The sequence below is a fragment of the Muntiacus reevesi genome, chromosome 1 (genome assembly GCF_963930625.1).
Source record: "Muntiacus reevesi chromosome 1, mMunRee1.1, whole genome shotgun sequence".
In the NCBI taxonomy this organism is placed as follows: domain Eukaryota; kingdom Metazoa; phylum Chordata; class Mammalia; order Artiodactyla; family Cervidae; genus Muntiacus; species Muntiacus reevesi.
In genome coordinates this window covers 73,484,388-73,555,400 of record NC_089249.1, presented here as the reverse complement: position 1 = coordinate 73,555,400, position 71,013 = coordinate 73,484,388, and the positions used below count along the sequence as shown (strand labels likewise).

The following is a 71,013-nucleotide window of genomic DNA, read 5'->3' as shown; positions in this document are numbered from 1 at the left end:
ACCAACAGTCAAAATTAACCCTTTAACACATAAATCAGATTCCACCAGTCCTCTGCTCAAACCCACCAATGACTTTTCAGTAGCATGAAGGAAAGCTTGATCTACAAGTCTTACCACTTGGTCTGCAATAGCCCTGAGGTAGTGATTTGAAAATTTGGTGGAGTATTTTTTTTTTTTTTTGCTTTGTTTCTTAATGATTGGGGACCACTACTAGCTACAGAGAGGAAGGATACCTGGGATTCATATGTCCTGCAATATGTAGATGCATCTCACACAAAGAAGACTTGCCTCAAGTGGTGGACTTCTTTTGAATGACCTACTGAAAGGCTAGTTGCTGGTATCTGGACCTAAAGTCTATCTCATTTTTCCATATAAATACAGTTTTCTGCATGGTTTAAAATTTCCTAAAATATTCAGGAATGCAAAACGGTGCATGCTTTGCAAGAATATTTAATTTGCTTTGATCATAAATTTATCAACAAGTATGCACCAGTTTGGAAAATCACAACACTGCTGATGATTGATATTCTTTCTGATATTTATAATATACCTGCACTTTTTTGCATATCTGCATCTATAGTTATTGCATTGGAGGTGATTCTTCATATAGGTATAAGACTGTTAGTGTGGCATTTATGTATTAAGATACATAGCATTTATTACATTTTCTTGTATTTCAAAAAAGGATATTTTACTGATTTGTTTTAATTATACTTATAAGTTGTATTACCTACAAATTTCATTGCAGGATAGTAAAGGAAAAGTGAGGAGATACTAGACTTAATACACAAGGCAGAGTTGGCTGTGATGGGGTTGAGTACATTATCCTGTATGACGTGCCCCATATTTTGGGTTTTTTTTACCACACTACCATGGCATGTGGGATCTTAGTTCCCCAATCAGACATTGAACCCATGCCCCTTTACTAGAAGCATGGAATCTTAACCACTGCACTGCTAGGGAAGTTCCAACATGTCCCATGTTAATCTCTGAGTGGGATTGTCTTCATCGTCATCCCCACTCCAGCCACACTAACTTTGTGCTTTCCCTCAAAGTCATCAAGCTCATGCCCGCCTCAGGTTCTCTGCTCTTGCTGTTTCTCTGTTTGGAATGCCCATCATTTGGATTTCATCGGGCTCTCTTGCTTCATTTACTCTTCACTCACATGCCACCTCCTGGAAAATCTACTGTGACCACCAGGCTTCACGTCACTCTTCTATCATCGATTCCTCCAGCAGGTATCTCTATCTACAGTTCTATCATAATATTATTTACCTACCTATTCTTTGTCTCTGTCACAGAAATATGCACTCCACGAGGGAAGTGGGAAATGCTATTTTGGATCCTTGTGCCTGGAAAGTGGCATAAAGTGGGTGCTTGATAAATATTTGTAAAGTGGATGAATTAATGCAAGAAGACATTGCCAGTGCTCATGATCCCTAGAAGCTATGGCTCTTTCTCTTTCTTATCTACATAATTTATAGCCAATCTAAGTCAGCATTAATTCTTTCAAACATATCCATCAAATGCTGACCATATTTCAAGCAGTGAGAATACAATAATAAATAAGACATATCCTGTCTGCACACTTTGTAATTAATGGTCATTTTCAGTACCTGTGAAGCATTTGAGTCCTACAGTGAAGTGACTTTATTAAAAAAAAAAAATCCACCCATTTCTATTTTACATTCTGAATATCTTTAAAATATAATACTTATGATATTCATAAATTAAAAATGCTCTCTCTTAAGAAAAATGTTACTAGCACATATATAGGAATTTTTACCAATGTGGAAAATCTTGCCACTGGTCCTGGTGATGTTCTTCTACAAGTTCCCAAAACATCACCCCTCAGAGGCTGAGGGAGCTAAAAGCTGGGTGATGTCTAAATAAGTGGAAGCTCTTAGTTCCCTTCAGTGGTGTAGCCAGCAGGGACCTCTACCTACCTGGCTGAGATGACGTCACCTATGTAAGGCACAGAGGGGCCAGCTGCCCTCTGAAGGACTCCACCAGCTAGAAAGCCCACTCCATCCTCTTTGTTAGGGTAGCACAGGTCAGTACCAGCCCCAGCTGGTGGCATACAGCCACCCTGGAGGTTCCAGGCAGGGGCTGATCATTCAGAGCCTGTCATTTCCCTACTCTCTGGCCAGGCACCTTTTCTTCATGCTGAGGAGACAAAAGCAGCCCCCAAACTAACAAATCCTATACACTCGTACACAGCTCTAGAGAGCTATACAGAACTGTACAATGGGCTTTCTCATTCATTTTCACATTTGGAAGATAGATAGTACAACTTTGTTTTAATAAATAAGCAAATTAAAGATCAGAGAGACTTGGAAACTTGCAAAGTTGCAACTTAAACCAGGATCTCCTGATCCCAAGTTAGAAAATGGAAACCACTGTCTAGCTACAATCAGGTTCGGCGAATTATCTGTGGAGTTAAATTCTCACTGATATAGAACTTGACCTGAGGAGCTGGCTACATTGCACCCTGATCAAGCACTTAAATGAATCTCGATTCACTGCCTACTTGGGCACACATCCCATCCCAGCTCCCACAATTTCGTAAGGATTACATTTCATAAAGAATACATTCATAGAGAGCGTCCAGAATCGAGAAAAGCTTAGAGTGAGCCATGATGAATGTACACCCTTGTCCCAAACTTTCACAGTGCTAGAAGGACAACCCTCTTACTTTTCAAAATTGTTAGCACTCAGCAGCACCATTATAACAGAATGATGCAGGGGAGTTAGGGGTGGACTAGAAAGATGTAGGTAGTATTCTGGATTATGGCTGAAAACTCTGAAATGCCTCTTCTGTAAACTCCCTCGCTACAACCCTCCACGCCCCCATCCACACACAGGGACCATTTTTTCCTTTCAGGCCTGACCTTAAAGCAAAAAGATCTAGGATAAGCTGAGCTAAAAATAAAAGGCTCCAGAAGGACTGTCCAGGGATTTCAGGTCCAAAGGCCATAATCCATCGGGCTGTCAGGAAAGAGTTAATATCAGAACTGGTGTTCCATCAAAGTACCTCAGGAAGGTAAAGCTGTATTGGCTCTTATTGCAAGATTCCTAAGTTCCTTTAAAAGTACCAGACTAACTTCAAAAGAATTTCAGGAGTTTCAGTTTGCTGCAAACATGCACAAGCGAAAAAAAAAAAAAAAATATATATATATATATATATATATATATATATATTTATATATATATATATCAGTCTCCTTCCAGAGTCCTCCTGCCTGCCTTATCAATTCCCCTTAGCATGGGCCGGATTCTCTGATCTCACCCCCTCCAGCTTCTTTAGAGCGCAAGTGACAGCTGCCTGCATGCTCTGGTCACCTGTCCAGAGCCCTGGGAGGGAGAGATGCTGACTCCCCAGCAGTCAGGAGGAGAGGTGAGTCTCCTCAGGTTTCCGGAGTTCACCTGAGGTGGAGGTCAGTTCCCCGCTCAGGCGGTTCCCTCCAGCTAATAGAGGAGAGGCTGCAATATGAAATGCAGAGAGCCAGACCAGCCCAAAATAGAAAACCAATTCGACCAAGCTTCCAATCTTCCTGAATATGGCTCATTAGATGAAACAGGGAAAGAGAGCTGAAGTGGATGCAGGATGAGAGAGTTGGTGAGAAAACTGCTTGCTGGAAACCAAGAATTATGAAAAGAACATTCCGATACCAACCTCAAAGCCTGTCCTGCAAGCAGGAAAGGCTGCAAACTTCTCAGTCCAGACCACTGAAGTAGAAGACCTTGGCTTTCTGGGGACAAGTTCGTCTGCTGCTGATAATGAGCATGCTGCTCTGTAGTTTATTCCACTGAGACGAAGAACAGTGATTACATCTCACCTTGTAGATGAGGAAGTGAGTGATGAGTTTTAGCATACACACAAAAAGCCTGTCCTTTGGAATACAAAAGGATAGCTGACAAAGATAGCATAGGAAATCACCCTCTACAGCACCCCATCCACCTCCTGACCCATCTTGGTCAAGGTGAGTGTTACCTTAGAGGACAATTGGACTTTTCCTTATCAGCATATGGGATGATCTGCCTTTTCATGCGCTCATAGGTAAAGGAATGGAGCCATAGTGGTTTCAACACCTATGACCAGGCATCCCGGTCACTCTTTGCCAGTGATTCTTCTGCGAAGCAAAGGATTCAAAGGCTGTGTCAGGCTGAGCGGAGAGATGTAGCAGGCATCTGAGCCTTCACTAGACAATAGAAAATTAATAAGGGAGGAACAGGGAAAGAACAAAGAGGGAGGAGACAGAAAAAGAGGGGAGGTCCAGGATTCCCAAGGAAACAGGTTTTCTTTCTCTTCCCAGAACCCCCAGGGAGGAATAAATATAACCATCAACCTAGCATGACAGCACATAAAATAAAAGAGGTACCTGCCAGGTGACCATCTCTGCCGGGACTCGAACCCGGAACCTCTGGATTAGAAGTCCAGCGCGCTCGTCCATTGCGCCACAGAGACCTCACCACACACACAGCATCAGCACCAGAACTGAAAAAGCACATACCTTCTGCATCACCGAGCCATCTCAGCATCCTGCTCTCTGAGCGGTGGGGGGACAGGGACAGCTGGAAAATCTGGAGTGGAGATCCACCAGCCGGCTCCATCAAAGCTTTTCTCAGTACCGTGGGTCCTGGGGTCCTCAGGGGATCGGAGGAATGTGAAAGTGGTCATTTCCCCAGTCCCAGAATGTCTGGTGGAGTAGGACAGAGCTAGAGTCTTTGCTCTTCTTTCCTCTCCATCCCTAAGGGAGGTAGGGAGAATGTCTTTCTATTCTCATGCTAATTAAGCAGAGTGCACCCAGTCCAGCAGAGAAAACCCGAAGCCTTCTCTACCTCCACCCCTCTCCCTCACTGTGGTTTCATCCCAGTCCAGCTATTCTCAGGCAGGGGCTGGGCAAAGCTGGGAGATTTAGGAAAACCCTCGATCCCGAGACAAAGAAGCTGCCTCCGGAAAGAAACAGTGTGAACTGGCAGCAGCAGAGACTACAGGGAAACGGCTCCAGAAGACAGTGCAGTTCTCAGCTTTGCGCGCTGTGTCTACGGAGCCTGGGGGAGAGGGAACGGGAGTCTGACATGATGTTCCTTCAGCATCCTCTCTAGAATTAAGGATGGAAGTGGAGACAGCGGTGGTCTGCGTGTTTGAGAGAGAGACAGAGGGGGAAGGTGGGAAGGAGGGCACACGGTGGGAGGGTGAGTGTGGCAGCTCTAATGAAACACAGATGGTCTTCAAGCAACCCTCCACGAATACCTGCCTCCCTTCCCCCACCTTCCCCAGCTCCAAGCCTGCCTTTCTTGCCTCCCAGGACTGTCTTATTTAACGAATGAGGATTTCTCAGCTGTTTGGGCTTGCTAGAGGTGACCCCAGACAATCAAACTGACCATCACTCCATAACCTTGCATAAAGACTTCCATACCTACCCCAGATCAAATAAATCAGTTCCTATTTTTAAAAGCCTTCTAGAGAAAACAATACTACAATCACTTTTTCCACTAGGCCAGTCCTTCTGAAAGTCTAATCTAAGTCCTTCTAACCTCACCTTCCAGCTCATTTTATTCTATGTGATTCCCAGACACATCAGGGGACAACTGGCCTCTGTGTTCCCAATGACAGCACATTGATCGAAAGACTGACTCAGTGCTCATGACCCCACTCCCACTCAAAAGCTTACAACTAGAGTAAAGTGCTGGCTCAGAATCCCCTTCTGCCCAGCCTCAGGGTGTGCTTCTAGGGCTACAGCTCTGGTCACTACCACCTGCCTCCAATTACAGCTCAAGATACAGGCGATGGCCAAGTGAGAACAGCATCACAATATGAAGGGCGTCAACCAGAAGAGCTTAAAGGGCCCTTCTAGCTCGAAGACTGTATCCTAGGGTAATAGCTCATACTTCCCTACCCGTTCCCATAGCCCCAGTGATGGGATCAGGGAGCAACAGGGAGCAAGGCGATGCAGTCAGGCTGGGATGCAAAGGGAAGAGTCTGACACCTGGGGAGAAGCAGCCACTCTAATCAAGCTTGCCTTTCATCTAGGACCTAGAGAGAGGAGCTGAGAAAAGTAAAACTGCTTATGCATATTACAAACCTAAAGCAAGGAGCACAGAATGCACCATTCTTAATATGTTTACCCTGGGCAACTCCAAGAATCTGACACCCAGGACGTGGTGCTGGCCAAAGACTGTACTACGCTGAGTGGCCAGGAGCAAGGTGCTGGCCAGGGAACTCATCAGGAGGCCCACGTGCTCGTAAAGGGAAGCTCCATGCTCAGGCCAGCCACGAGCCCCACAGGCATGAGGAAAAGGAAAGCCTAGGTTATCGGGATACTTCCCACCAGACTCAGTCAGTGTTCTCTGAGACACAACACATCCTCTGCTCTTCATAGAGATTTAGCCCCAGACCCAAGAAATCAACCAGTCCCGAGTTTTGCCCAAAGCTTCACTACCTTAAGAGATCATGTGTTCCCCTCAACCTGAATGAACAGCCCCAATTCTCCAACTCCCTCCAGAACTTCAGTCACCATTTGAAATGTTCTCATTTGGGGCTAAAGGCATACAACGACAAGAGACAATAATGTCATGGTCCCACCCTCAAGGATCCTGCAGGTAAATTCTAATCTAGGAACTACTCTGAAAGACAGAGGAAAAGATGGAACTGGTCTTGCTGTTTGTTGCTGTTCAGTTGCTAAATCCTGTCCGACTCTTTTGTGACTCCATGGACTGTAGCCCAGCAGGCTCCTCTGTCCATGGGATTTCCCCGGCGACAATACTGGAGTGGGTTACCATTTCCTTCTCCAGGGGATCTTTCCAACCCAGGGAGCAAAGCTGTGTATCCTGCTCAGCAGGCAGATTCTTTACCACCCAGCCACCTGGGAGGATGGAATTAGTCTTATTGCCCGCCAAATAAAGTGCTGATTTTCCAGGTTGACACTAACCAGAGGGCCAGCTTCAGCAGCAAGCTATGTAGTTTGCTTGCTTCAAAACTCCAAGAATGTGATTTAAATTCTCAATCTTCCATTTCCTCGTTGTAAACTGGGGGCAATAAAAAATGCTATTGCGAAAGATGGGCTAAGACTTCAAGATGTTGTCCCCCTCCTTCCTCTATCCCATGAGTTATAATTCTTGACTATCTTGCCTGAGTTGCCTCCTTCCTCATGAGCACCCTTCCTTTACCTCTTCTTTACTCCCTACCTCAACCTCTCCATTCCAGCAAAGAAACACCCATCCCCAACAAGAGTCACTCCAGGACCCTTTACACTTATATTCTATATCAACAAAAATATGCTGGACTTTGTCCAAGGGCTTTTATCAAATAAGAGACATCCCTCTGACGTCTATTATTTCACTTTAAATCCATCAATCAGATAAAGCTTCTTGATAAGTGTGAATAATGTCTCTCAATTAGGTTTTTAATTTAAAAATAAGGAGGGAAACAATCAAAGAAAGTGGTAGTTTTTAAAGGGGAAGGGAAGATAAGGTTAAACCATCAAAATGATTAAAGACAGTACATCTTTTTCTTCTCTAAGCTAGGTATGTCATTTGTGTTTATGTAAACCCTTAAGAAGATGAGTACATTCTCCATCCAAAAAAAATTTTTGTACTGATTGAATTCTCCAAAGATCTATGACTCAAGCATTACTCATGCCTCTAATTGAATACCACCCTCTGACCCCACAGACACACTGGTGATGCTCATACCTTATTTCATTCATAAAGTGTTGCTGGGATACACGTGGTAAATGCCAGAAACTTCTCCCGCTGGCCCAGAAACAAATACAATTAAATCCCACATCCTTTCTTGGCCCTGCTCACAGCTTCCCTATAGCTATACCAACAAATCCATGTTTTAAATGCTAAAGGATATTAGATGGAGAAGGACGATGTAACAGTTTAGAGAGTATAGCCTTTACACACTATGCTTTCATCTAGTCCCTGCAGTGTCCGAAATCTTATTCATTCACATGAACATGGCCACATTCTCCCAAAGTAGTTTCCATATATCATTTTCCAATGTCCCCAACATCTATCTTATTTTCTCACCCCTAAGAGTCAGCCCATCTCATTCCTCTTATCAGCACCTCCCATGGAGGTTGAGAAAGGTGTTTTGCAAGGTCAGTCTTGTGGGGCTAGGCCCTACTCTGGAGAAGTTAGAGGTGCTCAGTTCCTAATTCCCTACTCTTTACAGAAGGCAATAGGGGCATACCCATAGGCAAGCAAAAGGTCTTTGGTTCTTCTCCAGACACTGCATCTTTGTTGGACCTTGTGCCCTGTCATTTGTCTATTTCTCTCATGCATTTTTCTAACCTGTGATAATAAAGTATGTATGTTCCTAAAGCCTTCTATTTCCTTCCTTCATCAGTCAAGACTTCCCTGGTGGCTCAGATGGTAAAGAATCTGCCTGTAATGCAGGAGACCTGGGTTCAATCCCTGGGTTGGGAAGATCGTGACTGAGTAACTTCTACTTTTTCACTTTCAGTCAAGGAGCTTGACTATAGATGGCTTTTTCCCTTCTCATCTTTTCCCTGTCCTTTAAGTAGAAAGAAGTGAGATAATCCAAATAATAACTGAGCTTGTAATCAAGTCAAAGGAGCACAAATAGAGAGCAAATTTTGCTATTAAAGCAACATCCAACTTTCAGACACCATTCCAGGTCTAACTCAGTCCCAGTGGGATACCCAGCCCTTACCAGCTTCCTGGAAAGTGGACCTAGAATCAATCTATTTCAAAAATGGGCTGGACTTCCAATGGGTACTCAAGGTCATAGTGGAGATACGAGGTCAACCTCTTGTGGGGGGTGGGGAGAGGTGGTCTGAGGAATGCTGAATAATCTGGAGATAGAATCTCTCCTTCCTGGTTGCTTCTATCTTCCATCTTTTTCAGCTGACTAGAAAATTCCAGACAGCATATCTCCAAGAATATGAAATGCTCTGTTTGGTCAAAAAGTATGAGGAAGCTAGCAGTGTCTAACAAAAGAAGAGGAAGTGGGCTGACACATCCCACCAGATCTTTCTGAGAATTTTCTGGGAAATGTTCTCTCAGCTTCACCCAGGTTTTCCCCCCACATGTGTAATTTCTGGTATTTCCTCTCTACTTCAACACTCTTCTCTTTAAAACCCAGGCTCTCTCGTGATGTCTCTGGCAGTCCTGGAGTTAAGACGCTGCACTTCCAATGCAGGGGGTGCGGGTTAGATCCTTCAGGGAACTAAAATCCCACATGCCTTGCAATCAAAAAAAAAAAAGAAAAAAAAAATTCAGGTTCTCTATGCCTCCATTGCTAACTCTAAGTCATCCCCTTCTCGAGTGTTCAATATTAACTTCCCTGTCGTTCCTTCTCAGCGCTTCTTCTCCTCACCATCTCTATCAGTTTCTCCTTCTTCCTCGGGGCACATCAACCTTACTCATTTCCGGATTTAAATGCCCTTTCCCCTCTGTCCACACCGCTCCTCACTCAGGGTCATGTCGCTACTTCCCACATTCTGCAGCTGGCATTCCCTAATCCTTTCCCACCCAGTCACTATCCCCTGCAAGGCACAATCTCTTGACCCTTTCCCTATCTGTTCTCATCTCCCCTTGGATCCATCTACTCGAAAGACTCTTGCCCGAGCTCACTGTTCCTGGTCTCCCCGACTCCACCCACCGCTCCTCTCTGTCTTTGCCCTCCGTAACCACTATCCTGAAGGTTTTTAGAGTTTCCCAGCCTCTCAAGCTCCTTGACCCTCACCCTCTCAGTAGACTGTCACTTGGCTCCAGAGTCTTGATTTTGTCTTTCCTTCATCCTCTGGCTCTCTTTTCCCTTCCTCCAGATTTCATTTCCCAGATCTTTTTCTTTTCTGCCCATCTTCTTAGCCCAGACCTTTTCTCCTTCTTAAATCTTCAGTTTATAGTTCTTGTTCTGAATCTCCTCTACCCAGTCCATAACAGATCAAGATTCCTGAGGGCTGTCCAGAATGACTTGCTGGTCCTTCCCTTCCTTTCCATTTTCACCTCTAGACATCCTGGAATCTTCCTGTCTCCACGACACACCTGTGTCTCTTCTACTTCTTTGATCAGGGCTCTGTGCACCACTGGCTTTAAAACCGGGAGGCCCTGAACAGGGCCCTGCTAATCCCCATGGCACTGAGTTACCAGGGGACGGGCTGGCAACTCAGCTTCTTAATCGTCACAGTGACACGGGGCCCTTGGTTCTTAAAAGGTCAAATGCTCTAGGCTAGAGGTCAAAGAATTAGAAGCTGGATCCCTAAAACGCCAATCACTCTGTAGTCATTGGCCAAGGGATTCAAGAACACTGGTTTTGCCTAATATTAGGAGTAAACTGAGCTTTCTTTCCCTTTTGCCTACCTGAGCTCCACCTCCCGTTCAGCCAGGAGGAAACCTTGAGGTGAACACAGCAAGGCAGACTCCGTAATGGCTGGACAAGAAAGGTACTCATCGTTTACAATACATCAGTAATTAAACCAAAAAGTACATCCGTGAAAGTTTCAACTCCAGGAACTAAATTTGTCCTTATGTAAGGACCTTCTGCTTGACAAGCGACTGTTGTCGTCGTTGTAGCTATTGTTGTTCAGTCATTAAGTTATGTCTAGCTCCTTGTGACCCCATGAACTGCAGCATGCCAGGCTTCCCTGTCCTTAGCTACCCTTGGAGTTTGCTCAAGCTCATGTTCATTGAGTTGGTGATGCCCGTGACAAGCCATGGCAACATCTATACTATACAGTTTATCCTTACACGACGGTCCATCACTACCTACAGAAGACTGGGGCTTCTGAAGCCGGAGCGAGACAGCACTCAGTCCCCAGCCTGGAAACAAGGCCAAGGGGAAGCATTTTTCCTCGAGTGAACCAGCTGATCTCCTCCAGGTCCAGTTTCTCCTCCTTTAAAAAGTGGTCCTTCCTCGTGCTACCCATCTACGATTCTAAGAACCATTGTTAACGATAGACATAATGATGATAAGAGGATTTTGAATTTTTTTATCTCATTTTATCATCAGAACAGCCCTAGCTTATGGGAAAAGTGATTATCCTTGCGCTCCTTTTACAAAAGAAGAACCTTGATGAAAGACACCAAGTGACATGCCCAAGGTTACTCAGCTCGGAAGTGATGGGGCTGAAAAGCCATGTCCTGACCTCCACCACCACTCCACAGAAGGCATCCACCGAGAGGCAGGGGATGCCCAGGAGATTCGCCCCAGGAAGTGAGATTCTGAGAACGGTCCCCGCATTTGTGTTCAGAGGGTGACAGCCCAAGGAAGGACAGGAGGGCCAGGTGGGTCACAAGGCAGAGGAGGAGACAGACAGAAGAGGCTGTGGTGTTTAGAAGGCAGACAGCAGCCTTGGGTAAGGCAGCTATATGTAGGCCCCCTTTAGTGGCTCACTCCCCTTTCAGCCACCTTAAGAAAAACACAGGAAACTTTTATCTGCCGTCCAGATAAGTAAAATAACTTGCTCGAGATCAGTCAGTCATTCACAAAGCTGACCCTCAATCCCAGTTTTTCTGACTCCTGCTTTGGTACCTTTTTTTTTTTTAATCGATCATCAAAACATCTTTTAATGAAATACATCAAATAACAGGTAGGTGAAAATACATTATAACAGAGTCAATCCTTAGATAAAACATAGCACTGATTCATCTCATATAGAGGCAACATTAGAAAACAGTTTTTTTTTCCAGGACATCTCTGGTGGCCCAGTGGCTATGACTTGGTGCTGCCAATGCAAGCGGAGCAGAGGTTCAGTCCCTGGTCAAGGAATTAGATCCCACATGCCAAAACTAACGCCTGGCACAGCCAAATGAAAAAACCAGAAAAAAACATTTCCTTGTAATGAGAACTCTTAGGATGTACTCTTAGCTTTCATATGTAACAAAGAGCAGTGTTAAGCTTCAGTGCCATTTTTATTCCTTATGGTATCACTGAATCACTCTTGAATCTTCAACACAGTTGCTATGCATTGGGTATGGGGAAGGGGAGGGAGAGGAAGACCAAAATGCCAAAATCAGTTAAGTATTCAGTCTTAACTGATAAATTAGAAAATCAAAAGTATTGAATAAACTCTTCCCAGGACCACTGAAGGCTCCAAATGGAAAATGAGTTTAAAATTATTGTCTCATTTTTAACCTTATGCATCAGTTGAATTTTTACCGCATGCTCTTATGACACTAATAAATTTTTTAAAATAGATGGAAGATTAAATTGATAATGCTAAGTGAGTACATGCTAGCTCTTTATTTTCTATATTTCTCTAGTCTATAATTTTTGCCAACCCTCTCCATCTGTAATTACATAGATTAGTAAACTTGTGACCATAGAAATTAAATTACTTATCCAAAATTACAAAAATAGACTAACCATTACGGTGCAATTGGAAAACCGCAGACTTTAAAGTCGGGATTGGCCAAGGTTTGAATCTCAGTTCTCCAACTTACTATGTGATGGCGGGCGCCACGGGGCACCTAAATGAACCTCTCTGAGGTTTGAATTACTCTTCTGATTTCTAAAGTGCACACAAATAATAATGCCTTGAAGGAGTAAATGAGATAAAGGATGAGAAAATCCTCAGCAGACTACTGCTGCGTACTCTCCATTTTTATAGAGGAAGAGTTAGGCTCAGGCATTCTTCCCTTACCCCCTACCCATTCCTCAAATGACCTCAACCAGGGTAATGCAAAAATGCCCTCGCCAAATTCGATAGTCTCACTTCACCTTTCTGCAGCATTTCACACCACTGACCACAGCTCTGTTCTCTCAGAAATGTTCGCTCCTCTGGTTTCTGTGATACACATTACTCTCTTCTAATCTGCCACCTACTTCTCAATGGCCCCCCGCCCCACCGCACCAGGCTTTCTTTTTCAGCCTCCTTCACGAGCCCCTCCTCCTCCTTCTTAAAATCTACAGAGGACTGTTTATCAGACTGCCAGTCAGAATGTATAGCAGCACTTGCATATTATTAAATAGAAAAGAAATGATAGGATAAGATGAGACAGGATGAAATAAAAAAAAAAAAAATACACCAGAGGGCATCACTGTCTAAAAGGACTATATACTGTTTCATAAAATTTTTGTTTTAGTTAGATGTACATGGATTTGTGTGAGTGTATGTGTTCTGGGGCATAATAAAAACTAATTTTTTCTGTGAGTTGTGGTCAAAAATACTACCCTAACGGGTGCCTTTCTCTCTCCTCATATTTTCACCGTGAATGATCTTAAACAGCACCACACCATATACTACCAACTACGAGCTAAAAATTCCCATACCCGTATCTGAAAGCCAGCCATCTCACCTGAAAGCCAGATTGATATATTTGGCTGCCCTGAAATAGCCATCCCTATGTGACTCACAGGAATCTCAACTGTAAAATGTACAAACCTGAGCTTATAGATCCCCATCAATCTTCTGCTCTTCCTGTTCCACCTATCTAGCTAATGGGACTGCCTACTCATTTATTAATTTATTTATTCCACAGGCCCATAAATGCATACTATATACCAGGAAATGTGCTAGGCATTTGAGACACAGAAATCATGAAGATACTGTGTCTGCTCTGGATTATGGTGAGAAACAGAAAATAAACAGAATCATAAAACAAAAAACGCTGAACGATTGTAGAGGTAGGTCCAGTGTGCTATAATATCCGAAAATATGGGCAAACTAATCCAGGCTGTGAGGCCTGAGTTTTCCAGAGCTGCAGACCTAATCTGAGTTTTAAAGTAAGAACTGTTGTTAATCGGAGCAAAAGAGGTTGGGGCCAGGAGAGTGTGTGGTTGTGTGTGTGTTGGGGAAACAGAAAGGAAGGCTCACTAAAGACTTTAGAGGGGAGAGAACAAGCAAATAGACAGCTCTGCATGTGATACGACAAGATATGAGGGGTTGCTTAAGTCCAAAGTCTCAGGCATGGAATGACAAAGAATATGGCTAGAAAGACCACATCTTAGAGACCGTTAAATGTCATGTGAAAGGCCTCCAATTTTCATCCTGCAGCAGATGCAGAGGCAGTGAAAGGTTTTAAGTAAGGGAGAAACTATGACTTGATTTGCATTTTTGATAGATCACTCTGGATGTTGCATGGTAGATAGCTTCAAGAGGTCACAGCGAGGAGGCTGTGGCAGTCATCAAGGTAAGTTATGATGAGATCTGGACCCCAGCACTAGAACAGATTACACAACAGCAAATGGAAAGAAGACTGATGTGATATATCCTGGGGAGAAGGAACAGAGCATCCAGTCACTTAAGCTGGAAACATGGAGCCTGTCAGTGCTCCGTTCCTCATCTTTATCTTCCAAATTTAATCAGCTCCTGAGTTCTACCAATTCTGCCTCTTCACTAGCTCTCAAATCTGTCTGTCACTCTCCATTGTCACTGCTTTTAGTTCCTTTGTTTTCCTCTTTTCAAACCATGGCAATGTGAAAATGTGAATAACCCCTCACTTGTCTACCCGTGACCATCCCTTTCCCCTCCCACCCATCTGCCATGCCAACAACCAGAGCAATTGTGATTTTTCTGGAAGGTGAAACCCCTCAATGTTCCCCTGTGGCCTAGTTCAGTTCAGTTCAGTTCAGTTCAGTTCAGTCACTCAGTCGTGTCCAACTCTTTGCAACCCCATGGACTGCAGCACGCAGGCTTCCCTGTCCATCACCAACTCCCGGTGCTTACTCAAACTCATGTCCATCAAGTCGGTGATGTCATCCAACCATCTCATCCTCTGTTGTCCCCTTCTCCTCCTGCCTTCAGTCTTCCCTAGAAGCAGGATCTTTTCCAAAGAGTCAGTCCTTTGCATCAGGTGGCCAAAGTACTTGAGTTTTAGCTTCAACATCAGTCCTTCCAGTGAATATTCAGCACTGATTTTAGGATGGACTGGTTGGATTTCCTTGCAGTCCAAGGGACTCTCAAGAGTCTTCTCCAACACCACAGTTCAAAAGCATCAATTCTTCGGTGCTCAGCTTTCTTTATAGTCCAACTCTCACATCCATACATGACTACTGGACAAACCATAGCCTTGACTAGATGGACCTTTGTTGGCAAAGTAATGTCTCTGTTTTTTAATATGCTATTGAGGTTGGTCATAGATTTTCTTCCAAGGAGCAAGCATCTTAATTTCATGGCTGCAGTCACCATGTGCAGTGATTTTGGAGCCCCAAAAAATAAAGTCTGTCACTGTTTCCATTGTTTCCCCATCTATTTGCCATGAATTGATGGGACCGGATGCCATGATGTTAGTTTTCTGAATGTTGACTTTTAAGCCAACTTTTCACTCTCCTCTTTCACTTTCATCAAGAGGCTTTTGAATTGCACTTCACTTTCTGCCATAAGGGTGGTGTCATCTGTATATCTGATGTTATTGATATTTCTCCCGCCACCTACGATCTGATCCCTGCCACTTTTTTCAATTCACTTGCTAATATTCTCTACCCCTACCCCCATGCCATGCCATGCCAAAGTACTTACAGTTCTCTTTAATAGAAACCCCAAAAAGCTACCACCACCAACAAAGAAGCTGTTCCAATCCCATGCTAACATGCTTTGAGATGCAATGCTTCCTCTTTCGGGAAGGCCCTTCCCTTCTCCCCACCCTCACATCTTCCTGGAGGACTGTTTCCCTCCTGGAAGACTCAGCTCCGCCATCTCATTTTCTGTTCCATTTCCCTGGCTTCCCCCACACCCGCAAGCAGACTGGATCACACCCATCTTCATGCAGCCCCATGCAGATGGCTCTCGGAGCACTGCTCACACTGTATTGCAATCGATTTTGTTCATGTCTGTCTCCTAAATCAGACGGTGAGCAACTGAGTTCCTTCTACCTCATCAGTCTGAGCAGTGTCTGGCACACGAGAGTTGCTCAATTTATATTTGTTGGGGGTGGGGGGGAATGAATAGACAAACAAATTGACTAGAACAGGTCCTCTGCCTCTCTTACCCAGAGATTGTTCCATAATATCACAATCATTTGTTTTTATAATGGAACTATTAGACGGAAATCCTTAAAATGAGACCTAAGAACTGGAGACTTTCTGCTGTTCTACCTCCAAGGGTAGTTGGAGTGTAGAGTGCCAGTGTTTACATCCAGTCTCCTGACTACTTCCTAGTAGATGGGTTCCCAGAAGCGTAAAGAACATAACTTAAAACAACTAATTTTCCTGCATTCCAAAATACGTCACCCCACAGAAACAGTCTCCTATCTCCACTGCTTTGTTCCATGTTGCAGCATTTTCTAAGTCCATCACTCAAAACCCCAAACTGAGAGTGGCCCCTGCCTTCTGACTCTCGGCCCTTCCGTCACCAACACCAAACTCAGAGTCTCCTTTCCATTTCCAACAGCATCGCCCAACTCAGGACTGTCTGATTTTGTTCCTGGGTTTCTAAATCAGCTTTGAATGACCTTCTTTAGAATAAGCTCTAAAAATAATTCAGAATCTGAAATCTCACTCCCATCCTCCCAAATAATAATTCTCCAAGTTTAATATGTGTTTGAGTAATAGGGGCACTCATCAAGTGACTACTGTGTGCCAGGCACTATTCAAAGCACTTTAAGTAGATTAATTTATTTAAGCCTCACATCACACAACCCTAGGGGATATGTACTACTATTATCTGTATTTTCCATTCAAGGAGAATAAAATATTGAGAGGTTAAGCATCTTGCCCAAGGATACACAGCCAGTAAGTACCTATTCGTTTACATTAACACACATTTTCACATGTTATATGTGAACTATAATATATGCAAACATGTCTTTTAGTTTTCTCTCTTACTTTACACAATAGGGATAACAATATGTGTATTACCTTTGCATTTCCTCTTAACAATACATCTTGGTTATCTTTCCTTGTTGGTACATATAAATTCACCTCATTCTTTTTAACTGTTAAATGTTATTATAAAGTATGACTATAGCGTAATTTATTTGACCAAATCACTCTTGATGGATATTCAGATTATTTTCCATTTTTCACTACTGCAATCAATGATGTGATTCTTGTACATAAATCATGGCACTCATGTGAATAGATCTACAGCACAGGTTGGTGGAAACAGCACTACTGGTATTTCCATTTTTAATTTTGATACATCCTGCCAAAATATCTGCAAAAAGACTGCACCAATTTACATTCTTACTAACAATAAATAAAGGTGCCTGTTTTCCCAAATGCTTGCCAACACTGGATATTTTCCATCATTTTAATTTTTAAAAATCTTAGATTTCTTTGTTGCTTTATCTTGTATTTCTCAAAATTCACATGGAGCAGATCTTTTCAGATGTTTATTGGACAACTATACCTTTTCTAAAAATTCCTACTCATACCCTTTGTGTAATTCTCTACTGGATTGTCTTTTACATGTATTTATTGAATATTCTGCATAATATCCATTTAAAACTTGGCTATGTTATAATTAAATTATCACAATCTGTATTTACTTTAAAATTTTGCCTTAATGGCATCTACAAAATATACCAGCTTTTAAAAATCATACAGTAACCTTCTGTATAGCACAGGGAACTCTGCTCAATATTCTGTAATATTGAGAGATGGGGAAAAAAACTTGAAAAATAATAGATATATGTATACATATAACTGACTCACTCTGCTGTACCTGAAACTAACACAACATTGTAAGTCAACTATAGCCAATATAAAATAAAAATGTGAAAAAAGAGGGAAAAAGAGAAAATAAAAATCATATAAACTAGCCTGTCCTTCCTTTTAGAGATTGTGAGTTTGGGGGTCTTACATAGGAAGGTCTTTCCCACTCTGAGACTAAACATACTTTCTATAGTTTTTAACAACTTCTTTTAGTTTTGTTTTATTTATAAAATTTAGCATGTCAGTCCATCTGAAATTTAGTTTTGTATATGCAATAAGGAAGAGCTTGAGCCCACCCCAACTGTCAAATGGATATCAAACTATTATAATGCCAGTCATTAAATAGTTGAATCCTTGGGCACTGATTAGAAGTATAATGTATGACGTAGTATACTATTCCTCATACACTAAATTCTCACACTGGTTTGTGACCACTATGCTCTCTCTTGTTCCTTGAAACTATCTGCATATTTCTATGTCAATGCCTCAACATTGTCACTGATACAATTTTTTTCACGTTCTTTTTTTTTTTTATTTATTTTTAACTGGGGGATAATTGCTTTACAATGCTGTGTTGGTGTCTGCTGAACAAGGACACGAGTCAGCATAATCATGCAGGTGTCGCCTCCCTCCTGTGCCTCCCTCCCCTCCCCTGCCCCCTCTCCAGGTCAGACGCGGACACTGACTTGGGGGCACAGTGGAGGAGCAGGCTGAATGGAGAAAGCAGCCTTGACCCATACACTACCACGTGTAAAACAGACAGCTCCTGAGAAGTTCCTGCTACAATTTTAAAGTAACTTAAGGACAGTGGGAAGACTCACTATCACCTCTCCACGTGTTTTATTAACATCGTGGGTATTCTTGACTTTATTTTCCAATGGATTGTTAGAACTAATTAATCAGGTCCCATAAAACAAAACATTGGAAGTTAGCATGGGATTGCACTGAATTTGCAGATTCAGAGGGAAACAGAGGTAACATCTCAGCTGCACTGAATCTGAGGATTAATAGCAATTCAATCACGTAACATTCTGCTTCAAAAAATCTTGCCACTGACATTGGGATAAAGATAAAACTCTTCAGTGTCTGATTTTCACATCCTAGCTTCTCAAATTTGGCTTAAGGTCACCTCACTGAATTTATTTCCCTTTATTCTTATCCACAAAGTTTCTCTAACAAATAGTGTAGTTGTCTGTCTCCTAAGTAATCCTTCATTACCTTTGCTAGGCATGCTTTGCAACTAGAAGAGAGAGAAAGCAGATATATCCTTTGTCTACACACCTTCCCTCTGAAGCACTGGCTTTGTGGGTCTATCTGAGGTCTACCATCAGCCTTCAGCAAAGCAAGCATAGGTGTATTCTCTCTTATTAAAAAGCTCTGATGTTTAAAAAAAAAATAAAAATAAAAAGCTCTGATGTTGAGGGCAAAAAGAAGGGATTTCTATGATTAAGTAACCTATGGCAACATACTACTCCTTCAGCATTCCTAGCCAGAGAACGTGGTGTCGAACAGGACAGCAGATAACAGGATCCAAAACGTGAAGAGGTCTTGTGTGCATACATGCTAAGTTGCTTCAGTCATGTCCAACTCTTTGTGACCCTACGGACTGCAGCCTGCCAGGCTCCTCTGTCCACGGGATTCTCCATGGACAAGAGGGAACATGTCTCCATGGACATGTTCAGTCGTTCAGACAACAGAAAATGAAATGGTCAGATGGCATCAGCGACTCAGTGGACATGAGTTTGAGCAAATTCCTGGAGACGGTGAAGGACAAGGAAGCCTGGTGTGCTGCACTCCATGGGGTCACAAAGAGTCGGACACGACTTAGCGACTGAACACATCCATGGAGACATGTTCCCATGTCCATGGAGAATCCCATGGACCACAGGCCACAGTCCATACAGTTCATACAGATCAGTCCATATCGTTCCCCTGATCCTCCAGGGGAACCTTCCTGACCCATGGATCGAACCTGCATCTCTATGTCTCCTGCATCCGCAAGCGGGTTCTTCACCACTAGACCCACCTGAGAGGCCCTTGAAGAGGTCTTACCGGCACCTAAACTTGAAACATTCAGGATACATTTCCCACAGACTCTCTGACGAGAGGAGATGAATGTTGAAAAGCATCAGAAGAGGTTAGAAGAACTAAGACAGTAGTACCTGAAGGGAAAAGACTGAAGTTAAACCGGAAAATGCTTCCGAGGAGCTGGGAGCCAGTTGAGCCAAGAGTCTGGCAAGAGCCTGCATTACAGCAAAGCAGCCGCAGCGAGGGAGCAGAGGACCAGGAATGGCGAGGGGTCAGGGTGACCACACGAGGGCAGCAGAGAGCAAGCTAAACAAACGCTCCGGATAAGCGTGAGCAGGTTATTGGAACCGAAAGAGTCCGTGTGCCCGAAGTTACGGTTTTTCCCGTAGTCATGTAGTAATGTGAGGGTTGGACCACAAAGAAGACTGGGTGCCAAAGAATTGATGCTTTTGAACTGTGGTGCTGGAGAAGACTCTTGAGAGTCCCTTGAACTTCAAGGAGATCCAACCAGTCCACCCTAAAGGAAATCAACCCTGAATAGTCATTGGAAGGACTGATGCTGAAACTGAAGATCCAATACTTTGGCCACCTGATGCAAAGGACTGACTCATTGGAAAAGACCCTGATGCTGGGAAAGAATGAAGGCCGGAGGGGAAGGGGACAACAGAGGACGAGATGGTCAGATGGCATTTCCGAGTCAATGGACATGAGTTTGAGCAAATTCCTGGAGATGGTGAAGGACATGGAAGCCTGGTGTGCTGCAGTCCATGGGGTCGAAAACATTTCGAGCACAACTTAGCGACTGAACAACAACCTAGACCCAAAAAGCGCTTTCTATTCAGACAATGGGCACAGGGCAAGATTGTATTGCACAGCAGGTAGAACAGAGAAATATTCCTCACACATCTGCTCTAAGGTGAAGGGCAGAGAAAGGTAATAACGTGGGTTGAATTCTTAGCTCGGAGTTTTGCATAAAAGTCTTCATTTAATCTTGATGACAAGATGGAAAATAACAGAGTGGACCGCTTAACAAGTGAAAAGACTGATCTCAAATAAAGGAAGTGGCGCAGTTGACATTCAAGCCCAGGAAAGTCCAACCTCAAAAGCCACGCTTTGTCCTGCACTACTCTATAAGAAGTCGGAAGTGGCTCCTTGCAGCTGGCCCCAGAGCCTGCTTAACTTCCTTAGAAAAGGACAGGCAGCCACGCCTGGCCTCCTTCATCCACACCACACTAACCAGGGTTTTGGGTGGTGAGAGGTAGTGGGAGCACCAGTCCACAAAGAAGCCTTCAGACTGGAATCTCTGCTGGCAAATCTCATCGAGTGTCACCTGGCAAGGGAATGCTCCTGGAGAGGAAGCAAGCTCCAGAATTTCAGGGCTTAGAAAGGTCTTAGGACCAACATGGATCACAAGTGATCATGAGTCAGCCAAGGAAGACAGCTTAAAAAATCAAGGAGAGCAGAAAAATATACAAGAGAACCTAGACGAGTGTCTCATGTTCAACTCATAACCATCAGGCATGGCCTCTCTTACCTACTGGGACCTGTTCTGAACTCAACTATCTAAGGGGAAAGAATCAGGGAAGAGGCTCTAAAATGATAAAGGAATTGGCAGAAAGTTAAGAATTAGGACACTTTACCTGACATATAGGAGGTTGAGGGGCAATTTAATAACAGTGCTGCAGCCTCTAGAGAAACATGTCATAAAGGCTAGGAAAGAGAAAGAGATGTCTTCTTTCATGAACCAGAGGGAAAAGCCTTATATGAGAGTAGGAGGTTCCTGATTATAAAATCAATGCGTCAAATGAAGGAATGTGGGCACTCTTCTCCAAATGTGATGAAGGAGAGAGTCCTCTTTCATGAATTCATTGAAACAACATTTAATAAGCACTGATTATGTGGCAAGCAACCTAATGTGCAACACCCTTTCGGTTTCTGACAACACAACTTGGCGTTAAATTGACAGGGTTTCTTTCCTCGTGAAGCTTGTATCTACTGGGAGAAGGAGTACAGACAACAAATAAACCAATGATAGATTATTTTTTTAAAATAGCAGAAAATGCTAACTGATCAGAGAAGGAATCCACTTCAGTATTCTTGCCTGGAAAATCCCATGGACAGAGGAACCTGGCGGGCTACGGTCCAAAGGGCTGCAAAGTGTCGGACACGACTGACAACTAAGCAGAGATACTAATAGATTACAAGGGAATGGGGAGGCTTCTCTGAGGAGGAGACATTCAAACTGAGATGTGCAAGCAAGAGCAGCGCTGCATAGAGCAGAGAGGGAAGTTTAAGATCAGGAGGACCAGCCAGTGCAAAGGATTAGGGTGGCATGAGCTTGGTTGTGAGGGGTACAAGAAGGACAGCCTGGGAGTGACAGTGTGGCCAAAAGGTAATACGAGGTCAGAGACGTAGGCGAGGGGCGGATTGCCGAGGGTTTTATAAACAAGGTTGGCCATCACTGAGAGGAAGAGTCGAGGAAATTGTGTGTTGAAAGATTCAGTGACATGTTTTGGTTTTATAACTTAACACAATAGACTATTTACAGATAGGGTCCGCTCAGGAACTAGTGAGTTCCTTGTAAGGACCCACAAGCTGTGGTGTGCTGTTTCTCAGGGATGTCAGGACTGAGGCAGCATCTGGGAGCACTTACTAACAGTGAGGTCAGGAATTTTTATTATTACCCTATGGAAAGAGAAACTCCAGGATACCTGTATTATTTTTAACCAGTGCCCCCACCTCAAGGCTTCCTTGATATCAGGACTTCCCTGATAGGTCAGTTGGTAGAGAATCCACTTGCAATGCAGGAGATCCCAGTTCTATTCCTGGGTTGGGAAGATCTGCTGGAGAAGGGATAGGCTACCCACTCCAGTATCTTGGGCTTCCCTTGTGGCTCAGCTGGTAGAGAATCCTCTCGCAATGCGCGAGACCTGGGTTGGGAAGATCCCCTGGAGAAGGGAAAGGCTACCCACTCCAGTATTCTGGCCTGGAGAATTCCATGGACTGTATAGTCCACGGGATCGCAAAGAGTCGGACACGACTGAGTGACTCTCACTTCACTTTCCACAGAAGTCCTATGATCAGGCACAGGTGGATGTATTGATTTCTCTGGATGACCAAGAACTCCATCAGTTAACGTGTAACTTGTAGGAAGTTACCAAATTTCCTGAGCCTCATTCTTCACCTGTAAAATGGGAATGCCAATACCTACAAGATATAGGGCTATACATGAGAAGCCTGAGTGACGTAAGCATATAAAAAGCGTCAGGCGCTTAGGAAGCACTCCACGGATACTGAAGGACCGTGTGACTAGACACCCTTCAGTATCCACAAGGGACTGGTTCAAGGCCCCGGCCCCCACCCCCAGGATACCAAACCTGCAGATGCTCACGTGCTTCACAGGCGGCCCTCCATAAGGTCAGGTTCCATGTCCTCCCATACAGAAGGCTAACTGTATGTTTGTTGGAAAAACTCCACCTGTGAGTGGACCAGGGCAGTTCAAATCTGTGTTGTTCAAGGGTCAACTGTACATGAACTCCATGCATGAATGAAAAGCTAAATATATACATCCAATTCATTCTCTGGAATCCTGTTTTGAGCCTGCAATGCTCCTTACCACCAGCAGAGAGCCCAGATCTCAGAGAATGGAGGGGAGATCTGGTACCAAAACCCAGCCTTACCCTCTGCCTCCTACTTAGCCTTTCCTCTTCCCTCCTGTTCAACTGGCCTAGATATTCAGACTCATGACTACCCCATCCCTTCCCACCCCTTCCTTCCCCTAAAACAGAAAAGAGCATGCTCAACTTTCCTTCCTCTCCAGCCTGGCCTGGAGGTGACCCCAACTGCTTGCTGGGGAGATGGTCTGAGTAATGGCTGCTCTTAAGTGCAGGCTGTTTCTGCCAGGAACTGTGTATGGAGACCAACCTCAACCCAGTTTGTCTGGATTTTTCCAATTTTAGCACTGAAAGTCCTAGAAAATGCCTCTGGCAAGCTGGGACAGCTGGTCAGGGTACCTAACCCCTTCTGTAAACAACTTAACGTTGCTTGGCGCCACTGCTTGGGTCTGTACGCACCACAGCATTGTCTACGCATTGTCTATATGTTGACGCCTGGTCCAACTACAGTAGCCTGGGGTTATCTCCACACTAACTATAGGATCAGACAAGACCACACTCAGTGGGTCCTACTCAATGTCATGGAGCTGGATTTGTGGTCCCCAGAATGGTCAGGCTTGTGAATCAAATGATGCGTATCCTCCAGTCCACCCATCCACTAAGGCCGGAGTTATCACTCTAAAATGCAAATCTGGCCCTGACATTTCCCTGCTAAAACCCTTCAATGACACTTTGTCATCAGGATAAATAGCGATCTCCAGCATAAATTCCCTTCACAATCTAGCCACAACAGACTATTCTGTTTCCTGCTTTTGGATATGCTGTTCCCTTTTGTAATACCTTTCATCCTTTTTACAGTTGGCCAACTCCCAAGTCATTGATTAAGGTTTTCTATAAATTTAATCCCTGCCTCCTCCCTGATTCTAAGATGCCTTATCTATCATTGCACTGTAGCATTTATCACATGGTATAGTAATTCTGCATTTGCCTATCTTTCCTACGGGACTGTCAGTTCCTTGAAGGTGGGTTTCATAACTTATGTATTTTTGTATTCTCTAGAAGCCAGCACTAGACATGGCATTTTAAAACATTCAATTTTACTTTATGATTCTAAAAAGTAAGCTACTAGTGTCAGTTTGGTCTTTATCATCATGAACTTCGCATCCATAAGTATTATCCTATCCCTGACCCTTGCATTTTTCCTCTTAAATAAGATGAGGCTCAAAACCAGGGTGGGAATTGGAGATGGGGTAAGAGCATTCATTGATAATTTTGTTTTGTAATTATAAAAATAAAACCTGGGTTTATAGATTTTTTTTTTAATAGACCACAACAGAACAGCTGGGTCAAAACAGCCACTTTCAACTAGCATTGTGCACTGCACATAAAAATTCAATAAACTATAAATGAATGAATGAATGATAAAAGAGTTCTATTTTGGACAAATGATTTTTTTGTCTTCTTATACTTAAGTGTGACTATAAAATGACAAAACCCTTATTTTATTTTGTTTGTACTAACAAATAGATCAGAATGCCATTGCTCAGAAATTTTCTAGGAGTCTGGGAACTGCCTTCAGAACCAACATATTAGTCAACCTTTAAGCCATTTACTATTACTTAATAGGCAACTCTTGTATTACCCAACATGAACTGTCACTTATCCATAAGGCTTGGATCCCAAAGGCCTTTGGCTATTTTCAAAATTAAAAGCTAACCTCCAAGGATGAAAATTTTCCACAACTGAGGATATGTAAAAGGAAATGGCAGGCTCTAAGTCAGTTCCAAGAATTACAAAATGTTATCTTAAATAAGTGGATGAAAACATGTGCATTAGAGTCACTCACCTAACTTGGGACACACTGTATCTATATGAACACATACAAATTCAGGAAGTATACCAATGAAATCAAATTATATACATGCTTGTGTTTCTGGAAAGAAAAAAAAAAACTGATCAAGCTTCTGTGTTTGTAAATATATCATTGCAATTTAATTCAGTAGAATTAACTGGGAATCAACTAATTTTCTCTTTCTAAGCTAAGCACTGGGAATAATAAGATTCATGAAATATCATTCTTGCCCTCAGTGAGCTCACAAAAGGGAGAAACATGTAGACAAACTACCACAACACAGAGAAAAGGTGTAACCGTGGAAGGATATATTCAATACAATGGTAGCACCTAGCAAGGAGTGATTAACTCTGTATAGGAGGCTTCACAGAGTCAACGACACCTAATCAAAGTTTGGATGAATAAACACAAGCACAAGTTTCATCAGGCTTAATGAGATGGGCAATCCAGGTATAGAAAATAGTATGTGCAAGGACGCTGAGGCATGAAACAACACAGAGTGTTCGGGAAATTACCATCCATTTGATATTGCTGGGACGCAGAAGGTAAGGGGAGGGATGCAGAGCTCTTTCGTTGGAGAGGCTACAGATATCCGTGTAACCAAAACGTGAATTTTTGCTTGTGGATGATTATGTGTGTCTACTGTCTTTCCAATATACATCAATCAGCCTGCAGCCGAAGCAATAGTGGTACACATACTTATTACCTGATTTTATTTTTGCCTGAATTTATCACATAAAAGTTCCCAGGTCTCTGCTCATATTTGCTCTATTCCCTTATGATGCTCTCCCCTGTTACTCATTTCCCCCCATTTGCGAGCTACCTTGCTCCTTCCCCCTTGTGTGGTCTCCTCCCATATCGATCTGAGTCCATCTATAGTCTTATAGGTCATCCTCCTTTCTAATATCAAGCAACTCCCCTTCTCACCTCTAGAACAAAGCTCATATGACCTCTTCTCTAACAAGCCTCCCTGGCTAAGTCTAGTGGTGAAAAATTGACGCTGTGTAGTAAGACAAATCTGTCTTGGAAACCTGTGTCTCTCATTCAGCCTCTTTGTGATTCTGGCTTCTCTGGGCCTTGCTGTCCTCATCTGTAAAATAGGGGTAAAGGCACACTGCATGGGGAACTTGTGAATATTAAAAAGGACAAAATGTAAAGAGTTTAGCATGGAACCTGGCAGATTGTTAGCCTTTAACAGTTATTGTTCACGGTAAATTCAAATTGTCTAGAGAGCTTCATGCCTAAGTCACGTGCATATATATGGTGATTTCATTGGTAGGTGTTTATTTTGACTTTAAGTGCTTTCCAGATGCGCTGTGGGAGGTAGGACTGCTGTGCTGCAAAACCCCAATGGGAACAGTGCCCCCAGGGGTGGCTCAGTAGGAAAGTCTGGGGGGGAGAGAAGCCTTTTCCTTGGCTTGGTTCTTTCCATCGCTTGATTACTTTAACTCTATAAACACGTGACTTTAATGCTTTAAAGTGGCAGTGGGGTTTCTGGGCAGGAAGAATTGGGGCTTTTTGTTGGCTTGCTTGGTTTCTATTTTATACCACTATTTATTTTTTTTTAAGCTTAACTAATAATATACTCTCAAGACATTCAGTAATTTAGAAGTTATTCAAGTCAAAATTAGTTAGGATTTTAGGAAAAGCCCAATCAGAAAGTATTTGTTAGCAGAAAGAGAAATGAACATCAACAGTGGGCTCGGATTCACTGTTTACAAATTACATAATCTCATTAAACCTTTGTTTCCTCATATCTGTAATGCAGCTAATAATCTCAACCACATTAGGGTATTTCAGGTATTAAATGACATACCGTGTAAGTAAAGTACCCAGTGCAAAGTCTGGCGACAAGAGATTCTCAAAAAAATGGTAGGTGCTTAGTCATTCAGTTGAGTTCCACTCTTTGTGACCCCGTAGACTATAGCCCACCAGGCTCCACTGTCCATGGGGATTCTCAGGCAAGAATACTGCCATGCCCTTCTCCAGGGGATCTTCCCAGCCCAGAGACTGAACCCAGGTCTTCTGCATTGCAAGCAGATTCTTTACCAGCTGAGCTACCAGGAAAGCTTCCCCCTCCCCCCAAAAAATGGTACCTGTGATCATTTATATTGTGAACAAGTTGCTGTCCCAAATTGGTGGCTTACAACAGGTTAGAATTAAGATGCTGCTTAAAATTAACAATTAAATTGGAGTTGGTATTAGGATTAGTAGTTAGAGTCTATAAAAGATTAGGGTTAGGGTTGAAATTGGAATTCAATTAAGGTTAGAACTAAAACACATACAAAAGTTTTTATTAAGGATAGGGTTAATTAAAACAGGATAATAGAAATAAGAAGCAGTACGAGGAATCCTGGTTTACTTGGGTGGAAGATTAAAGAGGAAAGTAAATGTGGAAACCTGTGTAGAATTTACTGATAAAGAAGAAGTCATACAGAAGCCAAGGGTTAGAGGGCAAAGAGGAACTGAGCCAGGGTTCCGAGTCTTTTTCCTGCAGGTGCCGTCACGCCCCTCCTAGATGAATATGTAGTATTCACCCCACTCAGGCCAAGTTCCCGCCCCCCTCCCTCCCCAAGAGGCGCCACGTGGGGAAAGGAATGCCCGGGGCCCACACAGCTGCATACAGCCCAGAAGCGGTGCCAGTGCAGCATTCCTCACCCCCAGCCACCCAGGCTACTGCTGAGTGGACAAGGGCACCCGGGAGCCAGCACTCACCCTCCCTCCGCTCCCCTTCTCTGCTCCCCCCAGTTTCCACTGGTGACCAGCTCTCAAATCCCACAGACAACCCACTCCAGACTCTGTGCAAGTCTCTGGGAAACACTGATTGTATATCAGAGCATTTTAGAGTGAAAAGTAACCATAGAGATCACAATGCAACATGGATACCTTTATTTCACCTGCTTTCGGGCTGAGGATAATCCTTGTAGTTCAGGCTTTCTTTGTAAAACTCTATTCCGAGTGAACGGGGTGCCTGTAAGAGGCTGGGTGCCCAGGGACAAAAGGCATTAGGGTGGTTAGAGGTAAGGAGCTATTCCAAATGGGTCCATCTGCCTCTGCAGGAGACGTGACCCGTTCACTCTGGGAGAGGCAGGAGTGAGAATTCCGCAAAGTGGACGCTCCCAGAGAAAAGTGATTCTCCTTCTCCCTCCTGCTCCCATGGGTATGTCTGCCTTGTTTATCCAATACTGTAACCCCTCTACCCCACAGCCGTGTGAACACAGAAGTCATCTAAGTCCTCCGTGTTTCATTCTCTGTATCTGTTCAACAAGGGGTAATCACTAGGTAATCTTGAAGGTCCCTTACAATTCTAATACTCTTTTATCCTGTATTTCTAAAAGCCAGTGACTGCTTCCTATTCCCAGACCCTAAAGTGCTGCCAAGATGATGCTGATGATGCAGAAAAGAGAGAAGGATCTAGTAGGAAAAGAGCATTCCAGAGTCTCATTTGCTCATGCTTAATACTCTCCACAAAAGCTCTCCCCCTCTCCTCCCACCCTTGGTTCTCTTCCCTTGCAGTTACAGTAGAGGGTGGGGCCAGACCAGCAGAGTCATTAGAGAATTAAAGGACAGGCAGAAGCGGATCAGCAGAGCAGCAGATGGAAAAGGTGATTAGTTACAGAAGCTTGGGACCTAATCCTACATCCTAGCATCCCAATCCCACCCATCCCCACTCTCATTCCCCCCAACACTAACCTGTCCTCTCTTAATCCCACTTAGATGATCTTTCAAACTTCTAGCTCCAAAGATAATACTCTTTATCCATCAAGACTCTTTAACTAGGATAGCATGATTCTTCTCTGAAGCTTCATTCTCTCTTTGAAAACACACCCACTCATTCCTTTTTGCTGCATGACTAAATTCACGCCAACCTAATCCCACCTTAGTCAGAAGGTCCATTTTCCCTGTATCTTCCCTCCTGCCTATCCCATAGCACAGCCTCTCCTCTTTCTTATACCAGGTGTCCTTATTGTATCTTTCAAGCACACTTCCCCTTCCATCTCTGACTCAGAGATTTCAGGGTAGCAGAGAACCCCCAGGGAGACAGAGAACCCCAATGCAGCAGGACAGTTTGGAGTCACTGAGATGAGTCAAGGCAGGAAAGTCAGACAATCCAGGGTGGTCAAAAACTGTCTTATAAATAATTCTTAATAACCACCCAGACACTCAAGAAATGTTCAAGAGGTAGGCAGAGCTCTTCTCCCAGAAACCATAGGTAAACTCCACAAACAGTGAGAAGAAAAACAGAGGGGCAGCTTTCTGTCTATCCTTAAGGGTCTCCCTGGAGAATATTCTCTCTTGTCCTCTCCACCAGTGACTAACATTGATATAGAGCTTTACTGATTACAGAGTACATTCCACATCCTTGTTCCCTGGTGGCTCAGAGGTTAAAGCATCTACCTGCAATGCGCGGGACCCAGGTTCGATCCCTGGGTTGAGAAGATTCCCTGGAGTAGGAAATGGCAACCCACTCCAGTATTCTTGCCTGGAGAATCCCATGGACGGAGGAGCTGGTAGGCTACAGTCCATGGGGGTCTCAAAGACTCAGACACAACTGAGCAACTTCACTTTCTTTCCACATCCATGTCCTTGAGTTACTAGGTGACAGAAACATTAAGTCCATCACAGACAGCTGCAAAAGCTGCCTGAGATGGGGAAAGATTACTCAAACATTAAAGATTAGCATGGTGATGCACAGCCAGTGCAGAGAGGAGATGGACCCAGAAGGCAGAAGACAGGCACCCAAATCTCTCATCTAGGAACAAAACTGGCCTCCTGGGATTGGTGTTGTTCCATTGCTAGGGTGTACCCAACTCTTTGTGATCCCATGAACTGCCCTGTCCTTCACCATCTCCCACAGTTTGCTCAAACTCACGTCCACTGAGTCAGTGATGCCATCCAACCATCTCATCCTCTGTCGTCCCCTTCTCCTCTTGCCCTCAATCATTCCCAGCATCAGGGTCTTTCCTAATGAGTCAGTTCTTCAAATCAGGTGGCCAAAGTATTGGCACTTCAGTGTCAATATCCAATGAATATTCAGGGTTGATTTCCTTTAGGATTGACTGGTTTGATCTCTGTAGTCCAAGGGGCTCTCAAGAGTCTTCTCCAAGACCACAATTCAAAAGCATCAATTCTTTGGTGTTCAGCCTTTTTTATAGTCCAACTGTCACATCCATACATATTACCCAAGACTAGAGGGCATTTCAAAAATCATATTATTCCATGTCCTGGCCAACACTTGTGTTTTCTACTATTGTCAGTCTAATCTTGGATAGATCAGTTCATACCCTTTGAATCTCAACTGCACCTGTGTAATAAGGATCGTACCAAATATTTTCTAAAAAATACTCATACACATAAAATTCTTTGACTCAGAGATTCTAAAATTTAGGAGTGTATACCTAAGAGGTAAGTTGGAGCAAAACTGACTCAGGAGGGTCTCTTTCTGAGATCTACCAAGACTCTTCCAGAGATCTTCAATCACAATTAAAAAAAAAAAAAAAAAAGCAAACCCCAGGGGCTTGGAACTCTTGAGCCAAGAGCAAGTACAGACACCCTGCTTCTCTCATTCATCTTATATGTGGCCTCAGGGGCAAGAACTGCTTTAGCCACATAAGGTCCTTAAGAGAGTAGCTTCCTGAGAATCTGTAGATCAGACCATTCCCCTAGAATCGTACTCACTAAAACTTGAAAAAGGAAGGACAAGATCCTCTGAACTATAAAGAAGAAACACATCGGAAAAGGTTGGGAGTAAAGTCAGGGAATAGGAAGGATTAAGGGGGAAAACCACTGAGTTGCTTTGTAGGCTGCTCAGTTCGGCAGAATCTGAAGGGAAATCGCTGTTTTTAGACTGGGAGCAATTTCTTTGAGGGATTGAGGGAAGTGTTGATTCCCATGGCCTGGGGGTTTGCTGGAAGATGCCTTTCAAAGGAAATTGCCTGGGGCCACAAATTGTTGCTGGACGTCCAAGTAGGGGCTCTTTCGTCAGAGGAACTAGGGATGTTAGTGCTTTGGAAAAAGACCAGGGTAACTGGTTACCCATTGCAGAGATGTCCCTGGGCACACTGTTGATAGGGGCACCCTAGGGGCATCCCACTCCTGGGGATCCCCAGTTGCCAAAGGAAGGAGGGCGGGGCTGGAAGCTCACGGGCTAGTGGGCACGCCCTTGCCCAGGCCTGCAGTGGCAGCTCCCGCCAGCTGGCCCAAGGCCCTGCCCGACTCCCCTCCCTCCACCCCAAGTCTAGGAGGGGTGGGCGCCGGGTCCCACTGCTGAGCCAGCTCGCTCCCTCTGCTCCACGCCCGAGCCGGGCTGGTGGAGCTCCCGGGGGAGAGGGTGGAAGGCACCACGACGGCGCGGAGGGGGTGCGGCAGGCGGGGGGGAGTGGGGAATGCGGCAGTCGGTCCCCCCCGCGACCAGCCCAGCCCCCCGTCACCCCCCCTCCACCTCCAACCGAATGGTTTGCTCCGAGCGCCCTATTTAATCCCCGCGACTGCAGCAGCGCCGGCTCCCTCCCGGTCCCCGCCTCGGCCCCGGGCTCCGAAGCGGCTCGGGGGCGCCCTTTCGGTCAGTGGCGTCGTCTACCCCTCTCCCCAGCTCCAGTCCCCAGGGACCCAGGCTCGCCAGCGCCCTGCCAGGGAGCCGGCCGGGAAGCGCGATGGGGGCCCCTTCCGCCCTGCCCCTGCTCCTGCTCCTCGCCAGCTGCTGGGCGCCCGGCGGGGCCAACCTCTCCCAGGACGGTGAGTGAGGGAGGGGGCGGCGCCAGGGGAGGTGGGGAGGGGCCGGGGCGGGGGCTCCGACCGGCCGAGGGGGCGGGGGGAGCCCGCCGGCTTTGTTTGCAGGAGGGGGTTCGAGTCGCCAGCCGCTCCTGACAGCCTGGTCTGCCTCCGAGCATCCGCGTCTCTGTGGACCGCGGGGTGTGCCGCGCGTGCCCCCCTTGCACACCGTCCGGCGTGTCTGTGTGTGGAGCCGGGAGCCTGGGTCTGCTCCGGGCCGCCCGGCTCTGGGTCTGCCGCGGCCCGGGTGCGTCTGGGTGTGCGCGTCTGTGTTGCTGTCTGGCTGCGTTTCTGTGTCAGGATCTGTGTGTATGTCTGTGTCCGTGTGTGCTGGGGGCGGAGTGAGATTCGTCGCTGCTTCAGTCAGGGCGTGTGTCGGCTGTTTGTGTGTGTGTGTGTCTGGAGGGGCTGGGTAGCCAGTGCGCGCCCCTGAACTGATGTATGCAAACATTCCCGCTCCCCCGGCCGCCCCCCACCCGCGGCGGAGCTCCGAGTGGGCAGGGGAGGGGGCCTGGGTGAGGCTGCGGAGGGGGGCGTGGGCAGGGAAGCGGGGGGCTTCTCTCTGGAGCAAAACAACAACACTGGGCGGAGGGGGCCCGCGCACGGCAGGGTCCCCGACGGCGGCAGAAGCTGGGGAGGAAGCCCAGACGGGAGCGGAGGAGGGGGAGTCGCGGGGGGAGACTGGGCAAAAGCAAGACTGAAGATATTTGGGGAGGAGGAGGCATGGAAAACCCAAAGCTTTCCTGGGCTGAGAATTTATGTTCCGAATTGGAGGTAAGGTGTCTCGCCTAGCCCCCTCTGCTTCAGTCAGGAACTAAACCTGCTTGGGTTAGTCATGGTAGAGAGGTGAAGAAGAGAGTGGGGGGAGCACGGAGGCGGGGCCCGGGGTGAGGGGCGAGGGGCCCCCCCCGCCCTGGACCGGGCTATGTAGGTCAGCGCTGTGGGGGCACCTCAGCGTTCTTAAAGGTTGCTGACGCTTCATGGGGTGGCGGGGGACAGTTTGTAGGGAGACCGGGAAGAGAGGCACAGCTCAGAGCCTCAGGTCCCCGGAGGAGGGAGGGCCGGCGGTGAAGGGACTAAAGGAATGCATCCTTCTGTCTCCTCCGCCCCCGGCAGAGGCGGGCTGGGCTGGGGGAGGGGAGGGGGGACCGGGACCTCTGCGGAGCCCAGGGATGTGGGGAGAGTGAGGGGGAGGGTGGTGGCTGTGCCCGGCCAGATGCCAACGAAAAACAGAAAGAACCGCAGGGGAGGAGAAAGGGGAGGCGGCTCCTGGGCGATGGACCCAGTGGCCAGCAAGGATGGGCACAGGGCGGGGCGGGGGTGGAGAGGGGAGGGGTGAAACTCGAGGGATGATGTAGAGAATTTCATCCGAAGGAAACAGGCGAAGAGCCAGGGTGCTGGAGGAATACTTGCTCCATCTCGCCCGACCTGCTCCCCAAGTCCTATCTCCATCATGAAGAAGGAGCTTCTGGTGTTATGGGGACACTGGGCATCATCCTCTACCTACAGCTAGCTGGCTCCTTCTACTCTGTATCCATTCACATGCCCCAAGGGAGTTCCTACCGGAGTCACCACAGGACAGAGGCCCCTCTCTCCCCTATGCAGAACCCCTCTTCCCCTGGGTGGCCTTACTGACGACCCTACTCAGTGAGGAGGTGAAGAGAGTCCTGCCGGAGGGCAGGCTAAAGTGCAAGGCAAAGGAGAGGTTGCTGAGTGCAGCGTACATACCCAAATAAGGACTCTCTACTAGGCCTTGACTTTCAGCTGCAGCCCCTGGCCTTCCCATTCTGCTAGCTGTGTTTAAGAGGGACAAGCGTGACCCAAACTGCCTCTGTTTGGCAATGGGGACTGATGGGGCAGGTTGGAACCTCAACAGAACAAAGTCATCCCAGAAAGCTGTGAGCTCTTCAACTCTAGGATATAAACAAACACTGGAGAAGAGAATAATCTGTGTATTAGCCAAGTATTTCTTCACCAACTGCACTCTTCTCTCTTAGTCCTCAATTTGGGGGCTCAGCCCCTACTCAGGCTTAAAATTTAGAGGAAAAGAAATGCTTTATCCTTAAATACACACACACACACATATATATATATATATATATATATATATATATATATATATATATATACCTCTCATAGCAGTGGCTTGAGGGAAGAGCAGAAGCCAATAAATTTTGAATGGAGAATGTCTGGAGGACGGATTGAGAATTTGGAGATGGGTTAGAAGATCTGTTCCCAAAAAAGAGTCAGACCAAGCATCACTGTCCTTCTAGAGCACTGCCTGTCCTGACAGTGGCCGTATGTCTGGCTGCAGTGTCTCAGGAGGCACTGATGCACAGGATCGGTGCATGCACCATCTTCTATCTAAATTAATTCTACTTCTTAGCTTCGGGATCTAAACAGGCCCACTCTGCTGTGGGAGGCAGGTGTATAGATTTAATACCCACAGGTGGCGGTCCTGATGACCATTCTGCCCAGGATCATACAGAAGGTGTGTCTAGGATCCCTGACTTGGGGTTCCCAAGGGCCCTGGGCAGGGAGCTCAGTGGCAGCACACAGCTCCCTGGAGTAGAGCATGCACTTTTTTAGATTTCATCAGACTGAACAGGGATCGAGAGGCTGGAGAAGGGCAAACAGTTGTTATCTGAACCTGACCATTAGTGCTGTGGTTCGAAACTCAGGAATGGTTTAGACATGCCGGGTGAGCGAGCTGCCCCTTCCTTCTCACACGTCTCCACTAGTGTTGGCTGAAGTTGGCAGTTCCAGGTTTGTGGGATTACAAGGCCGTGAACTTCACATATCCTGTGGTTGTCTCTCCGGTGAGCTGTTCCACATTCCACAATTGCGACCAACCTCCCTTGGTTTTTCTTTTTCAAACTTCGTCCAGCACTCTGTGAGTTGATCTGGTACAGAAACAGACAGGTGGGCAGCCTCCCTTTCCTTCAGATCAAGATACAGCAGTTTAACCTTGGAGTGCACTGCCTCACACATGAACATCTTTCCCTTCCCAATGACCTTCTGTCCACTGCCGTCCATTCTGCAGCCCCCTGGCCAGGTGCCCAGTGTAGAGATCATGCCCAATGTGCCGGAGAAGTCCAGCAGGCATTCACTCCAGAGCTGCCCACGGATCTGCTTGGCAGACCTGCTGCGCCCAGCTTCTTTTCCTGGTTGCAGCTGGAGCTGTTCTCTTTCTGTTCTCTTCCCAGTTGCAGCTGGGAATCCTTGGGAAGGAGATGCTCTCCCTTCAGACATGGCATTTTTGGGCACAGAGAAGCTGAAAGCATCAGAGAGACACTGGCATCGTAGAGTTTAGTTAATTCCATACAGAGCCAGTCTGTCTGATGTGGGACCCAAGCTGTAGCATATCAACTGCCTCTTCCAGCAGTTACACCAAAGATTCTGTCCTGAGCTCTCCCTAGGGCTCAGCAGCACTGTTGGTCCCAGTAGTTTCTTCTAGCACAGTGGTTTTCTCACTTTTATCTTTAAAGATGTGGAAGTTCTTTACCAAATAAATAAAACAGATCAAAGGAGAATTACTCTTTTTGAAACAGAGAAGACAGACCTGAAACCCTATCGCCCTTCTTCTTGACTTCCCCTATACTTCCCCCTAATCCTTAAGGCACAGAAGTTCTGCTACATACAGTCTGAAATCCTCTACCCTAGACTGACAATAAATGAGACAGTTCACTATCCTTAGGTTCTTGTTCTCTCTCTTCCTCTCTCTCCTCTTCCAACTGAGCAAGAAAAGAGGTCCAAATCTAATTTCAACAGTGCCTTTTTGGAGACAGTCACTATTCACTTGAAGAATGAGTCATAGTTCTGCAGCCATAAAACTCCACAGATGGCATCTTTCTGGTGTTCTGGTCACTCTGAAACAGCAGACCAGGTAGTCGTGTCATTGCTCTGAAAATTCTTAGATGTGATTCTGGTACCCCTTGCTATCGCTGCTTTCTCGCAGTCCAAATAATATGTACTGGAATCAAAAGCTTCTTGTCCTTAGGTCACAAAAAATAACCTAAGGAAAAAACCCTCACAGTTATCATCAGAGAAATTAAACCCCTGGGGCTGAAGCTAGTCACATTCTTTGTTGTTTCCTACTCCAACAGAACCAGCTCAACAATCCTTTTTTTGTCATCTATTTCTCAGTAATGGAATTTTACTGAAGAATGGTAATCTAGGCTCCAGGTTTTCCATGAATGCAAGCTGTAGACTGCACCAATTCCTAACTGACTACTGCATGAAAAAGCCAGAGTATTAGAAAGTTTCGGTAATTATATCTTCTCCTTTCATCTTTTATGCTACAAGTTAACACTTTCTGTTTCATCACTGGCTATAGGTCTATGCACTAGAACATTTTGTTTCCTGGATGAGGTCATGTCCTAGAGACCCATCCATAAACTCTGAGAATAGCAATCCTCATGAGAATGCTTATAAGAGATGAAAGAAAACAAACCACTAGGAAAAAAAAAAAAAAAAAAAAAGCCTGGAAAAGCAAGCCATCACAAAAAGATTCAGGTCCCTAAGAACTCAGTCAAATTAAGCACAAATCCTCCATGTAACTGAAAGATAGGGAAGAACAAGTCTCTGGGGTCAGAGACCTGCCTCTTCCTCTGAAATCAGCAGTAGAGATGATTTTTTACCAGGTCAGAACCAGCTGATGCTCAGGGATTTTACAACCCAAGTAGAAACCCAATGCAACCCTGTTACAACAAGGAGATCCATCCATTCTAGCACCGAGATAGGAGTCTTGAACACATGAAACTGCTGAGATTTTTTTTTTTTAAACAAAATATAAGCTCATTAAAGCTACACATTCTTCACTGAAGCCACAAGCACCAAAAGAGAGAGCGATCTGTCCCTTTACCAAAATTTGCCTAAGTCTAAAGAGAGTGGCCAAATTTCCCAACTAACACAAAGACCTCTAAGTCCTGAGGACAATACCCTTTTGACAAGGCATAACCCATTATGCTCTTCCACGTATGATCAAGATTGGACTGTTCACAGCAGTTTGGGGTGCCTTAGAGCATTCGATTGATACATGTCACACCCTCTGTTTGTTGTTTAATCTCTAAGTCGTGTCCCACTCCTTTGTGACCCCATGGACTGTAGTCCACCAGGCTCCTTGTCCATGGGGCTTTCCAGGGAAGAATACTGGAGTGGGTTGCCTTTTCCTTCTCCGGGTCTCATACCATACCTAACTATAATACACGTTTTGGCTTCCTTATGTCTAGTGTCTCTGAGGAGATCCAGGCTTTGTGGCACTGTTTCCCACATTAAAAGATACTCTTAATGGCATTCATAATTGGTTGCAGCAAATCAAAACTCTCTCCACCACCACAGATTCTTATGTAATTTCCATAATTACTGAGGCTTATGTTGACAAACTCAGTCTGGTGGCGGTTCTCACTTTTTTAGCACCATCTCTGGGTTGCATGTGTGGTAGGTTCAAACAAAGTACTTGAGAAGGTCTTTGAGAGCAAATGATGGGTGTGGCGTGATCCTAACAGAAGCCCTGATGTCTGCTCTTTCTCTGTTGATTGTTTGCGAGCTGGCTGCCTTAACCATGATCCTGGTTTTCCTGTTCTTTGTGGAACAAACCACAGGTGCTTTGAGCTCTCCATGGTGCTAGCCCCTGACGGGGACACTCCAGGCTCTTTTTGCTGCTCTCCGTGGTCCTGCTCCCCATCCAAATTCCTAATCTCTTTACTCTCCACAGTGCAGCCCTCAAAACAGGGATGGGATCTCCCTCCTCCTACCACAAACACACACATGATCTTGGCTATGATTCCTGACTGGCTCTACCAGCAAGAGGGGAACAAGACCAAATCTGGAGAATCTTCATAACTACCTAGTCACCTGTAGGAAGGGGACAGAAAAAGCAAATAATTCTGAGGTGGAAAAGTGTTGTTTGCAATGTTCAGGAGAGGAGGGCCTACAGTGACCTCAAGTGGCCTCAAAAGAACTGAATGTTTGCTATACATGGACTTATAGATTTAAAACAGAACTACAAACTGTTGTGGCTTAGATTGAGACAGCATTGCTCACGTACAGTTACCACATATACACTATACATGTAGAATGCAAAATGAGTCCTACTCAGTTTATGAGTTTATGGAGTCCTACACCACTCTGAGCCTGACAACCAGCTCAAAGTATCCTGTCATGATACTCATTGTCCCTTTCCCCTCGGCCTTAGCAGTAAACATAAAGACAATATATAGGTTGGCTCATCAGAATAGATGATAGAAGAATGCAATATGGGAGAGTCTAAATAAATACCAAATCCATGACTCATGTTCCTCATCATTATAACCATCTTGTATAGACTAAATGGCCTTAATGTAACCGTCTTATCCCAGAGTCCAAGTCCTTGGCCATATCTCAGAAGATGCATCTTTAAACTGGACTCTGCTACTCTTCTGGGTTATCTGCCAATAAGCTGATGACGTCAAGTGCAGCAAGGAGCCAAGAATGCTCAGCCCCTGCCAGTCTGAGACTAGACAGCCTGTTCCTCCCATCACATCAGAGCTATACAAGCTTCTCTTCCCCTCAATGATGATTTCCCCCTGTCAATTTTACATAATAGTTCATATAATAGTTAACACTTATGAATGACCTGTACAGAGTGAAGCTGGAGAGACAGGTTTCCAGAATTAATTTCCAGTACCCCTCTTCCATTTCCTTATTTGAAACAAGGAGAAATTTCATTCCTCAAGGACAGGTAATGGAAGTGATTTATCTCCATGAGTGAGCTTTCAAGAAGACAGAATTAGGGTTATGGTAACAGCTGGAGTATCTCGCATCTACTCATCTCCCTGAGCCCCCTCTTCTCATAAAGAGCAGACATGTTTCTGAAAGGATTCTAATGCAGAATTTCCAGCTTTTTTTCAATATGTGTATCATTCTTCTGTGTTAGCTCTTACCTCTGGGATTCTTTAACCCTCTCATCTCTTGCCATCTTTCTCCCAGAGGTCTCCAGGAGAATGATAAGAAAGCTAAATAACATAAAGAACTAAAATGTTATTTTCTCTCAGGATTCATTTTTCCTTACCCCAGCTAGACCTACACTAATTGTGTATTGATTGCTAATTATAAGCACCTTTGGCTCATTTACTTCCAGTTCAGGGTCAAAAAAGGTCAGACGTATCACCTCGCCCTAGGGAGAAAAAAAAGAAATGAAGGCTGGTATCTCAGCCATTCATCTCTAAGCTAACCATTACTTAGCTCTCTGCTTCCTTCATACAGCCGCAGATATCAGCAAGGTAGAATGGAAAACTAGTCCTTCCAACGCCAGGTTTTACTGGGAATATGCAGATCCTTGCTTCTTGCCTTCATTTTTTCTTCTGGGATCTAGCTCTTTACTTCCAATTTGGATTCTAGAATTCCAGCCAAAGTCTCAGAGTAAAAAGCTTCAGAAGGTGAACTGGTTTATTGAGTCTCTAACTTAAATACCCAACCCTCCTTGGAAACCCAGCAAGAGTCTAACAAATACCTAGATGACAAGTTACTTGAGACTTAGCCCAGCCTAGGTCAGCCTTTGAAGGGCAAAGTTTTTTCATTATCATAAAATGAGAGGATTGTTTTACCATCTGCTCCTAATCATTTGTCCCTCAGCTAATGTAAACAAAACAGTGAGACAACTGCACTCACTTGTTCTTACTAGTTCTTTCTCTAGTTCTTAAGGATGAGATATTTCCAAACACATATTATATATTTCCTCCACTCATCTCATCCTATAATCTCAAACAAATATAAAAACCACCATCACTAGCCCATGGGCCTCACACATTCTCATTTATCTACAATTGCCGCTTCATGCCAGCTCTCTTCTGCTTTCCAAGCCCTGGAGTCCAGTGTCAGGGACAGATGGGCTGAGCTCAGCCCTGGGGAGAAGAGGATTCTGGCCCTCTCCTGGGGAGTCTGAGCAGGATTCTGAATTCTGCTTTGAGGAGAATCTCTGAGTTTGAACCATATGGTTTGCTGGACGGATGTAAGGGGTTCTGATTAATAATGGGCTTGTGAAAAGGGCTCTGTATCTGGGTCATAAGAAAAGCTGTGTTTTTGACAGAAAAAAAAAAAAAGGAAAACAGAGATACAAAGAGTGAAAACCCGTCATCATGTGTGTGTTGAGGGTCACATGCTGAAGGGGAAAAAGAGAGTAACCAGGCTGAAATATATGTGCATCGGAATATATATGCATCTTGGGGAACAGAATCGAATGTACATTCACATTAAAGATGAGACACTCAATGAAGGTTTAAGGAGAGGAGGAGAACTTTGGGATGGCAGAATTAATGGCCATTTCAGGGACTGTGATGTCTGTAGGCTTGGAGGAATGTATCTGTCTCACAAAGGAGCTAAATTCCCAGGAAGACACAGAATAAGGCTAATTGAACAATGTGGCACTTGCTGCAAAATACATTTTTAGGTGAGAAAAGTGAAGGGAAGAGACTAAATCTCAACTGGGATTGGCAGAAGAGGGGGACCCAGAGCAGTGTGGGTGTGCAGAGCAGAGCAGTTTTTTCTCCATGTGATGCTCCTAATCACTGCCCTGAACCTGTCATCCACACCCTGACCCTGATCACCCAGTGAAGGGAAACAGTAAAAACAAGTCAGTAAAATGAGAGCCGGCAGAGAGCCAGAAAGCTCTCTTGCCTGACTTCTAAAAATTAAACTTTTTCACAGCGTTGTTATCCCACCACACCAAGCCATCAGCCTCAACTATCTACAGTGCGACATTAAGAGCAAAGGAGAATAAGATACAGCCTGTTGAGAAGGGAATTCATTCATCTGTTCCAACAGGTTTTGTGGCTATGGACAATTAGGAGCCAGGCTTTGGCACTTGGATGAATATTCCTTAGGGAATCTGTTCTTTACTTCTCCCCAATGTTCCTGGGCTTTCCTGCCCATTCCCACTTCCTATTTTCTCATGGCTAGACATACTTTCCAACAAGTTAAAGTTAATTATGCTTTCATTGACTCCACCCTGACTCTGGTATGTTTCCTTTCCTAAGATGGGGCGATTTTTTCCCAATTCTATTACAGACGTGTGAGAGCAATTACATACACTTAGAGAAAGGGTATAAAGTGCCTGCACTTGGCTCAAGGGACATCTAAGAGTTCAAAATCTGGCCTCCTGACTCTCTATTGCATTAGAACACAGACCCAGGTCATATCTGTCCTGATTTCTGAGGATGTGAACATGGTGGGAAGGGAATGAGGAGATGGAGGTGAAACGATGCTTCTAAAATGGTTCAAGGCTGTCATCAACTGGAGTGATTTCATGCCCGCCCTTAGGGGCTTGCTTGAGAAATAAATGATGACAGTCAATCCCCTGCACAGAACCTGTGCTCCCAGCAGCTCTTACAAAGCCATCCGCTCTGCTGTGTCTCATCACCCCCACCCACCTCTTAGTCCAGAACACTCGATGCTTGTCTGGAGCACATAGCCCAGTCCTGGAAGGCAGGAGCTAAGGCAAGGAAGGGGCTCTTTGGGGATTAGGGCCTCTTCCTTTTTCACCTCCCAACTGCAGTTCTTGCTTCAACACTGTGTTGGCTCCAGAGGGGCTTGTTTGTGTGGGGGGCCAGCCCGGGGCTCCCTCCCAGTGCTAATGCACCGAGAACACTGACTCAATAGCAAATCAAAGCAACAGCTGTCCCCACCTCCTTCTCTGCCACCCACTTCCCAGTCTCTGCTCCTCGGAATCTTAACTAAGTCTCTGAGGGCCCCCCCTCAGCCTACTGCAAGCCCACTTCTGCCTCCAGATTTTTTCTGTCACTAGCTCAAGAATAGGATAAGCTCCTCTGCGGCTTTCTCCCTTCCAGTCTCTGTCTCCCACTTCACAATCAGGTTAGTTAGCATCCTCCAGCTCTCCACACAGATGCTAACACTCACACAGCCCACCCTCCTCACCACCCTTTTAATTCCTAAGGGCACGCAAGCGGCTTCAGCCCCATGGCCTCCTCTTTTGTAAGAATCAGAATCTGCCAGGAAGACCCTGACATTTATTTGTAGGGTGACATTATTCACACCGTCTGCTTCCTCATTTCACCCCAACTTCTCTAACCTGCCCGACATTTAGCAGAGTTACTTCCCCTGAGGTCCAGAGGTTCCTCACAGCAATGCAGAGGGAGCTGGGGAGCAGGAAGAGTGGATGCCACTGGAAGTAAAGTCACACTAAATGGTAACTTAACTTCCAAATTAGCTCGTGCACAGGAATGACAATGAGAAGAGAAGACTGGGGTTATAAACCCAGCTACCACTAACTGCCTGTGTGACCACACTTAGAAGTTTCTAAGCCTCTGTGAACCTTGGTTTCTCGTCTTTAAAACAGAAAGTCTGCACTAGACACTACTTGGGATTTTTATCAACTCTAAAAGAACCATAGTGAAAGGGAAAGTCACTCAGTTGTGTGTGACTCTTTGCATCTCCATGGGCTGTAAGCTGCCAGGCTCCTCTGTCTGTGGAATTCTCCAGGCAAGAATACTGGAGTGGGTAGCCATTCCCTTCTCTAGGAGGTCTTCCCAACCCAGGCATTGAACCTAGGTCCCCCGCATTGCAGATGGATTCTTTACCATCTAAGCCACTAGGGAAGCCTAAGAATCATAGAGGGGAAAATATTTTGGGAAGAATAAGGTGCAAGAAAAGAAGGTGAGGAATTATTGAACTTTGGCAGTGGAGTCAGAAAGGACATCAGTTACATTCGCTCCTGGAAGACTCAAAACGATTTTAGGAATAACCACCTCTGGCCAGTAGGGGTCAGTAGAAAATGACCAGAACATGCGAATTGATTGCAGGGCTTTAGCAAACAGATATAGTTACTCATGACATCGTAAACCGTGGATGTTTTTCTAAAAACATTTGGATATGGGAAAACATTTGGGATAACTGGTTTTTGTTTGTTTGTTTTTTTAGTGAAGAGGGTTAACACCACGATGTGCTTTTTGTTTTAACCTCAACCTCACGCCCTCTGCAGGCAATCTAGTCAACTAGCCAACTACCCTAAAGATACCCTCTTCCTCATTCAGTCTGGAAAAGCTAAGTGCCACACCATTCCAAGGCCAGGAAGCAAAAGCCTTTCAGTTCTAACACCTGCTTAGGATGCAGTCAAAAGGTATCTGCCAGCCTACAATAATAAACCTGTTTGAACCCAGATTCGTCCCTTCCAAACCTGTCTCTTGGATCATCTAATAGAATAAGATCCCTCATTCTGTAAAGATCTCTTGTTCTCTTGGCTACACTTTACCAAGCTACGGAGGCTAATCAGCATGTTAGGGACTCCTTATAGTGAAGGTCCTCTTCCCCGCTCCATTCACCATCCAGTTTGACTTATATCCTGTTTGCCCCGCCCCCCTGGGAGAGTAAAGCCACGCCCAAAGAGTAGTGACTTCTTTGGGCCAAGAGGCTGTTGGGAGCCAGAGAGAATGTAGATAAATAAGACTCCAGGAGGGAAAGCCAGACAACAACAGAAATAACGGAGGGAGAGAGGGAATACTGAGAAGCTAAGGTCTCAGCAGCCCAGCTAGAGAGAGGGTGGCGGGGGCAGCGAGCTGGAGAGAAGGCTGATCAGGAGGCAGGCAGCTGAAGCGTGACTGAGCTCTGAAGCTCTGAAGTGGATGTGAGCTGGAGCATACCTGAGCTGAGCGGGGAGATCCATTAGGGGATCATGTTGCCTGTGAGGGGACAGGAGCCTGCGCTGAGGAGCCACAGGAAAGGAAGGAAGTACAGCTGAAAAAACAGACAAGCCATGATGACAAAATAGCTCTTACCTCTATGGCCCCGGCTTTCTTTCATCTGACTGCTCTGTAATACTGGGAATAGAAGTGACCTGGGGACTTGGGGAAGACAAAGTTAAAGAGGAACGTAGAGCAGGAAGTGAGAGAACATTTTGACACTCATGCCCTCATGGTCTTCAACCAGGAAATTACACAGTGACTTCTGCAGAAGTAATGGAATTCCTGGCAACCCAAGAGCAAGCGTGAAAAATGAAGTTTAAAGAGAGTTCTTTGTGATCGGGATGTTATGCTCTAAAGCTATGCAGGTCAAAGTAACTCCCTTCCCAAATCTTGGAGTTATGGATTAAATTGGGCCTCAGATGAGATTCAGAGAAGGCAATGACAACCCACTCCAGTACTCTTGCCTGGAAAATCTCATGGATGGGGGAGCCTGGTAGGCTGCAGTCCATGGGGTCGCACAGAGTCGGACACGACTGAGTGACTTCACTTTCACTTTTCACTTTCATGCATTGGAGAAGGAAATGGCAACCCACTCCAGTGTTCTTGCCTGGAGAATCCCAGGGACGGGGGAGCCTGGTGGGCTGCCGTCTATGGGGTCACACAGAGTCGGACACGACTGAAGCAGCTTAGCAGCAGCAGCAGCAGATAAGATTGGTCCACTTTCTTCCAAATGCAGAAGCAGACATTCACTATTAAAGAAAAATATGGCTCTGGGCATAAGGAAAGGATGCAGGCACTGAGTTCTAATTCTGATCTTGCCACTCCCTTCAGTGTGACTGAAATATATGTCAGAATCCACTACATAGCTAGGGTCAGGGGGGAATCAAGAGTGAGATCACCTGGCCAGGGAGCCCAGCAATGGGGGTGGGTAAACCCTGCTAAAAGTGGGTCCCTTCAGCATTCTGGGCCACAGCCCCCAGGGTGTTTTTCCCTTGGAGATAACACTCCTCCACCCACCTGCCATGGCAGTCGTGAGGAATAACAAGTAGGCTGGGATGAAGAGTATTTTTAACTCTGGAGTTAGAGAAATGCTGAATCATCACCATCACCATCACCATCACCATTAACTCCTACTCGAGGAGCTGGCGTTCTCTATAATCTGGGAAGTGGAGCTCTGGACCCAAGTACTGTAAGGCCAGCAGTGTTTATGCAGGGGAGCTCTGTCCCCTTGTCCCACTGTCCCGAGTGTGTACCTGTGATTTTATATATGGCCCTGAGGCCCATGCAGTGTGGATTCCCCAAACAGACAGGGCAGGGAAAATACATCAACCAAGCAATAAACTTTAAGCACATAAACTTCCCTACTAGCATCACTTAAATTGGAAACATAATACATTTTTATTCATTTCAGTTACTCATGTATTTATTCAATAAATATTTATTGAGTACTTACTATGTGTAAGGCCCTGTACTCTGGGTGAAAGACAAAATCACAGGTGTCAATGCATAAGTCTCCAGTTCCCATCTCTGCTCCTCTTCATATGTACAATCATTCAGAAGGAATCAGAGTGAAAGGGCTACTTTCTCCTTTAAAATGCTGGGAGTCCTGAAGATACTGGGACTCATGGGTAAATAGGCCAAGAATTAAGAAAAGCCCCAGACAACTAAGAGCAAACAAGAAGGCAATCTTAGTTCATAGCCTAAAGCCAGAGTGCTATGAAAATGTGAGGCGACTCTGTTTTAACCAGACACGTCTATTGCTTGGTTAACTGAAGAATCATCCCAGCTCTTTGAGCTGAGCCCCCAAAGGTGTAGATGAAGATGCACTAAGGAATCCAATTGAAAACATAACTCAGTGGGTATAAATCATACTAACACCACAAGCTCCCACTTCCAACTTGCTACACTGTTAATTTTTATCGTATTGCAGGTGACTATTGTGAATATTGTTTAGGTGAACAAACCTTGGCTAGCAATGCAGGAAGGAATCTTTCCAACTATACCTTCTGCCCCCCAACACACACACAAAGCACATGCTTCTACAAAGGGAGGCAGTGTAGTGAAGATGTGCAAAAAAGTGTCTGGGCTTTGTGATCAGAGATATCTAAGTTTAAATGCTGCCCTATCTCAGTACTTATTGGATCTATCATATGGAAACATTACTTAAATTTTCTGAGTTTTAGTTAACTTATCCTTAACATATGCATAATAATATCTATTAAAGGGTTATTCAGGCTTCTCTGGTGGCTCAGGCAGTAAAGAATCTGCCTGCAAAGTGGGAGACCTCGGTTCGATCCCTGAGTCAGGAAGATCCCCTAGAGGAGGAAATGGCAACCCACTCCAGTATTCTTGCCTAGAAAATACCATGGACAGAGGAGCCTGGCCGGCTACAATCCATGGGGTCCCAAAGAGTTGGTCACGATTGAGTGACTAATACATACACACAGGTTATTTTGGAATAATGAAAATAGAGCACTTGACTTGGATCATGACACATAGAAGGTAATCAGTAGAGATTCCCCCCATCTTGTAACCTTCTAGAGCTTCAGCCTCTGGAATATCTACCTTCTTCCTTGGTCCATTTCTTCCTAGCCTGTTTGATTAGCTATTTCCTCTTCACAGGCATATGTTGAACCTAGTTACCCCAACTGAAGATGTTCAGCATCTTTGATTCATTTATTAAGGAAATATTTATTAAGCACCTTCTAAGTGCAATATGCTCTAATAGGGCTGGTACCAAATATAGAGATGGATCAGATATCAACACTACCTGCAGAATTATTATAATTTAGGAGGGAAGCCAAACTTTCAGCTCAAAGTAAAGATTGATGCATAATTTAAGAAAAGCAGATAAAATGTTGTAATAACAACAACAACAAAATCAGAAATGATTTCCACCTGAGGCAATCAGGGAAGCCTTGAAGGAGTGCCACAAACAAATAGGCTTCTAAGGATGGTTAGAGCTTAGATGTGTGCAGATGGGTGAAGGGCATTATCAACAGAGTGACTGTGGGAAAGTGAACTGTGGGAAAGTGAACTTTGCTGTAAAGCAAAGGGTTTACAGAAAGAATTCCAAATAGCATCATATGTCTGGGATATGCGGTGAGTGAAGTAAAGAAGCAACAAAGCTGAAAGGCATATTGGCATCAGACTGCAGGATCCTGTAAGCTAGGCGAACAAATCTGGATGTTATCTGCAAACGATGGGAAGTCAGTGAAGGTTTCTAAGCAGGGAAACAACATGACCTATATGACTGGAGCTCTCTTTACCAGTTTTTCTACGTGAGTAACCTGGGCCTCCCCTTTCTAATGGTCTTATGGTCTCGAAGTCTACATTTCCTTCCAATGACCCTGCCTGAAGAGAATTGTCACTATTTCCACTTCAAAGTGCATGCCACCTTTTCAGAGCACTCTCTTAAGTTCTTTCCAGTCTGAACCCATTGAGGGAATTTATGCTGATGTCATAAACGATTGGCAAGATCTAAATCCAAAGAACAAGGCTTTCACAATCCAGGTTATAATTTCTGCCACTTATCCATGTTTCTATGAATAACATTATATAATCACTTAGCTGCTCCCAGGAGAGTGGCTATTCAGAATTTATCATTACAGGTGTACAGTTTTATAAAAACAGCAAGAAAACTTTCAGGCATATTAACAGACAATTCTCAAGAGGAGACAGGAGATCATAAGTACTTTGGAGAATTAAAGGGGAAAATATCACCCCTCGCAGGAAAAAAAAGAGCTATTTCTTAATCAGTTTCTTAAAACATAGCAAACCAGAATGAGTTCCTTATAAACCTACAGGGACAATATATCAAGCATATCCCCAACATGCCACTTATTAGAGAGTATTTGTTTAGTTATCAGACCCCTCAGCTAAACAATTCAGTCTGGTTTGAATGACCAACATCATCATTTCACTTATTCATCCTATGCAGAGGGAAAAAAAAAAAAAAAAAGCCAGCAAAATGCAGGAGGAGGGGAAGGATAAATGTAATGTAAGCAAGGAAAAAAGCTACGGAGGAGAAGGCCGAAAACAGCACAGATGAAATAAGGAGCAATAGAATGAAGGCTAAATCCATGCTGTTTGGACAGAAGACATGCTCTGCCTGAGTGAGAACGGACAGATCAGAGTGCCAATTGTGACTGAATGAATTACCAGAGGCAATTAAATGTGCTGAGGACCCACTACAGGCTAAGTACTGAAGATACAAAGATGAAAAAGAGAATGCTCTTGCCCTCTTTACCAACTCAAAGTTTAGATGAGGAGGCTGATAACTAAAGAAAATTTCAATACAGTGGGCTGAAATGTTGTAAGAAAGAGAAGCCGCTGAAAAAGCTTTAAGAGCACCAACCAGCAGGTGAAAGAGGATCCTTGAAAGGGGTCCTATTCGTGTGCCTTTAGGTAAGTCACCGAACCTCTCCAAACCTCGCTTCTAAAAAGGGACCCTATCTGGCTGCCTCTCTCTCAAGGTTGTTTTGACATGAATTCATGGTTGAAAGTCCACTCTGAAAACTGAAAGCCTTTATGCCAACGTAAGAGAAAGCTATTTTCTCCATTTGAGCAAAGGTCTATTTAGTGCTTACTTTGGGTACTGGGTACCAATGCTGTGGGGTTGAGCGCTGACCCCCTCCCTGGCTTTCCCGGTCCCTCCGCCGTGCCAAGCTTTAGAACAACCAATCTGGGTTCCCACTGAAGCACCCACAAACAGACTACCTGGAAAATACCACGAAACACTCACCAGCTTCCGGTTGCCTCCATCCTTGAGGTCCACAGAAGATAGCAGAGTGACAGCTTGGTCCCCAGGGAGACAGAGTCTCTGCGCACCCTCGGCGACCTCATCCTGGCCGCCCTTCTTTCTCCCATCCTCATCTCTTTTGCCTCTCCTCATCAGCATTTTCCTTGCCCCCTCTCCGGTCGACTTCTACCTGCTACAGATCCTTTTTTTCTCTGTTGCACTCCCCCTGCCCATTTGGGCATGAGTGCTTCTCCTGTTCGGGAATAGAGTCAAGTCCGCAACTCCTGCAGGACGTCTGAGAGAGCGTGAAGAGCGGCGGCGTCCCCGAAGCTGTCTTCGGAGCCCTCTCCCGAGGCTCGGACTCCCAGCACCCTCTCCCTTCCCCCGTCTGGCTCCCTTCTCCCCTCCCCCACGCCCTGCTCTCCCAGTCGGCAGTTCTCTCTCTCGCTCCCTTTCTTCTCGGGGCCCCTAAGCCCATTTCCCACTTCTCTTTTTAGTCTGCCCCCCGAGCCCTCCCCACCCCACCCGTGCCCATCTTCCGTGGTCCCACCACCCTCTTCTCGTCCTTCCCTCTCCCAACCCCCACCTCCGCGGGCTCCGGAGCCGGCGCGGGGAGGTGACGAGGGGCGAAGTTCTGCCGGGACTCCGGCCCCGGGACAAGGAGCCGCTCCGGACTCTGCTCAGCAGCCGATGGCGTCACTGAGTTTTGCGTACGTGATTGGCTATCTCTGGGCTTACGACGGGCGATCCTGGCAAGATTGTGCGAACCGGATTCTTTGTCCCACTGCCTCTCAGGTTGAGTTGGGGGAATAGGCCATGGACACTGTACGCTACTTCACAACAGGGTCTAGGGAGAGAGCCGTGACTCAGGCCTTGCGCGTGTGTTGTGCCAGATGAGGGAGCAGAGTCAGTGATGTAAAGTGGTGAGTGGGACTGAGGGCGGAGGAGGAAAACTTGAGAATCTGAACTCTGGATAGAAGGGAACTGTCTGGAAAGGCGTGGCGCAACTTGCAGCCCCAGCTGTGGTCTCTTTGTGCAGTGCTTAGGGTTTTACCTTGAAACAGTGCTTGGGCTTTGGAAGCAGGCGTTTAATTTCCAGTCTTTGTTCTTCTATTTGTAAGACCTTGGGCAAGTCACTTCATTCCGTTTCCTCTCTGTGAGGTAGAAATGATAAAACCAATATGCTTATTTAACTGGTTCATTTAAGGGATTAAATGGAAACGTTTTCAAATGATTAAACCTGTCATTGTTTTAGTAGAGAATATGGTGTAGCAGAAAGAATCCTGGCTCAGAAATGAAGAGTCTTTGTTATCTTTCATGTTTCTGTATGACTTTTACCAAGCCACTTTTAACCCTTGTGGGCCTCATTGCCCTCATCTGTGAGCTGGGAGAATTGGACCCGATGATCTCTAAGATCACTGTTGGCTCTAACATTATACGACTGACTACTAAAGCTTAGCATCCTCCTTAGTTCAGCCTTTCAAAGAAGGACTTCACTTCCTTTTTCAGGACTCTGGTTAACCTCTCCCCTTTGTGAGAAGACCACCTCCTCTTAGGTACCCTGGTGAACGTGCTTTTCATAGGGCCCAGTCCTCTCCCCAACCCCCAGCAACGAAAGTACAGATCTCAAACTATAGCAGCTTACATGTAGGGCTCATCCTTGATGGAGACTCTCTCCCCAGGCTACTGGCAAGAGCAGAATTTGGAGCTGGGAACTCTGGCTTCACTCGACGAGGCCATCAGCTCCACAGTCTGGAGCAGCCCTGACATGCTGGCCAGTCAAGGTGAGAATCCAGGCCCCCTCATCTCAATGTCCCTCAGTCCCCTCAGCCATTCTCAAATCATCTCTCACTCATGTTGCTTCCACCCCGTGTTCTCACTCCCCTCATTACCACACAACTCTTCCTCCTCTCCATCTGACATTTTAGTACTTAGTTCTACACCACCAACTTCTCTGGCACCTACTCCTCCTCCCCTCGCTCCAGTATAGAGACCTCTGTTTCCCCTACACCTTTTTCCAAAAATCAAATAATTCTGGGAGGAGTGTATTATGCAGAATAAAGAGGTTCTGGAAGGACCCAATTGAGGTAGAATTCTTCAAAAGAAACCAGGGACAATGGGATTACTAGTCAAACATCACTATATGGTGAGCAGTAAATGAAAGACTTCCCAACCCTTCCACTGAAATATTTAAGGAATATGTCACTCCCACATTTATTCAGCCCACTCAGTCTCTGGCTCGCTAATATCAGAGTTGTAGTTTTAGTCCTCAAGTTAGGCAACTACCTGAGGAGCATTCCAGAGAAAAGAGTACTGCCTTGAGAGTTAGGAGGCTTCTAGTCCTGACTGGAGCCATCGATGAGTGGCATGATCTGAAGCAATCACTTCACCAACATTGCCTCATTGTCTACATCTGTAAAATGAGGGAATTGGATTCAATGAGCCTTAAGATCTCCCTGTCCATTCTAATTTTTATGATTCTAAATGCTAAAATGGCCAGCCAGGATTTGGGCTCCCTTCTGGAGACAGCCACCCAGAGCTGTTGGTGCTTCATGTCAGCGCTGGCAGGTGCCATGTTTGCTCCTCAGGGCCCACTCTGTGCCAGGAGTGCTCATTGACTGTTCCTTGAAAATGCAACTCTTGGGATGGAGAAAGACAGGAGAAAACAGATAAAGTAGGGATAAGGTTGGTGCCATAGGGAATGTGGGGATTTTTTTAAATTGCTCAATTAGGGAGTGTAGGAAGTATGTTTCTTTGTTTCCAAGTCAGAGATGACATTGCTGGGTAAATAACTTAGCAGGGTAGAAGAAAGTGTGTGGATGTTTCAGAAATCTGAGCTGGAAGGTCAGAGCTATTGGGTCATAGGAAGTCAGACCTGCAGATGAGGGAATCAATATTGGGAATCAGTCCATGCTGGGGGGCACATGGGACAATATTAGGTGAAGGAAGCAAGTGTCACACAGGCTGAGAGGCTCATAGCTCAAACTGATTGGAAGGCATATTTGAAATTCAAAGGCCTCATCTGTATGTTATCTTATTATCTTCTTTCGTTTAACTTGACTAAGGAGAGAGGGATTAGAAACCACACCCCTCCATCACATTGAAGGGAAAACTTTAATCCATTCTTCTTTAAAATAACATCGGGATGGTGAGTTGGGTTTGTGTGTTGATTTGGGAGGCGGTAGCGCTGATACTGAAAGGAATATGTTAAGAGAGCTGATGACTAGAGGGAACTTCTTGTTGGAGGAATTGAGAAGTCTGTGTCAAAATGTTCCTTTTTTTTTTTTTTTTTTAATCTTTTTTGTTTGTTTATTTTGCAGTTTTATCAGCTACCTCTTGTGTAAATGAATGTGTAACCCAAGGGCCGACTTGGCCTTTTCTTCACCTTTAGTTTGGGGATTATTAGTCTCAATTGCTTCTCCTGTTCTTGCTTTCATATGCAGGTGGTGGCAGGAAGGTAAAAGAGAATGACAGATTTGTATGTGTGTTTTCAAAGGTGAATGGTAGCACTCTATCAGAAAAGATGCATGTGGAATGGTATGTGTCGATTTGGGGTGCCTTTATTCCTCTCAATGTTTGTGGCCCTGTCCGTTCATTCAGCAAATATTCAACAAGTGACTGTTTTTCTGTGCCTTCAAAGCAAGAGGAAGTAAGGTCTCTCTTCCCCTACCCCCACCCTCACCCCTCTTCCTTCCCACGTGGTGTGTTAAAAGAATACAGAGACATGGGCCTTGGATGGTTGTAATTAGATGAGCCGGACTTTAGCCCAGAAATGGGTGGAGGGGTCAGCACTGTGTCTGCAAACTAACCCTATTCTGCTCCTGCAGACAGTCAGCCCTGGACATCTGATGAGACAGTGGTGGCTGGTGGCACCGTGGTGCTCAAGTGCCAAGTGAAAGACCATGAGGATTCATCCCTACAGTGGTCTAACCCTGCCCAGCAGACTCTCTACTTTGGGGAGAAGAGAGGTAGCATCTTATGAGTTATCTCCCTCCCATGGGCTGAGGAACGGGGCTGCAGAGCTGAGAGGAAATGTCCCTGCAGCTCAGAGGCTGAGAAACATGAAGGGAAGCTATTTGGGGAATCAACAGGCCATGGGCTCCTCAACTGGCTCCAGAGAAACTTCATTATCATGGCTCTGACCTAGGTCATGCATGGTACTATAGGATCCTGCCCAAACGAAAGGGCATCCCAAAGGAGCCCTGAGTGACAGCTGATGACAGTGTTGCCCCAAGGTAGCCCACACATCCAGTCTACTTTTCTAAGTATCTCTGAAGCTACTGAGCCCAAGGGCCTAGGAAAGGGACTGAATGTCTGAAAGACTGCTCAAACTCAGGAGCAGTTTTTTTCTCCCCCCCTTGCCCCAAACTATGCTAGACCCTTTCTTAGGGGAAAAAAAAAAAAAAAAAAAAAAACTGGTCTGGGATTGGAAGATAAAGATGAAAGGTGCCAGTAAAAGTCTTGCTTCCAATTCTCGCGATTTCCCCAGCCCTTCGAGATAACCGGATTCAGCTGGTTAAATCTACACCTCACGAGCTCAGCATCAGCATCAGCAACGTGGCCCTGGCCGACGAGGGTGAATACACTTGCTCCATCTTCACCATGCCCGTGAGAACGGCCAAGTCCCTCGTTACCGTGCTCGGTGAGGCTCCCAAGCCCCCATGTCTCCACGACATGCTTCCCTGCAAACAGATCTCCCTGGGTGGGCCTCTAAAGCAACCTAGAGCCAAGCAAGTCTTCAGGCATGTTGGGAAAGTTCAGCCTGTGTTAATATTGCAATGTAATGAAATGCAAAGCGTGCTGGGTCTAATTCTAATCTTTTCTCCTTTACTTACTGTTTGCTCTGGGACAAATCTTTAACTCTCTTTGAGCCTGAGTTTCCTAACTTGTAACAGAAGGATGCTAGTGTCTCTTCCACTTCCCTCTGGAGACTGTGTGATGAGACACAAACATGAGAAATATGTTCAGTGTATGATTTTGATTTCCAAGACAAGTACACTCATTGTCTGCATGCTGTCATCTTGACCCCGTATTTCAATTTCCTTCTTTGCTTCCCTGAGCCTCACACTATGTCTGTGGCCACCTAGCTGTGCTTTAGTGCGTTGGGTCATCTGAGTTATCATCTCAGGTACAGTAAAGCTCCCACCACTGTATCTTTTCCCTCTGGGGCGGTCTTTCCTCCTGGTCCTCAGGAAGGAGATCAAAGAGAAAGACGATTTCTCTAGCCTTTTACCTGTCAGGAACCAAAGTAGAACCCAGATATCCTAACCCTCAGAGAGTCCATCCCATCAGGGAGAGCTGAGGGTGCCTCTCCTTCCCATCCTGGCCACGCCCTATTTGTGGCAGGAATCCCACAGAAGCCTATAATCAGTGGCTACAAGTCATCATTACGGGAAAAGGATACAACCACCCTAAGCTGTCAGTCTTCTGGGAGCAAACCTGCAGCCCAGCTCACCTGGAGGAAGGGTGACCAAGAGCTCCATGGTAAGTTCCTCCTGCCTTGGGGGTGACAGGAGGAGGTGGTGCTGGGGCGGCAGGGAGGAAAGAGGAAGAGAGGGGTACCTGTCTGTCTGTCTGTCTGTCTATGTGCACATAAGCCATGGTGTAGAAGAAGAGAAGGGAAGGATAGATAATCTGTGTACACTTGTGTTTGAATGTGTGTGTGTGTGTTGGGGCCTCCATCCTCTCTGTGTGTACATATCCATTTCACAACTTCCTAAGTCTGTCTAAGCTGAGATACACCATCTGTATGTCTTTGGTGGGGCCCACACAATCCCCGCATGGTAGGGCTCACTCTGTGTCTATGTGTGTGTATGTGTGCACGTGTCTGTTTCTGCTCTCTAGGGGAATCTACCCGAATACAGGAAGATCCCAATGGCAAAACCTTCACCGTCAGCAGCTCAGTCACCTTCCAGGTCACCCGGGAGGATGATGGTGCAGACATCGTGTGCTCTGTGAACCATGAATCTCTAAAGGGAGCTGACAGATCCACTGCTCAACGCATAGAAGTTTTATGTATGTTATGGGCTTGTGGGTCAGGAAGATCTGGTATAAGGTGGGGAGTGGGGAAAAGAAAGGGCTTCCCAGGTGTCACTGGTGGCAAAGAACCCACCTGTCAATGCAGGAGACTTAAGAGACAGGTGTTCAATCTCTGGGTTGGGGAGATCCCCTGGAGGAGGGCCTGGCAACCCACTCCATGGGGTTTCCATGGACTGAAGAGCCTGGCGGGCTACAGTCCACAGGGTCGCACAGAGTCAGACACGACTGGAGTGACTTAGCACATATGCACGGAGAAAAGAAAAGTGTGGGTGACTGTATATGAAGAACCAAGCACAGATAAGTAAGTAAGGGGAAAAAAATAAGACAAGATGTGCCAGTGGTAGGCCAAGGGTCAGCAAACTTTTTCCAGCAATGGTCAGCATTTTAGGTTTCGAGGGCCATGTGGCCTCTGTCTCAACTAATTAACTCTGTTGTTGCTGCAGGAAAATAGCCATAGATCATATGTAAATAGTGAACATAGCTGTGTTCCAATAAGACTTTATTTACAGAAACCTGTAGCTGGAGGAACTTGGCCCAATAGGTAAATTTACCGTCTCCTGGGTTAGGCCAGTGTTATGCATCTAAATTGTAAATTATAGCAGTAACTGTAGCAAATCTGGAGTCAGGAGAAACAGATTCTCATCTGCCCCTCCACCACTTCCTAGCTGAGTGATGTTAGGGAACTTACCCCATTGAGCTTGGTTCTTTATTTGGTAAATGAGAAGATGGACATGGAATCATGAAGGCCTCCTCTTGGTCTAACATACTACGAGTTCAAGAAAAGAGACGATAGGAAAACCACTCTCGCTGGCATCATTAGTCCTAGATTTTTCCCAGTATTCCCCCCGTCCGCCCCAGCTGTATGATTTTTCTTGGGATTCTGACCTGAAATGGCCAGTGTCAACAATCACTACTCCCAACCTTTTCAAGGATCCTCGTCCCTTTATGGAATCTGCCTTGCAAACAGATGGGAAATTTAGCAATTTTCAAAGAGAACTTCTCTGAGTAGAAAAGTCAAGGGGGAAACAAGTAAAGTACAAAGGCAGAAGATAATGAGTTACAAAATAATGCATTTCTTGTCCTAACTTTTCTAAAGACTGGTTGCTTTTCTAAAAGAACTCAGACCCTTCACCTCTTTCTTATGGAAGACCCAGGCCTGACTCCAGGGCTGTTTTAATCAATTGCCAGACCCATTGCTGGCATTGCACATGAGGTAGGTCTGGGGTGGCGTCACTGTGTATTGAGCAGATTCTCAGTCTGGATTCCGGCTGCGGTGACACTGCTGACCAGCTGTGTCACTGTTAGCAAACCATTTAATCTCAGAGTGGGCCCTGCCTACTTCAGTGTGTTTCATAAGAACAAATGACACAATATCTAATGAAAGAACTTTGCAAACCTCAAAGGTCTATATTGTTCTAAGTTGTTCCTCTGATTATTAGTTCTGAGTGTAAAGCCCCTGACCTTGAGCTTCTTGTCCTGGCCCCTAGCCAGGGCTAGAGAAGACCCTCTCGTGTCTGAGTCCCAAAGACTTCTCTGTTAGGTACCAGACCATCTGGCAGTCACTCTCCAGGGACCCTTTTGGCTTCCATGTGATCAGCAGTCAGTCAACAAATGCTACATTCCAGGTACCACACTGGAGGTTTCTCTGGCTGCGGGGCCCCGGAACACCCATTCTCTCACCTGGCCTGAGTCTCTCTGTCCTGTTTGATTGGACTGAAACACGTTCATTAACCGGTTGTTAAGGTTGGCTCTATCCTTAGGGGGAGCTCGGCCTCTTTATCTGTTGTTCTAAGCCAGCATCTGGTTGTATTGTTCTATGCGGCCATCTGGACCCAGCCTCCTAAGCAGCCCTTCGGCATCGGTGGCAGATGCCATTATTCCTTCCCAGAGCCCATGTATATTGTGTCAGTGCCTTTTTGTAGCCAAAATATGACCCCCATCTCTTGCTCTTTCCAAGCTCTCGCTTCATTTTTGGACCAGCCCCTAAAAATGGTATTTTGCGTTAATGCAGCGCTTCCTGTTTAAACTGCCTTGCAGAGAGGATGGAGAGATTGTGAGCTCAATCAGTGATCAAATTCAAGTTTATCTGTTTTGTCAAAAATTGTATTAAGTCCCCATTTATGTGCTAGGCACAGGTGATCCCCTGGTTCCCCTTCTCAGCTCTCTGTTAAGACATCCCTGGGTCCCTAGCAAGGACAGGCATAGCCCTACTTCTGCAAGGTTTGCAGACATCCAATGGCAATAGTACTCTGCTCACAGAGGCGGGGGTGGGGTGGCCTTGGTTGCACAGTCTTTTGGGCTCCCAGGCCTTTAGAGGTGGATGCTGACTTGCGTAACTGAATGGTTTTGAGATGGAAGCAGTCTAAATGGCATGGAATCACGTTGGCACCATTTCCTTCTCTGCAGACACACCAACAGCGAAGATAAGGCCAGACCCTCCTCATCCCCGCGAGGGCCAAAAGCTGTTGCTCCACTGTGAGGGACGTGGCAACCCCGTGTAAGAAGATCCGTTTCCTGGACTTTAACACACCTCTGCACACGAAGGCTTCACCTCAAGTCTTCCTGTCTCCTTCGTGCTATCTGAGCCTCTTGTTTTCCTTGACACTGTCGAACAAGGCCCATCTTCTGACTGTTTCTCCTGCAAAGCAGCAGGAGTGGGGAGGGGCCGCTCCCCGGCTGAGCCCCTGAGGTTCCCGTAAGGAACCAAGCCAGTTAGATAGGAGCTCGGCCGTCTCCCTCGTCCCCAGGCTGGGCCCCAGGGGTCACCCCCACCCCCTGCCCCAAGCGGTTCAGTGTCTCCGGCCCCTCGAACCGCTCAAGCCCCCGTCACGCTGCCGTTGACTTCCCCGTGTGCGGGTCTATTTTCTCCTCTAGCTCCGCGCCCTGCTCTTTCCTGAACACTTGGGATTTCTCTGCCTCCACAGCCCCCAGCAGTACGTGTGGGAGAAGGAGGGCAGCGTGCCCCCGCTGAAGATGGCCCAGGAGAGCGCCCTGATCTTCCCCTTCCTCAACAAGAGCGACAGTGGCACCTACGGCTGCACGGCCACCAGCAATATGGGCAGCTACAAGGCTTACTACACCCTCAACGTGAACGGTGAGCCCTCTGAAGCTCTCATCCAGCAGACCCTTTCTCTCCTCTGCCTTCTGGTCCTCTCATCTTTCCGTCTCCTGATAGCCTCCCCAGACCGCGGCTGGGAGCGGACTGGGGGGGCAACAGTCCACCACTGGAGGCCCGAGGTTGCAGGCTCCGGGTCCACTCTCGGATGTGGAATAAGGACAAATCGATGGGATGGTGGACTTTCATCTGCCTTTGTTTAGCGATGACCCAGGTGATACCATCCTTCAATCTTTGCACTCACCTGGCATCAAGAGTCAGAATTCTGTGTGCCCAGGCCCCAGAGTCACTCATCTGTGTGCAGAGGGATCTGTCTTTGCAGCAGGGCTATCCTCAGAGTCACTTCTCCTGTGACTAATACAGGATGCATGCTGCTGCTGCCATCTCCTTTTCTGAGGATCTTTGACATGCTATAGAGAATCTATGCAGAAAACAGATAAGTTTGTACTACGTGGAAAGATAGTTAGAATCTTTTTCTCAGATGCCATATCATCTAGAGAGACTAGATGATGTTCCTTCTCTGAACTTTATCCCAAAGGTGTAACTACAAAATTCAGCTTCAAGAAAAGCGACAGGCTAAGCCTCTTTATGGAGATTTTTTTTGAAGACTCCCCCAATAACAATGGGGGCTTCCCAGGTGGTGCTAGTGGTAAAGAACCCCCCTGCCAATACAGGAAATGTAAGGGACGGAGGTTCAATCCCTGGATCAGGAAGATTCCCTGGAAGAGGAAATGGCCTCCAGTATTCTGGCCCACTCCAGTGTTCTTGTCTAGAGAATCCTGTGGACAGAGGAGCCTGGCGGGCTACAGTCCTTAGGGTCGCAGAGAGTCAGACACGACCAAAGCGTGAGCATGCAGCAGATAGGAACACTGAGTCCCGCCAGAAACTCAGGCTCCCCTCAGAATGGGGGACGTGCGTTGTCAGGGGGACATCAGAGACTCCCTTACAGGAAATGTCCATTAAAGCAGTGTGGAGATAGCAATCAGGCCTCCCAGGAGGAAGAGACCAGAGGTCTCGGGACTCCAGGGGCAAACCTCAGCAACGCGGGAGCTGCCTCAGCACAGCAAACAAAGCTATTGTCGGGTGCCAGGAGCAAGGACAATGCACTGAGCTTCTGTGTCTGCCCCCAGCTCTCTCCAGGCCAGCTCTGATGACCATTGGCAGAGAAGGAAAGCTAGCTCCAGTGCCCTTGTGGTTGGTCTCTTGCTGATCCCGCCACTCTGCGCTAGAAACCCAGTCCTCTGACTGGTCTGCTTCCAGTGCTGACGCCTGCTGGTAGAATTAGTTACTGCATCTGCCTCCAGAGAGAACTCTGAACAGAGCTGACTTCCAACTACCTGGAGTGAAATTAGATGGAGTTATACCTGGAGACACCAACCTGTAATTGATGAGCCCAGAGGTCATTTTCGCCGTGCCAACCTAGGCTTTCCTAGGGAATTTTCATTCTTACAGTCTTTGGGATGATTATTTAGAATTGGTTTTTAATAAAGGTTATATCTCACCTTCTCTTGGAGGCAGGGGAGAGGAACAGTGGATAATCTCAACGTGTTCCCTCCAGTTTGAACCATCACACCCACTCCTCCTATCACAGAGACGCAGGGACCTTCTTCTCCCTCCTTCCCACGCAGAGCATGCAAACCAGAGCATAATTATTTTTTTCCCCCCAAATAAGGTGGAGACAGGCAAGGAGCTAAAAAGCTGGCCCAGTCAAGCCAGAGGAGACATAAGGTAGGAGAGAGAAAATGGACGAGGAGTCAATGAGGCATCAAGACTCAAACTGAGTCTATTAAAAGAAAAAAAGTAGTAACTCTCCCATGGGTGGGAGAGCCTTAACTGCAGCTCGTATGATTTTGGACATGTCAGAACTGTGTCCCAGGCATGGGCACTGTCTCCTCAGATCTGTGGGACTCTGACTATGACTGCGGCTCTCCTCGGCATGCCTGGCCAAGCCTGTGCTTGGGAATCTGTCCCCTATAGACACTGCTGTGGAGGACAGAGTCTCTGTATCTGATGACAGAGGCCATCAGAACTGGGAGGAAGAAGTTCAGTCTTTGTCCTTCCCACAAACCTTTGGCTGGTGGGGAAGTGAAGATGGAACCCCAGACCTCTCTGGTGAAAGGAAGATTGGGTCTTGCTGGAACTCTAAGCTCCCTGACAAGAAGGAACACTTTTCTTTATACAGGGAATCGCAGTCCACCATCTATCCACAGTTCACGTGCCTATTCCTGTCTCCAGCATTTTTTCACTGCTCCTTTCCAATCTGCAATCAGGACAATGCATGATTAGGTTGAGAAGCCCCCCTTAGAAAAGCCAGCTCAGAATACCAAGCAGACAGAAGGGTAAGAGGGTATGGGGGGTAGGGAAAGAATATCCTGATAACCCAGAAATTCAAAGATAGACACAGAGAGAGAGAGAGAGAAGATAAGAAAAGATGTAGAGATCAAAGTGTTGATCTTTGACCAAGGTCAGGCTTCAGGTTCACGAACTCAGAAGGTTAAATGTGAGCAGATATATCTGTTTATTCTTGAATATATTTTTTAAAACAAGTCCTATGTTTCAGATACTGTGTAAGAAGCCAGGTGTAAAGTGAGACAGATCCCTTTTGTTGGATGAAGCCGCTCTATTCTCTCAGAGGTGTCGGATGGTCCATGGCCCAGGGCAGACAAGCTGTAAGGCGCAGGTCCTTCCCAGATCTAACTGTGTGCTCCCCTCTCCCCCCAGACCCCAGCCCAGTGCCTTCATCCTCCAGCACCTACCACGCCATCATTGGGGGGATCGTGGCTTTCATCGTCTTCTTGCTGCTCATCCTGCTCATCTTCCTCGGTCACTACTTGATCCGGCACAAAGGTCAGAGGCGCGGGGGAGCATCACGAGGGACTTGAGAGTGGACAGGGAGATCATGAGGGGTCGGCAGGGTAGGCACGGCCAGAGGGAAGGGCCTTTGGAGTCTCAGTGGGCGGGAGTGTCCGAAACCCTTGGAGCGCTGGTGGAGGAAAGAACACGGCCCACCTGTGATAACTGAGCACCGCCAGCCCTATAGTCAGGCCTGATCACCTGGTGATCATCCAGGTGAAGTCAGACCTTCCCACCCAGTCAGCTGCTGCAACCATGCCACTGTGCTTCCAGGGCCGCCTGATGAGACAGGACTGCTGCAACTCTGCATCCGCCTCCTATTTCTTCCTGCGCTTTGCTCCTTTCAGTTTAGCCTCATGGTTTTTGTCCTTTGAGCTCCTCACCCCTTAACCCCATACCATCCCTTCTCTTTTCTCTCCTCTCTTGTATCTCTCAGAGAAGGCAATGGCACCCCACTCCAGTGCTCTTGCCTGGAAAATCCCATGGATGGAAGAGGCTGGCAGGCTACAGTCCATGGGGTCGCAAAGAGTTGGACAGGACTGAGCGACTTCACTTTCACTTTTCACTTTCATGCATTGGAGAAGGAAATGGCAACCCACTCCAGTGTTCTTGCCTGGAGAATCCCAGGGACGGGGGAGCCTGGTGGGCTGCTGTCTATGGGGTCACACAGAGTCGGACACGACTGAAGCAACTTAGCAGCAGCAGCAGCAGCAGCTTGTATCTCTGCCATCTCTCCCTCCCCTCTCCTCATATGCCTTCCTCTCAGACAGCCCTCTGTTATTCCTTGTAAGCCAACCACCTAGGTCTTAGTTGCATTGCAGCACATGAAATCTTTTTAGCTGTGGTATGTAGGATCTAGTTCCCTGACCAGGGATTGAACCCAGGGCCCCTGCGTTGGGAACACAGAATCTTAACCACTGAACACCCAGGGAAATCCCTGGCCAGCAGCCTGACTCTGTGGACAGGTCAGACGCTAGCCAGATCTCAGCAGTGCAGTCATGGAGCTGACATCGCAGCTTCCCTGTTACCAGTGTATGAGCACATGTGCGTGTATACACACATACACACACACACCCCTTTTTTTTTTTGGCCTGTGTTATAGATGAGACTAAAAGCAGGCTCCATCAGTTCTTAGTAGTGTGTTCAGGTGAGAGATAACAGCAGCAAGATGCTAATCAGGGCAGGTGGGGAAGAAGAAAGCTCCAGGTAGGAGAAAAGTTACAGAAGCAAGGTGCGCGTGAGTGGGTGGGAAGGTGGCCGGGGGTGGGGGGGGGCCTCCGAGATTCAGAAACTGCTCCTGAAAGGAGGAGCCTCTTCTCTCTTCCCAGGAACCTACCTGACGCACGAGGCAAAAGGCTCCGACGATGCCCCCGATGCGGACACGGCCATCATCAATGCAGAAGGCGGGCAGTCGGGCGGGGACGACAAGAAGGAATATTTCATCTAGGGGCGGCCCCCGGGACCCCATGGGGACGTCTGGGGCCATCACCAACCTGGACTTGTACAGAGCGCCCCCAGGGCTGCCCCTCCCGCTTGCTCCCCAGCCCCCCCCCCCACCCCCCTGTACAGAATGTCTGCTTTGGGTGCGGTTTTGTACTCGGTTTGGAATGGGGAGGGCGGGTGGGGAGGGAGGGTCGCCCTCAGCCCTTTCCGTGGCTTCTCTGCGTTTGGGTTATTATTATTTTTGTAACAATCCCAAATCAAATCCGTTTCCAGGCTGGAGGGGCAGGGGCCCTGGGGTGAGGAAAGCAAAACAAACAAACAAACAAAAAAAACCCACACAAACAGAAAACCTGGAGTGTTAGGAGGAGGATGAGGAGAGGGTTAGGGCAGGAAGGAGCTGGGTCAGTTTGGTGGGGGCCCCTCACCAGCCCTCGGTCATGAGAGCCTCTTCCTGGATTTCTCTGGGGTCGGGGAGGTTGTGAGCAGGAGGCGGGAGGTGGCTTTTCCTCTGTAAGTTGCACACCTTGAGCTCTGCACAGAGAAGGTACCACCTGACACCCCTCCCCCTCCTCCCTAATAGGACAAGGGTGAATGGGGGCGCCCCAGGAGATGTGACCTGCAGCTGGCACGCAGCCACGCGGGGCCCAGGGCTTCCCCACGTGGGAGGGCACGGGTCCCTGCAGAAAGGGCAGATTTGAAGAGAAAGGATGGCAGAGATGGCCCTCTCTGCTCTCCCCGCCCCCACCACCCGGCCCCTATGGTGAATGAAGCCAGGCCCTTTTTCCAGGAACCACCCCTTGGGGGACAGCAGAGCAAGGCTGCCCCTCCTTGCTCTAGCAGCTGCGGGGGAGGTGCGGCTCTGGGCCCTAAACTGCATCTGCTTCCCCGCCCAGGGGCCCCTGACTCTCACTGGAGCCCTGGACTGTTGCACGGCAACCACTTGTCTTAGGCACTGCTCAGCAACTTCGCCTCCCTGTCTTGTGCTGCCCTCTGCCCCCTCCTGTTCTCCCAGCCCTCCCTCCCTCCCTCCCTCAGCAGCCAGGCAGACAGAACAACAAAAATACTAAAAGGAGCTTCACTGCACTGAGCTGTTTCCTGCCCAAACGAAGGGAATAGTCATGTGTGTGTCGGTGTGTGTCTGTGTGTCTGCGCACTTGTGTATGTGAGCGAGAGGCAGAGGGGCTCCTGGGCAGGTGGGGGGCTGCGGGGCATGTGGAGGAGGGCTGTGGGAGCTGACAGGCCCTAGGCAGGCTGGGCACCTCACCTGGGATGTCGCTCCATCCTGGAATTTCCATGCCGTCCCCAGCGCCCATCTGTTACTGAGAAAACAGTCCCAGGGTGTGTTTTTGCTCAGTCGTCCATCTCATCTCTCCCTGAAACACAGGGCATTCAACCTCTGCCTCCGTCTCCCCGTCTCGGAGCCACGGAGTCAGTGCTAAAGCCTTTGCTATGCATCCCTCAGGCCTCCCGCTGGCACTGACCCTGGAATGACCACTGTCACTTCTTGTCCCCATAGTCTGTACCCGGTGCGTTGAGGGCTAGGAGCAAAAGCGCCTGTCTCCTTCCCATCTCCATTCCATCCCTGCTTCTGATTTTCTGTCTTCCTTGTGGCCAAGCCGGTTGCCATGGAAACGAGGCCACGCGCCCTCCGCGCCCGCCGGCTGCCCCGCCTCAGACCCTGGTGCCCCTTGGCGCCACTCTCACCATCCTCCAGCACCACCCAGGGGTGTGCCAAGTGGGGGCAGCTGCAGCCAGCAGGTCTGCCCACCCGCTTCAGTTCAGGTAATACTGTCGTGAATCTTCCAGCCGCTGGTTAGGGCCCTGGGCCCCCTCCTCTTACAGCAGCGAGGCAGCCTAGGGCCCCAGGCCTGTGGTCTCCCTGCCTCCCAGCACCCGCTTTTGGGAAAATGACTTTTCCTCTTTGAGCTGAACCACTCTGTCCATATTACACAGAAGCCATATTTGTACCGGGGGGCGGGGGGGACGGGGGCGTCGTGCTGTGTGTGTCTGTCTGGGGGTGGAGGGCGGGGCGGGGAGCAGGGAGGGCACGTGTATCTTTATAATCTTTCTAACTCTCCTGTGCTAATCTCAGAGGGGCCACCCTCAATATATCTGGATTATCCGTGTCCTTCGGCTGCCTCCTTCTTGCCACTCTTGCTCCTGTTGGGATGCGTGTGTGTAAGGGCTGTTCTGCACCTGCTGCCTCCAGGGGTGGTGTGTTCCTTGCCAGGCCACGCTCTCCGGGGCACCGTGTATGGAAACGACAGGACTCTCTGCAGGAGAAAAGGGCATTCCTTCCTGCCCTTTGGCCAGGTCCTTAGATTCCAGTGTTGGGTGGGGTACCTGACTGCTCCCCACTGCCCTCTGCCAGGATCGCTTCAACAGACCCCCAAACTCCCTTTTCAGTCCCCTTCATGTTGGACCTGAAACTGCAGCTAGTGTCCCAGGAGAAAGGAGACCATCTCAGCAGGTGACCATTCTTCTGCGCCTCTGCTTCCGGCTACAGCCGCCCCTGAGTGAGTGGGAAGGAGGACTTGGCAGAATTAGCGCTATGACACCCAGCGCCTTCTTGGACAAATGAAATAGTATCACCTAACTAACCCTCTCTATCGTTCCAACTCAGATGTTCTATGACTCACCCTTCCCCAAGTCCAGACTAAGCGTCCCCAGTGAGGAAATAAAATGCAAGGTAGGGGCGGGTGGGGGGGACAAAAGAGCAGAAGTCATGTGAGAATTGGGATGGTGAGGGGACAGCATACCAGAGAGCAGAAATGTCCATTTAGGGGCATCCTCCTGCAGGATGCTGGCGAGAAATAGCACGCCCCACCACAAGAAGCTTTACATGTTGCTAAGACGCCAGGACAACGAGGCACTTCCCGGGCTTTTATAATCCCCAACAGGAATGTGAATAGAGATTGCCCCACAGGCAACAGTCCTATTTTAAAGTATGCCATCCCATTGCCCCCAAGAGCCTGCTTTAACTTGTCACATCATGTGTTCTGCTTGGTATGGAAGATGCATTTACTGTGCCCATAGGTGGCTGGGCAAATGCCCAATTGCTCCCTGAAGCAGCTTCATTATACAACCTCGACAGCTGCCCCCCAGCCTTCCCTCCTCTCACACCAAAACACCCAGACCCAGACAGTAGCGCACACTCCCAGGCACCTAGCACTCAGTCCAAAACCTAGCACTCAGATATGACACACAGCCACGTGTAAAGATAAGGAAGCGTACTCCGACACCATGAATGATACACAAAGGGCCCCTCCCAAACACATACCACTCAGGTTGTCAGCATGACATGGATCCAGCCACAAGCACCACTAACACCCCCTCCCACAAACACACCGCTTTTGAACTATCTTTCCTTGGATCCAGTTCAAGGGGATGGAGAAGCAGTGGGAGCCATCAGCTGCCCTTTTCCTGCAATTTCCCAGCACGTCTCTTATCACCATCTCACACGTCACCTCTGGCCCCCTCTTCCTTCCTCGTACTTAAAGAAACCCTTTGTACTGGAAAGCCCCCTGGCTTCTCGGCCTCCTTTTCCACCTTTGGAAAAAGACTGACTTTCTGGTCCCCACCTTTTTCCTTTCCCGAGTGTGGGTTCTCACCAGCGGACTCCAATCTCAAAACAGGAAACCCCTGGGGGTCAGTGCCCTAAGTGGTCCTGGGGCTCAGACAGGCGGTAGGCGTGGGGTAAACACTTCCTGAATGCACTGCCCGCCCCACGGCCCTGCCCAGAGCTGATGGCCTTCATTAGTCCCTGGCGCTTATCTTGGAAGCACAGCCACTGGCAGAACTACCCCAGCCCATCTCTCTGCCCGCCCTGCACCCAGCAGCGTCATGGGGAACTGTCTTTACCCGGTGAGTGTGGGGCTGACCCCCAGCCCCTCCCTCTCTGCCTCCTGCCGCCCCTTCTGTCTGCCCCTCTGGTCTGTAGACCTCGCTCCTTCTCTCCTCTCTTGTCCCTTCCCTCGTTTTCCTTGTCTCCTTCTCGCCGTGTCCAGGGTCCCCCGTTCTTTGCCTCCTCGCTCGTCTCTGTCAGTTTCAGCCAGACCTGCTCCTCTCTCCCAGGCCTGTCCACCCCCTTCCCTTGCTTTCCTGTGACTCTCGGCTCAGTCTTGTCCTCTCCCACCCTCTCCCCCGCACCCAGCTCTTGCGGTCCCCACTTTCCCGCTGCCCTTCTCTCCCTACCTCCTACCCTCAGCTCCCAGGATCCCCTTCAGAGGGATAGCTGGATGCTCTGATTGGACCTTTGGGGATGTCCTCCAGGTGGCTGATGACAACTCCACCAAGTGGACCCTCGAAGAGGGATTTTGGTGGGAATTACAAGGTACCGACTATCCAGACTATAATGAGGCCGACATGGAAGCAGCTGCGCCCTGCCACTCCTGCCCACTGCTCGGCTACTCCTCACTGCCCTTCTTCATCCTTGTCAGCGTCCTGGGCATCCTGGCTGGTGGAACCGTCCTCTACGCGCTTCTCAGACCTCTGTTCCGCTGGCAGCTCTACCAGGACAGGTCTACCCTGGTGCAGCTGGCCGTGGGCAGCGCCCTCTTCAGCATCGTGGTTCCTATCCTGGCACGGGGGCTCACTGGGGCGCCCATCACCTCCCTCTGCCACCTGGCTCACTTGGTCGCCTATGGCTCAGCCTTTGCTCAAGCTCTGCTGATAGGGTACCATGCCTACCTAGGCCCCCAGCTGGGTGCGGGCCAGGTCCCAGGCCTCAGGCTGGGGATCACCGTGGGACTTTGGGGAGTGGCTACCCTCCTGTCCCTGCCAGTCACGCTGGGCAGTGACACTTCCCAAGGACTCTGCACTGTGACCTTCAGCGGAGAGTGGGAGATGTTGCGGTACATACACGCTGCAACCTGTTTTGCCGTCTTTGTCTTGTTGCCCCTGGGTTTGTTGGGAGCCAAGGGGCTGAAGAGGGCGCTGGGCAGGGTGACTTGTTCCTGGGTCGATATCCTGTGGGTTTGGTTCATTTTTTGGTGGCCTCAGGGCATGGCTCTGGGATTGGACTCTCTAGTGCGGTCCAGGGCCATAGTGGTGTCAACATGTCCGGCCCAGCAGGCCCTGGACAGGCTGCTGGATGTGGCAGAAGCCCTGGCAATATTGCACTGCGTGGCTACACCCCTGCTCCTCGCCTGGGTCTGCCACCAGGCCACTCACACCTCCCCACCCTCCCTGCCTCTGTCTACAACACAGACTTCTCATCTGGACACCCTTGGAGGCAAATCCAAGCTCTCTGCCCACCTGTCAAGCTGAATTAAAGTCTACGCTGTGGTTTGTTTTTTTTTTTTTTTTTATGAAGCTGGTGGTTTCTTATTTTGTCTGGGGATGTAAAGGAGAGGGAGGAGAATGGAGAGAGAGGGGCATTTCACACCAGACTTTGCTGTCAGCGTCTGCTTCTCTGGCTGTCCTGGGGAGAAAGTGAATGATGTGTAAACATCCTCGGGGCACACAGATGTTCTCTTGAGGTGCGGGGTTACTGCCATCTCAAAGGGCAAGAGCAGGGGGACCAGAATATGAGGAGAGCAGCTAAACCTTAAAAAAAAAAAAAGAAAAGAAGAGCCAGAAGAGATGGCTTAGCTAGTAAAGAAAGAAGTGATGCTGCTGCAGTGAGAAAAACGGAGACGAGTGAAGATGAACGGAGAGCGTGACTCCTCTCTGCCTGGCTTGTCCAGTATTCCTCTCTGCCTTCTAGATGCCTTCTGTCTTCCTGTTGGCTTTGCTTAGAGATCGGGTGGGGAGCAGGAGTGGAGGAGAGAAGCATCCTGGAGGACCTTACTTAGCTCAGGGAACCTAGCAAGATAATTCTAAAGCCACTTCCCAAGAGTCCTCTCTCTGAGGTTTATTCCGCAGCATAGTCCTAATCCCCATGTGTGTGCATCTGTCTGTCTAAATCTGTTAGATCCCGTGTCCATGTTAGATGCATGCATGTAATAACAGATGGGCTTCCCTGGTGTCTCAGATGGTACAGAGTCTGCCTGGGTTCGATTCCTGGGTCGAAAAGGCTCCCTGGAGAAGGGAATGGCTACCCACTCCAGTATTCTTGCCTGGAGAATCCCACGGACAGAGGAGTCTAGCAGACCAGAGTCTATGGGATTGCAGAGAGTCGGACACGGCTGAGTAATCACAGATGCCCGTGTGTATGCTTGCCTCTCTATCAGAGTTTGACTTGCATACTCCTGTGAGAGTGCTCTGCTCTCTCTTTCTCTCGAGCCTCTCCCTCCACCTCGTTCTGTTCTCCATCCTTGTTCTCAGGGTATGGAATCAGGACTTGTAACTCACTCCTAACTCAAATGAGTTTTCTTCACCCCAGTTTCTGGACCTAGCCTTTTCTATGAAGGAAGCATGTAGGGAAATAAAAATCAAGAAGCTGTGAAGTGTAAGATACTTGATGAGGAAAGACCTGACCTGGCTGGGCCATCTGCTTGGAATTCCCCAAATTTCCCTTCTAATACCTTTTAGCTTTCAAAATAAGCCATTTCCCCCACACAAATATATCCTTCTGCTTTTCCCACCATACTTCTTTGCCCTGGGAACCTCTTCCCCAAATATCCTCCCTGATTGGATGCTTCGTCATGATCCTGAAGACTTTTTCTCAGTCAAGTTTAGGTGATGATAGGAAGGACCATGAATAAGCCCCCCTTCATAAGTGGGACAGCCTCTTCTTTATAATTATAGTTATTTATTTCTTCCTGGCTGGGCTGGGTCTTGGTCGCTGCATGGACTTTTCTCTACTTGTGGTCGGTGGGGGCTACTCTCTAGTTGCAGTGCGCAGGTTTCCCATTGAGGCAGCTTCTCTTGTGGAACACAGGCTCCAGGGTGCTTGGGGCTCAGTAGTTGCGGTTCCCAGGCACCAGAACACAGACTAAATAGTTGTGGCACAACTGTTGGCTTAGTTGGTCCACAGCATGTGGGATCTTCCCGGACCAGGGATCAAACCCCTTTCTCCTGCATTGGCAGGCAGATTCTTTACCACTGAGCCACCAGGGAAGCCCAAGGAAAACCAATTCTAATGGCACCAACAAATTCACCCTGTACCCGAGATGCCACACAAAGACGTGTCTCTCCCTCCAACCCAGTTAAATGCTGGGGAGACTTGAGAAGGTGTCTTAAATCTATCCAAATCCAGGGATGTTGTTGTATTAGTCATTTAGTCATGTCCAACTCTTTGAGATCCCATGGACTATAGTCCGCCAGGCTCCTCTGTCCATGGAATTCTCCAGGCAAGAATACTGGAGTGGGTTGCCATTCCCTTCTCCAGGGCATCTTCCCAACCCAGGGATTGAACCCAGGTCTCTTGCATTACAGGCAGATTCTTTACCTTCTGACCCACCAGGGAAGCCCTGAATCTAGGTTTGGTCTGTCATTTTTCAAAGATGTGCTACATGTGGTTTCTCCCCCAAATCATTTCTGCTTGACTCTTTGGACCTTGGAGATAAGTAGGAGAATGCAGGAGAGGGGCAGAGATGAGTTACAGCATCCTTGGCAGGTGACTTGAAAGGCAGGAGGAATTTTCCTGGGTGGGTGCAGTGACAAATCCTCTCAACCCTCCCCCACCTCCTGTCTCTTAGCAACCACCAGATTAGCTGCTGATTGGGGCATCCTAAATTGAAAGGCGGGATTTAGGGACCAATTGAGACGCGGGAGACATACTGAAACAGACAGAAAGGCAGAGAAAATAGAGAAAAGAGAGATAAATTACAAACCTAAATTATGCTAAGATCTCCAGTCATAGTTTATGAATGTATCCCAGTGTTCTCTTTGTTGTAGTTCCCTTCCCGGCCTATTCTCATAAATTGCACCCTCCAGCACCTGACCAGTCTCTCAATCCTTCAGGTACTGGCCAACCCCCTTACAAGCTGCTGGATTCGGACGCTGACCTAGTTAAGGGGGAGGAGAGGGCATTTTCAGCTTGCCAAATCTTCCAGTGTCAACCTGATGCAAAGGAGACTTAATTTAAGACCACTGGGGTTGTCTTATCTACCCACCCCCTCAGCCATGCTTCCAGATAGAAATCCCTCCTTGCTCAGCCTGGGTAGAGAGACCCTCAGATACTCTGCCCCTCTTACATCTCTCACAAAGGAAAGGCCAAGGCAGAAGCCTGGGGCTGATAAGAGGTAAGGATTGGTTGGAGATGTGTCCCCACAACTTTCTCCTTCCCATTCTGTCCCCTCTGCTTTGCCCCAGTTCCCCTGGGTGCTGGCCTTTCCCTGTGTTATCTCCACTGCATTCGGGTAGCTCTTCTGTAAGTCTAACCCTGGCCTTAATCATTTCTATAAGGCTTTGCTGGGGGCCCTGTTATCCCAGTCCATTTAACCCACTGCATACCACCAGCCACCTCCAAACTGCTCTGACTCAGGCATCTTTTCTGCAACCCTTCAGGAATACACATCCTATTTCCTTTGAACCCCTAAGAATTTAATCTCAGGGATGGCAGGGACTTTAGCTCTGTATGAATTATTGGGCCTCTGGCTAAAGAAAAAATCCTCTCAGGAAGAAGACAGCCAGAAAGCAAGCTCTTGGGAACACACACATACCCTAGGGAGGGTTGCTCTGCATTGCTTCTTTATGGAGAGAGACTTATTTCTTAAGGGAAGTTGGAAGATCACATTGATGCCCATAGTTCATTGATTTCAAACTGGAGCCCCTCCCAGAGGATTTCAGAAGCAAATACCTGGTCCTTACATCCTATTTCCCTGAAACTATAGCCCCATCATTACCTTCCTCAAGAAAGAGTCCTCAGAGGAATTCTGATTGAAAACTTCACTGGGATTTCAAACCCAATTCATTGCCAGCTCTAATTGTCAGGGATTTGCATGAAAACCATCGTATGCTACCTAATTATTCTGACAACAGCAGCCCGCCGTCTGGGCACAAGGAGAATCGCAGTTTTAATTAACAAGAATGCACCTTGCAGATGAATGTGACTGTTTAGGTTAATTAACAAGTCCGAGTCCTTCCAAATCATCTCTGCACGTCTTCTAGGTGACCGGGGCAGGAGGAACTTGGGGCACTCATGGGGTGGCAGGGGGAGGTTAGAAATCCATTCGGCCAAAATGCGTGTCAGCTTTCATCTTCCGTACAGCTATTTGGTGAAGGGAAGAGGGAATCACCAGGGGAAAGAGGCTCTTGAAAAAATTGATTTAGGGAAATTTGAGGCATAGTTCTAGGGTGGTTTTAGGCATTTTTATGTCACTCTTAGACTTTTAGAAAACTTGTCGACACAGTTACGGAAATGAGAGGAAGAAGTCCTGGCTATTCTCAAATATCTCTGATTCATTGTCCAGTTGTTTGCAAA

At 47.0% G+C, this 71,013-nt stretch overlaps 2 protein-coding genes and 1 non-coding gene across 5 annotated transcripts; 2 read left to right on the top strand and 1 right to left on the bottom strand.

The window, feature by feature from the left end:
• Positions 1–4,394: 4,394 nt before the first annotated feature.
• TRNAR-UCU (transfer RNA arginine (anticodon UCU)) lies at positions 4,395–4,468 on the bottom strand. Its single transcript has one exon. It is a non-coding gene; the product is annotated as a tRNA-Arg (tRNA).
• A 27,117-nt stretch (positions 4,469–31,585) lies between these two features.
• CADM3 (cell adhesion molecule 3) lies at positions 31,586–61,804 on the top strand. 3 transcript variants are annotated; one of them, XM_065925686.1, is made up of 10 exons: positions 31,586–31,801; positions 49,936–50,037; positions 52,081–52,221; positions 52,743–52,895; positions 53,600–53,737; positions 54,098–54,268; positions 56,699–56,789; positions 57,217–57,386; positions 60,129–60,254; positions 61,589–61,804. In XM_065925686.1, exons 1-10 carry the CDS (start codon positions 31,720–31,722, stop codon positions 61,705–61,707), a joined length of 1,293 nt encoding a protein of 430 aa, XP_065781758.1. In that variant the 5' UTR covers positions 31,586–31,719; the 3' UTR covers positions 61,708–61,804. The 3 variants fall into 3 exon arrangements, with proteins under 3 accessions (XP_065781758.1, XP_065781768.1, XP_065781777.1); XM_065925705.1 differs by lacking the exon at positions 31,586–31,801 and adding an exon at positions 49,104–49,176; XM_065925696.1 differs by lacking the exon at positions 49,936–50,037.
• A 3,457-nt stretch (positions 61,805–65,261) lies between these two features.
• Positions 65,262–67,011, top strand: ACKR1 (atypical chemokine receptor 1 (Duffy blood group)). The gene is made up of 2 exons (XM_065925673.1): positions 65,262–65,567; positions 65,976–67,011. The coding sequence occupies exons 1-2, from the start codon at positions 65,547–65,549 to the stop codon at positions 66,969–66,971; spliced, it is 1,017 nt and encodes a 338-aa protein (XP_065781745.1). The 5' UTR covers positions 65,262–65,546; the 3' UTR covers positions 66,972–67,011.
• The last annotated feature ends 4,002 nt before the right edge of the window (positions 67,012–71,013 follow it).

Coding starts and splice junctions, on each gene's coding strand:
- CADM3 (XM_065925686.1), top strand. CDS start 31,720: ATGGGGGCCCCTTCCGCCCTGCCCCTGCTCCTGCTCCTCGCCAGCTGC. Junction 50,038..52,080: donor TGACATGCTGGCCAGTCAAG/GTGAGAATCCAG, acceptor CTGCTCCTGCAG/ACAGTCAGCCCTGGACATCT. Junction 56,790..57,216: donor GAGGGACGTGGCAACCCCGT/GTAAGAAGATCC, acceptor CTGCCTCCACAG/CCCCCAGCAGTACGTGTGGG.
- ACKR1 (XM_065925673.1), top strand. CDS start 65,547: ATGGGGAACTGTCTTTACCCG. Junction 65,568..65,975: donor TGGGGAACTGTCTTTACCCG/GTGAGTGTGGGG, acceptor GATGTCCTCCAG/GTGGCTGATGACAACTCCAC.